Source organism: Mesoplodon bidens, assembly GCF_964165515.1.
Source record: "Mesoplodon bidens genome assembly, chromosome: 3".
NCBI lineage: Eukaryota > Metazoa > Chordata > Mammalia > Artiodactyla > Ziphiidae > Mesoplodon > Mesoplodon bidens.
In genome coordinates this window covers 8,727,473-8,792,408 of record NC_138178.1, presented here as the reverse complement: position 1 = coordinate 8,792,408, position 64,936 = coordinate 8,727,473, and the positions used below count along the sequence as shown (strand labels likewise).

The window sequence follows — 64,936 nt, the reverse complement described above, 5'->3', positions numbered from 1 at the left end:
CTAACTTGCTGGGATATTATCAGAGCCTGACCAACCTGGGGGAACAGATATACCCAAGTTCTGCCCCCTTATTCTTAGCACCTAAGGAGGAGGGAAAAAACCTGTAAAGGTCACAGCCCAGAGGCACAAGCTCACGAAAAGACTAACCATAGACCTATAGAATGCTTCCCCTCTCTGCTACCCCTCAACACCACGTCAATAGGGCTTCTGTATAACAGCAAGGGATTACAACGGAAACAACTGCACATCTTAGACTTTCTCTAAGAAGGAGTCTATAGGGAAACCCAAAGACAACAATGGAGACAAAAACAAGGACACCACCAGAGGAAATTTTATCATATGACACAGCTGCAGCAAACACTAATCATAGTCCAACTCCTGGCCAGATAAACAAAAAAACCCACACCAAAAGCCTATTTACCTCAGTTCCTTTTACCTAGTACATCATGTTCAGTTTTCAACAAAAAATTATAAGGCATACTAAAAGACCAAAAAACAGTTTTTAAAGATAAAGAAAGCATCATAACCAGACTCCGACATAATGGATAAAAGACTGGGAATTTGAAACAACTGTGATTAACATCCTAAGGGCTCTAATGGAAAAAGTGGCAATATGCAGGAACAGAAGGGTAATGTAAGCAGAGAGATGGAAACTCTAAGAAAAAGTCAAAAGGAAATACTAGAAATCAAAAAGCCTGTAACAGAAATAAAGAATGCCTATGATGAGATCATGAGTAGACTGACCATGGCTGAGAAAAGAATCCGTGAGCTTGAAGAAATGTCAAGAGAAACTTCCAAAACTGAAAAGCAATTTTAAAAAAAGAATGAAGAAGAACAGAATATCCAAGAACTGTGAGGCAGTTACAGAAAGTGTGCAGTGAGAATACCAGAAGGAGAGAAGGGGATAGAGGAATGTTTGAAGTAATAATGGCTGAGAATTTTCAAAAATTAATGACAGGTACAAACCACAGATCTGAGAAACTCAGAGAACACCACACAGGATAAATGCCAAAAAAGTCTTCACCTAAGTATATCATGGGCAAAAAGCAGAAAATCAAAAAAAAAAAATTTTTTTTTGAAAGAAGCCAAAAGGGAAAAATAACTTACCTGTAGAAGAGCAAGGATAAGAAATATATCAGACCTCTCTTCAGAAACCATGCAAGCAAGAAGAAAGTTGAGAGAGAAGAACCACCAACCGATAATTCTGTGTCCACGGAAATTATTCTTCAAAAGTGAAGGAGCAGTAGACTTTCTTAGACAAACAAAAGTTGATGGAATTTGTTGCCAGTAGACCTACCTTGCCAGAAATGTAAAAGCTCTTCAGAGAAGGTCAAAAACTCAGATCTATAAAAAGAAAAGAAAAGCATTAGAGAAAGAATACATGAAGATAAAGTCTTTTATTTTTCTTATTCTTCATGAACAGATAATAGGTTTTCTCATTTTTTGTTTTTTGGTGGTTTTTTTGGCTGTGCTGCATGGCTTGTGGGATCTTAGTTCCCCGACCAGGGATCGAACCCAGGCCCTGGCAGTGAATGCATGGAGTCCTAACCACTGGACTGCCAGGGAATTCCCAAATAGAATACAGTTTGTTCAAAGTAACAATAGCCACATGTATTTGGTGATTATAGCTAATGGATAAATGAAATAAATGACAACAATGTTTTAAGGGATGGGAGGGAAGAATTGGGGATACTCTGTTACAAGGTATTTTCCCTACCCATGACGTGATATAGTGTTCTTTGAAAGTGAACTTGGATTAGTAGTCGATGTATATTGCAAACTCTAGGGCAACACCAACCCCACCCCCCAAAAAAAAGTTTAAAAAAATATAATTGATACGCTAAGAGAAGTGAGAAAATGGAATAACATAAAATGCTCCATTAAAACCGGAAAAGTCAGAAATAGAATGAAAGACAATAGAAGAAACAAAGAACAAGGTCAGTGAACAGAAAACAGTAATAAATATGGTAGATATTAATCCAATTATATCAGTAATCACTTTAAACATCATTGGTCTCAATATACCAATTAAAAGACAGAAACTTTGAGAGTGGATAAAAAAGCAAGACTCATCTATATGCTGTCTACCCACTTTAAATATAAAGACATATAGATAAAATGTAAAGAGATGGAGAAAGATACAGCATGCCAACACTAATCAAAAGAAAGAGTAGCTATATTAATTTCAGACAAAGAAGATTTCAAAGCAAGGAAAATTATCAGGGATAAAGGGGCATTACAAAATGATATAGGGATCAATTCTTCAAGAAGACATAAAAATCCCTACTGTATATGTACCTAAAAACACAGCATCAAAATACATAAGGCAGGGCTTCCCTGGTGGCACAGTGGTTGAGAGTCCGCCTGCCGATGCAGGGGACATGGGTTCGTGCCCCGGTCCGGGAAGATCCCACGTGCCGTGGAGCGGCTGGGCCCGTGAGCCATGGACACTGAGCCTGCGCGTCCAGAGCCTGTGCTCCGCAACGGGAGAGGCCACAACAGTGAGAGGCCCACGTACCACAAAAAAAAAAAAAAAAAAAAAAAAAAATACATAAGGCAAAAACTACAGGGAAAAATATACCAATCCACTAGTATAGCTGGAGACTTGAAAATCCCTCTATCAGTGATTAACAGACCCAATAGGCAAAAAAATCATCAATCAACTAGATCTAACTGACATTTATAGAATTCTTCATAGTGTACATATGACAGAATACACATTCTTCTCAGGCTCTTAGAGGACATTTACCATGACAGACCACATTCTGAGCCATTAAACACAGAAATTTAAATTTAATTTAAGAAATTTAAAACAACAGAAATCATACACAGTATGTTCTCATACCACAGTGGAACTAAACTAGAAATCAATAACACAAAGATACCTGGAAACCCTCAAAACACTTGGAGATTAAATACACTTTGTAAATTATACATGGATTAAATAAGTCTCAAGAGAAATTTAAATATATTTTAAACTAAATGAAACAAAATATAACATCAAAATTTGGGGATGAAATGAAAGCAGGGCTTAGCAGGAAAGGTGTAGCATTGTAGCATTGACTGCATATATAGAAAAGAAGATCTAAAATCAATAGTTAACTCTTCTTTAAAAAAAAAAAACTAGAAAAAGAATGGCAAGTTAAATGCAAAATAAACAGAAGAAAATAACTTAATACAACTGAGGCCAGAAATCAATGAAATTTAAACCAGGAACTCAATAGAGAAAATCAATGAAACCGAAAGCTGGTTCTTTGAAACAGTTGATAAAATTGATAAACCTTTACCCATGTTAACTAAGAAAAGAGAAGACACAGATTACCAATATCAGTGTGCCATGAATAACTGGAACTTGAAATTAAAAAACACTATAACATCTATATTAACACCCCAAAATGAAATGCTTAGTTATAAATCCAATAAAATATGTATAAGATCTGATGAAAGAAATTAAAGAAATAAATGGAGAGATAGTCCATGTTTATGTATAGGGAAACTCCATATTGTTAAGATATCAGTTCTTCCTAATCTGATCTACAGATTCAACGCAATTACAATCAAAATCCCAAGTTATTTTGTGGCTATCAACAAACTGATTCTAAAGTTTATACAGAGAAGCAAAAGACCCAGAATAGCCAACACACTATTGAATGAAAAGAACAAAGCTGGAAGATGGACACTACCCAACTTCACGACTTACTATAAAACTACAGTAATCAAGACAGTGTGGTACTGGTGAAAGAATAGACAAATACATGAATGGAACAGAACAGAGAGCCCAGAAATAGACCCAGAGAGTCTTTGACAAAGACTGGCCTTTGACAAAGGGGCAAAAGCAATTCAATGGAGAAAGGATAGTATTTTCAACAAATGGTGCCGGCACAACTGAACATCCACATTCAAAAAGGAAAATAATAATAATAATCTAGTTGCAGAACTTACACCTTTCACAAAAACTAACTCAAGCCACAGACTGGGAATAAATCTTTACAAAACACATATCTGAGAAAGAACTGGTATCAAAATATCCAAAGAACTCTTAAAATGCAACAATAAGAAAACAGCCCAATTTTTTAAAGGGCAAAAGATAATGGATACCTCACCAAAGATGCAGAGTTGGCAAACATATGAAAAGATGTTAAACCACGTATGTCATTAGGGGATTGCAAATTTCAACAAGATAGCATCTCACACTTACTAGAATGGCTACAATTCAAAACAATAACACCACCAAGTGCTCGGGAGGATGTGGAACAACAGGAATTCTCATTCACTGCTGATGGAAATGCAGAATGGTACTTTGGAAGACAGTTTGGCAGTTTGTTGCAAAACTAAGCACACAATCCTTGGAATTTACCCAAATGTATTGAAAACTTACATCCATACAGAACCTGCACATGAATGTTCATAATAGCTTTACTCATAACTGCCAAAACTTGGAAGCAACCAAGATGTCCTTCAACAGATAAATGGATAATCAAACTATGGTGTACATCCATGTGATGGAATATTATTCAGTGCTAAAAAGAAATAAGCTATCAAACCACACACACAAAAAAAATGCAGAAACCTTAAATGCATATTGCTAAGTGAAAGAAACCAATCTGAAAAGACTACACACTGTATGATTTGAACTGTATAATGCTCTGGAAAAAGCAAAACTACGGAGACAGTAAAAAAGCTCAGTGGTTGCCAGAGGTTTGGTGGAGGGAGGGATGAGGGGTAAGAGCACAGAAGATTTTTAGGGCAGTGAAACTATTCTGCATAATACTGTAATGGTCAAAACCTATTGAATGTGTAACATAAAGAGTGAACCCTAATGTAAACTATAGACTTTAGTTAATAATGTATCAATATTGGCTCATCAATTGTAACAAAAATCCCATACTAATGCACGATGTTAATAATAAATTGTGTGTGTGCCAAAGAAAACATAGAGATGGCCAAGAGGCACATGAAAAGATGCTCAACATCACTAATTATTAGAGAAATGCAAATCAAAACTACAATGAGGTATCACCCCACACCAGTCAGAATGGCCATTATCAAAAAATCTAGAAACAAAAATGCTGGAAAGTGTGTGGTGAAAAAGGAACCCTCCTACACTGTTGGTGGGAATGTAAATTGGTACAGCCACTATGGAGAACAGTATGAAGGTTCCTTAAAAAACTAAAAACAGAACTACCATATGACCCAGCAATCCCACTACTGGGCATATACCCTGAGAAAACCATAATTCAGAAAGAGACATGTGGGACTTCCCTGGTGGCGCAGTGGTTAAGAATCTGCCTGCCAATGCAGGAGACATGGGTTTGAGCCCTGGTCTGGGAAGATCCCATATGCCGCAGAGCAACTAAGCCCATGCGCCGCAACTACTGAGCCTGCGCTCTAGAGCCCACGAGCCACAACTACTGAAGCCCGCACTCCTAGAGCCTGTGCTCCGCAACAAGAGAAGCCCCTGCTTGCTGAAACTAGAGAAAGCTCACACACAGCAATGAAGACCCAACGGAGCCAAAAAATAAATAAATTTAAAAAAAGAGAGATGTACCACAGTGTTCACTGCAGCACTATTTACAATAGCCAGGACATGGAACCAACCTAAATGTCCATCGACAGATGAATGCATAAAGAAGATGTGGTGTATATATATACAATGGAATATTACTTAGCCATAAAAAGAAACGAAATTGAGTTATCTGTAGTGAGGTGGATGGACCTAGAGTCTGTCATACAGAGTGAAGTAAGTCAGAAAGAGAAAAACAAATATCATATGCTAACACATATATATGGAATTTAAGAAAAAAAAAGGTACTGATGAACCTAGGGGCAGGACAGGAATAAAGACGCAGATATAGAGAATGAACTTGAGGACACGGGGAGGGGGAAACTGGGACAAAGTGAGAGAGTGGCATGAACATACATACACTACCAAATGTAAATAGATAGTGGGAAGCAGCTGCATAGCACAGGGAGATCAGCTTGGTGCTTTGTGTCCACCTAGAGGGGTGGGATAGGGAGGGAGGGAGGAGATATGGGGATATATGTATGCATATGGCTGATTCAGTTTGTTGTACAACAGAAACTAACACAGTACTGTGAAGCAATTATACTCCAATAAAGATCTACTAAAAAAAGAATTGTGTGTGTGGAAGGGGCTATATGGGAACTCTGTTCTTTCCACACAATTTTTCTGTAATCTGAAAATTGCTCTAAAAAAATAAAGTCTATTATTTTCTTTAAAAATGAAAAAAAACCTTTTAACTATATATGATTATTTAATATGAACACATATAAAATGTGTTCACATTAAATCATAAAATCAAGATTATGGTGAAAATTGACCAACAATTTCATTTGACCCATAATGAAAGGGCTAAGTTGGAATTGCTTTTAATGAAATATCAGATTTATTATGCAATCATTAATTCAATGGAAGAAAGCTGATAGAACAGCTAGTTGCAGCTTTTAAGTGTAACAGGAATCAAGTATATGGACCAATATTCAAATGTTTTAGTGAAAGGACAGGTACCAAAACTGCTTTGCTATGAAAGCAAAAAGTAGAAATAATTTTACCATCTTCTTTGGTATCCTGTGACTTACAGAGTTTGTCATTTTAAAAGTTATTGAAGTAACATTATGTTCTCTTTGTGAAGATATTGGTCATCACTGAGTATTGTAAGTGTTCTTTTTTTCTAGGTAAGTAACTGCAAAGATATGAAGTATAATACAAAAAAATATTGGCTTAGGAACTCTCAGTAAGCTGATAGGTTTATGTAGCAATTTTGTCCTTTAAACATATGGAGCCATAATCACGGGTAAAATTTATTCTGCATGCATAAAGTATATATTGTAGTTATTAACTCAGCAAAACCAAGGAAGAAATGTGTTGAGCATTCTCATGAATTAATTAAAAACAGCAAGGCTAGAGTTTTTTTTATTGGCTTCTCTTTGCAAAGCATCAGTCGAGATGGAGGAACATACCCTGTTGCTTGAAATAACCTCTAGATTGTTTGAAAAGCAATAGTCATTTATTTGGGCAACAAAGACAATATTCTGTTAGGAAAATTATTCCGTTAGTTGGGCAAATTCAAGTTTGGGATAAGACTCTCGAGAATTCTGTGCCATAAAGCATGAGATGTGAAGGCAGATGTAAACAGATACCTACAGGGAGGTGGTGTGGGTGCTTTGGAAACCGGCTGTTACTCCCAGCAGAAGATCTGATTTTCTAATTTTTTTTTTTTTTTTTGCGGTACGCGGGCCTCTCACTGTTGTGGCCTCTCCCGTTGCGGAGCACAGGCTCCGGACGCGTAGGCTCAGCGGCCATGGCTCACGGGCCCAGCCGCTCCGCGGCATGTGGGATCTTCCCGTACCGGGGCACGAACCCGCGTCCCCTGCATCGGCAGGCAGACTCTCAACCACTGTGCCACCAGGGAAGCCCTGATTTTCTGATTTTGAATAGCATTGTTTCCTGCTGGGCCAAAAGGTGGAAGCATCGATTTAATCGTCTGGTGCATTAACCCTGGAAACATACTCAAAGATATTCTGCTTCTACAATCTCTACTTTAGAGAACTCAACTGCACTCAGTAAGCCTACACCTGCAGCCCTGATATGTCCCCTTGGCTTGGGTCACTTATCTAAAGGTAGCGCTGAAATCTCCCCACCATCACCTCAGGCTGAACTCACATCTCTACCCTGTCCAAAGCAAGCTCCTCCTCTGTAAGTCTGCTGGTCTCTCAGCTGTTGCCAACCTGGCCATCGTCCTCTCCTTTTCCTGCCAAAGGTAACTTTCCTCTGGTCAGTTACCAAAGCAGATAGGTTTCCCTCGTAATATGCTTCCAATTCGTCCCTTCCCTCCAGCTCTCACAGTCTGGGACTATCACGATCTATCAAGCTTCTTTGTCTTCAGTTTCTGGTGTATCCAGTTCCTGAGCACCTATCTTTTGAATTTTTTTTCTTTTTGGCCGCGCTGCGCGGCTTGCAGGATCTTAGTTCCCTGACCAGGGATTGAACCTGGGGCCACGGCAGAGAAAGCGCCGAGTCCTAACCACTGGACCGCCAGGGAATTCTCCTGAGCACCTATCTTTGTTAGCTTAATCGTCCTAAGCATTGCCTTATAAAGTAGTAAGAATAAAAGTTATTACACTTTTAATGCTTACATGTGCTGGGCACACTCTGCATATTTTCAAGTTTTTCTCATGAATTCTCGTAATACCCTATGAAATAACTATGACTGTCCCTGTTTTGCACATGAGTAAGTTGAGGCTCAGAGAGGTTAAGTAACTTAGCCGAGGTTGCACAGTTAGCATGTGGCAATTAAAAATCATGCAGTCTTAACTGCATAGTCTGGGCACTTAGCCACACCTTTCTCTGTCCATCTACCTTCCTCCCCCACCTGCTCAAACAGGGTCTCTTTACCGCTTACAGAATAAAGTATTCATCATCTGCCACCCTATTTGTTTTACCTACATTTTAAAATGTTTCCACCTCATCTTTCCACCTGTCTTTTACCTCCTCATCAGCAAGACTGATGCTCCCTGGTAGTCACCTTATGTTATTTGTCTTTTATGCATAGATCACATCTCCCAAACTAGACTAAATGCCTACAATATGGACCTTGTCTTTGTCCAAACTTGTACACCTGAGGCACTAAGTGATTATGGCTGATAACCAGTGTGTGAAAAGGTACTGGAAATTCTTATTTGATCCTTCCTGAAACCCTCTAGTTATCGCTATTATCAGCACTTTACGGATGAAGAAATTGACCCCCCACCCCGCCCCCGCCAAAGCTAAGTGACTTGTTCAGGAGCAAATACTCTATTCGACTTTTTCTCTCTATAAACATTTATTGTGTTCCAGGCACCAGCAGCAAGAGAAAAAACAGAGGAAGAGCTAGGAAGATGAAAAAGACCCGGTCTCCAAGCTTCCCTGGTGGCGCAGTGGTTGAGAGTCCGCCTGCCCATGCAGGGGATGCGGGTTCGTGCCCCGGTCCGCGATGATCCCACATGCCGCGGAGCTGCTAGGCCCGTGAGCCATGGCCGCTGAGCCTGCGCGTCCGGAGCCTGTGCTCCGCAATGGGAAAAACCACAGCAGTGAGAGGCCCGCGTACCGCAAAAAAAAAAAAAAAAAAAAAAAAAGACACGGTCCCTTGTCTCCCGTGGGAAAAGGTGGGAAAAAGCAGAAAACAGTTATTCCCAACTCTGACGCAAGTAAAGTCTACGGACCACGAACTCCTCTGCAAACAGTGGTTTCTACTGGGTCTAAGAATCTCATCTAGTCTTTCCTTCTCATTTTACAGACGGTGACGACGGTCAGAGAGAGGTAAAAGTGGACCAGATTTTTGTTGGTTTGTTTTTCAGTCCCATTATCTCAACTGAACACGAGGTTGTAAAATAACCAACCGAGCGAAATTATCAACCAGCCTGTTCAGACCTCTATACAGTCAACCCAGCCACAGGCAATCTATGAGGGCAGGGGGAAGGTCTGCAGTGGGTTCCGCGGTTTGAGCCTCAACGTGCAGGCTTCTCTGCGTCAAGCGTAAGAGAAAACGAGGCTCAGAACTGGATGACACGGTCAGTGCCGGAAAGTGTCAGGAACTAAGTTCTGACCTATGAAAATACCGTACAGGGACAGTTCTACTTCCCGGCGCCTGTGGGGACGCTAGAACACTTACCGGAGGAAGCCAGGGCTGCACCGACCGGAAGTTCCCTTGCCCCCAACAAAGAGGGCGCCGGTCACGTGAGCCAATCATATTGCCCTACGCAAGGGTCACCTTCTCCCCACCCCCCCGCGGTCGTTTCCGCCAAGACCTCTGAAGTAGCCAATCAGTGCAGCCTCGAGACGGCGTGCGTCTGACATCAGAGGCGGGGCGGGCGGAGTCGAGTTGGAATTTTGGCGGGTCCGACTGTAGAAAGGGAAGGGGTGCGGAGCCGGGTAAGGTGCGGGTCTGCGACTGTTGAGGGGCAGGGTAAGGGACTGCCCGCGCGCGTCTGTGGGAGAGTTTAGCGAGCTCCGAGGGCGGGAGGCGCGGAGTCCGGGGGCGTTCAGGTGGGCGAGACGGGAATTGGGCGAGCGCGGGGGCGACCTGGGCCGAGCGCGGGGCCGACCTGGGCCGAGCGCGGGGCCGGGCGCGGGGGTGGGCGCTGAGTGCTGAGCGGCGGAGGTTCCGGGGCTGGGGGATTGCGGGCAGTTCCGAAATGCACCGAGAGGTGCCAGGTGTTCGGCCGTCCAGGCTGTTTAAGGGTCCAGTTTCTTCTTTTTAAAGGTAACCTTTTAAGGCGCTTGCTAAACGCGTGCCGTCTGTACTTTGTTTTATTCATTCGTTCATTTGCTCAAATTGATGATTTGCTAATAGTTACTGAATGCGTCATCCATCACTTCAGCCTTCGTGAAGTTTACACTTTAAAGTGGCTAACAGGTAACAGACAGGTATACCATAGTGGAATGTGCAATAAAGTCGTGAAAAGGAGGAGGTGAGAGGGTTCCAGGGGTCTGGTCAGATAGGGTGGTCTGGAAAGGCTTAGAAAAATGGAGAGTTAAGCAGAGACTGAGGGATGAGAAGGAACTAGGGGAGAGCTTTCCAAAGAACCTGAGGCCCCAAAGCACTTGTGTGTTCAAGAAGTTGAAAGCAGGCTAGTCTGGCTGGAGCATTCTCCGTGGGGCGGGGGGGGCCGAGGGGTTTCGAAGAAACTGAGGAAGTGGAAGTAAGCGGGAGAGAGAGTAGCCATTGCCTCGCAGGAACTTTTGTAAATTTTGTTCTAAGGGCAATGGAAAAAACATGAAATTTTATCAAGGGAATGCTGCCATCTGACTTAACGTTCCTAAAAGTCTACTAAGGAAAGAAAAGATTACTGTAGCTTTTGTACAGAGGATAAATTACAGAGAGACAGGGAGACCAATACAGGAAGCTAACACGGTAGTCCAGGCAAAAGATTGATGGTGGCTTGGACCAGGCTTTTTGGCAGTGAAACTGGGGAGAAGTAAAAGATTTGAGCAATATACTGGAGATAGAACCCCTAGCACTTGTTGGATAGCCCTAGGTGTGAGGGTGAGGAAGGGTGAGTGGCTTTGTTCGGGGGAAAACAGGGTTGGTTATACAAATAAACAAGAACAGTTTGCTCCTACCTAGCCCTCAGGAAGCTTACAGTCCCGCAGATTCCCCAGTAGACAACACAGTGCAGGACACATGATGGGTCCATAGAAGTGTTTGTTGAATAAGTGAAAAGAAAGCACCATAATTAATACTTGACATCGGACTTACCAAGGTCATATATATTATAGAGCCCATGTAAGTTAAGCAGTAGCCTAGGAAAATTTATATTTTCTTCTTGCAGTTTTAAAAACCATTTTAAATGAAAAAAGGAAAGTGCACAGAATTATATGACTTTATCCTAATTAGCTATGCCAACTATTCCTCTGAGCTTTGCTAACTAGTACTGAACCGAAATCTTGATGTGACTAAAGCTGCAACTAAGTAGAACCACACAATAGGCTCTTATGGACAATGTAGACCTCAGATGTGTTACAAGAAATAAAACAGATAATAGCCCTACTATTTAGACCAGCCTTCATAATACCTGTTCACAATTTGTCTCATCTGTGTAACCTAATATCAAACAAACTACTCTATACCTCAACCGAGTTTCTGTAACCATAGCTTGGAGACAAGAAAAGGGACTGCTTCCATACTAGGAGGCAGATGGTGTTGGTGGTGGGGTGAGAAATAGCCAGAGTCTGGATGAATTCTGAGCTTGAACCCCTACAATTTGTAGACTTCTGGGTTTGCTGGATACGCGTGCGCTGTGAGAGAGAAGATTCAAGGGTGACACTTTTTGTGTTCATTTCACGCAGCCAAGGTCCTGCATTCCTGCCATCTCCTGGGCACCTGATCCTCCCTCACAGTTCTCCATCTCCACTGTTCTCTTGGCAGCATGGATGGTAAGTCCTGGCCGTTTTCCCAGTTCCTCTTTGTTTCATGGAAAATCACTCTTGTGTTCATGGGCTTGTTGTTACTTACTCCACTTATAAAATAGTGAAAATAGCTGCCCTCCCCTCAAGCACTGTCTGAGTGTTTCAAAAGAAATCTCACTTCAGTCAGTGAATGTTATTTGTTTTAATCAGGTGAGATTTCTGTTCCTGACAGCACTGACTGTCTTTCATAATAACGGTAGTTGACATGTACTTACAATATGCCAAGCACTGCTCAAAGATCTTACGTATACAGTTGGCCTTCCATATCTGCGGATTCAACCAACTGCACATAGAAAATATTCGAGAAAAAAAATCCAGAAAGTTCCAAAAAACAAAACTTGAATTTGCTGAGAGCTGGCAAGTATTTACATAGCATTTTCATTGTATTAGGTATTATAAGTCACCTAGAGGTGATTTAAAGTGCACGGGAGGATGTGCATAGCTTATATGCAAATACTACGCTATTTTATGTAAGGGACTTGAGCATCTATGGATTTTGGTATCCATGCGGGAGCCTGGAACACATGCCCTGTCGATACCAGAGATGACTGTATTAACTGATTTTACCCTCACAGCAACTATCTTAGAGACAGGAAGACAGATGTCTGGGTGACTTGTCACAAGTGAAACTGTCAGAGGCAGGGATTTGAACCCAGGCAGCCTCGCGTCCGAGTTCACATTTGATATTGAAATCTATTGAAGTGGTTTTAGTCTAGCTCTGACTTAAATTCTTATAGTGCTTTTAAATTTTGTTCATCTTGTAGAGATGTGGGCAAAATATTTACCTAGCAAAGTGATGTTGCTCTAATTAGCAGAGCTTAGCCTGAGAGCAGCACAAAAATGATGTGCTGGCTGTGAAGAGACCCTAACAAGTAAAATGCATTATTTTTCTGGTTTTATAATTTTGTTTATTATTTTTCAAAAATTTTTTTGGAGTATAGTTGATGTACAGTGTTGTGTTAGTTTCAGGCGTACTCTGGCTGGTAATTTTAAAGCCCAAGTTTGTTACACTTTGCCTTTAAAAAAAATTAAAACCAAACGTTGAAATTCATCACACTGTGATAATACGTGAGATTGATTGTACCATTGGTATAATGATAGTTTCCTATTTCTTAAAATCACCAAATTACCTACAGAGCCACTGATGTAATACAAAGTGTAACTTTTTGCTATGAGGTGGTCATGAGAAGAAGTGGTGAATGGGTCTATGTTCTCTCAGAAATCACTGTATCTAAAAAAAGTCTCGTTTTGTTGGCATGGCTTCACAATTTGGTCCAGTATAGACGAAATCAAAAAGTTTCCTGGTGCTAGGTGCTGTTGAACAGCATCCATGTTTACATGCTAGTAGAGAGAGCAAGATAATAAAAAAACAAGTAGGAAAATATCAGGTAGTTGGTAAGATGGGAGACGCCGGAATGAGTTTGGATGCTGAGAGGAATGCGCCAGGAGACAGGGAAGAACCAGTGATGTGGGAGAGAGCTGGTGATTGTCAACTGAAGTCCTGGAGAAGCTGAAAGTAGTGGGAACCAGTGTCTAAATGGAGGAATTGGCCAGAAATCGGACTTGACACTTCATCTGTCGTCACTGGAGGAGAAGCAGAGAATACAGGTTCAAGTTTGGTAGTGAAAGATGATGAAGTCTGATTGCTTCTATGTTTTTTCCTATAAAATATGAAACAAGATCAATCAGCCAAGATTAAAGTGGGAGGAGAGGGCATCAGAGGTTTAAGGAGAGACGTGTGAAGGAGTTAGAGAATAGGAAAGCAAGTGTATCAGGGAAGTGTGAGGATTTTTAAGCAGTATTGACTGCCCGTTTGTTATTGGCGGGTGTATATTTAAAGTTAAACCAGTCATGGTGGTGGGTCTTTGTCCAGGAAAGTTCACCAGCTGGAATGCAGGCAGGAAGGTGGTGGCCTGTTGGATTTCATCAGGGTTAAGAACCGTGAGGGCAAGAGAGACAAGCAGGGGAGTTAAGAAGCTTTAGAAGGCAGTGATAATAATGATAGAACATGGATCAAAAGTGAGGAGATGGGGGATGAGGGTGGTAAAAACACTGTAGGAGGGTCGATGGATTCGGACATCTTTTTTTTTTTTTTTTTTTAATTGGAGTATAGTTGATTTATAATGTTGTTTAGTTTCAGGTGTACTGCAAAGTGAATCTGTTATACTTATACATATATCCACTCTTTTTATTTTTTTTTCTTAAGATTCTTTTCCCATATAGGCCATTACAGAATATTGAGTAGAGTTCCCTGTACTATACAGCAAGTTCTTGTTAGTTATCTATTTTATATATAGCAACATGTATATGTCAGTCCCAGTCTCCCAATTTATCCCTCCACCCACCCCCATTATCCCTGGCAACCATAAGTTTGTTTTCTCCATCCGTGACTCTACTTCTGTTTTGTAAATAAGTTCATTTGTACCCTTGTTTTTTAGATTCCACATATAAGCGATATCATATGATATTTGTCTTTCTGTGTCTGATTTACTTCACTCAGTATGACAGTCTCTAGGTCCATCCATGTTGCTGCAAATGGCATTATTTTATTCTTCTTTATTGCTGAGTAATATTCCATTGTATTGAATATATATGTACCACATCTTCTTTATCCATTCCTCTGTTAATGGACATTTAGGTTGTTTCCATGTCTTGGCTATTGTAAATAGTGCTGCAGTGAACACTGGGGTACATGTGTCCTTTTGAATTATGGTTTTCTCAGGGTATATGCCCAGTAGTGGGATTGCTGGGTCGTATGGTAGTTCTATTTTCAGTTTTTTTAAGGAACCTCCATACTGTTCTCCATAGTGGCTGTACCAATTCACATTCCCACCAACAGCGCAAGAGGGTTCCCTTTTCTCCACACCCTCTCCAGCATTTATTGTTTGTAGATTTTTTGATGATGGCCATTCTGACCGGTGTGAGGTGATACCACATTGTAGTTTTGATTTGGACATCTTAATAAAGTGGAGGAGCTGACGAATGGGAGCACTAGAGTGAGTTGGCGGAAGGATAGGATGTGGGGATCAGAGTGGGATGCTTGAAATCAGGATCTCAGAGGTAGGTTGTACCTCTGCTCTGATGACACGGAATGACCTTGGGAGTAAGTGGCTAAGATGAGGGGAGGACAGGACCATTGAAGGTGAGGTCAGGAAGCCGAGAGACGAAGGCATTGGCTTGGATCAGCCTTGCGCAGGTTGTAGTGACTGAGAATGACGACAGCAGTAGAGGTGGAGGGGACGAGGGGGGCATCCAAAGGGGACCCAGTCGGTGACGGCCACCAGGAGGGGATCTTGATGAAAACAGTCGTCTGTCATGAGCTATGGCCTGAAGAAAGTTAAGAGGGGGCTTCCCTGGTGGCGCAGTGGTTGAGAGTCCGCCTGCCGATGCAGGGGACATGGGTTTGAGCCCCGGTCCGGGAAGATCCCACATGCTGTGGAGCGGCTGGGCTCGTGAGCCATGGCCGCTGAGCCTGCGCGTCCGGAGCCTGTGCTCCGCAACGGGAGAGGCCCCAGCAGTGAGAGGCCCACGTACCGCAAAAAAAGAAAGTTAAGAGGTTCCAGAGTGAACAGGGATAAGCAAAGAAGACGTCAGAGCCCTGGAGTTGATCTATTGCATGCTTAGTGCATGCTGGACACTGTTCCAGCATTTGCAGTGTGGATGATTAAAGAACTTCCACTCAGGAGGGTCACAGGGCAGCCAGATTTTTGTTGTAAGAGCCGCTGAAGATACAGGAAATGGGCTGGTAGTAGATTCTGTTGGGTCCAGAGAGCAGATCCCAGGAGTTTGGGAGCGAGGAGGGTGGAAGATGGGGTCAGTATAACATGGAGAAGGCAGATGATTTGGGGTGGTGACCGAGGTAAACTGGGATGGAAGGCATCACAGGATCGGCCCTGGTTCTCTCATGAAAAGATGGGTTCGGGGCCCAGAGTGTGGAGCCACTAGGCAACCTTTTCACCTGTGGCTCCCCGTGGTGTGGGCCCAGGCCTCTTCCGGGGTGTGCTCTTTACAGCAGCTTGGAACCGGAGAGAGAGGAGGGCCTCTTGGCTCCGTTTGGGGGTGTAGTGATCTCAACGGGCGCCTAGGGAGTCTGATGGGCTCTTCTCTCTTGCCGCGCCCTGCAGTCTTGGAGTCTTTGTTGACTAAGCAATTCAGACTAATGTTATGCAACCTCTGACTTTAAGCTTTAGATTCTTTCATCAGATTCTAGGCCTTGAGTTTGGCTATTGGCTCATTTCCTTCTGGTAAGGGAGCATAGAGCAGTGGAAAAGATATTGGTTTACTGATCTAGAGATCTCCATCCCAACCCAGGTTCCTGTGCTGACCTGTTTCACCATGTGATCCAGAACAGACCCTTAACCTCTCTAGGTTTCAGCCCCTGTCTTTCCAGCGAGGGTGTGCATCACATATTCTTAATGTTTTCGCTTTAAATGCCTCTGATATTATAAAGGAATCATGCCCAAATAGGGGGGAAAATGAGCAAACCGAATAAACAGATAAATCAAGAAAGAAGAAATCCAACTGGCCAGTAAACACAAGCAGTTCTCTACCTCACCAGTAATCCTGGAAATGCCCATCAAAGCAGCAAGCTACCTTTAAAAATCATTCATCGGGTTAGCAGACCATCTTAGATGATGTACCAGACGTTGGTGAGGTGGTAGGGAGAAACTCTCACAAATGTGCAGGAAGGTAGATACGTGCTTGCAGCCTAGTTTGCAGTGGGAGAAAATTAGAACTAGCCCGCTTATTGGAAAATGGCCTTAATTGGAAAATGGGTGAGTAAAACGTGATACAGTCTTACCGTGGAATACTATACAGCAGTTGAAAGAAATAAACGACAACTATATTTTGATTTGAATCAATCTTACATGCAATGTTGAATGAAACCAGGATAGGAGTAACACGTACAGTGTGAAATAATCTATATAAATATTTTTAAAGCAACCGAATACTATGTTAATGAATACTTATATATTTATGTTAAAAGTATGAAGAATGGCCTCGAGTGATATAGCAAAATTATGACAGTGATTGCAATGGGGCCTGGAGCCAGCCAGTGGTAAGGAGTTGGGACAAGATTTGACATGATAAACCTCTGAAACTTTTTTTCCCCCACCCATTTCATGTAAAAGCTAAAAGCAAACATGATAAAATGTTAATGATGGCTAATTCTGGGTGACGGGATATGAATACATTTAATATAATGCTTTGTAACTTTCTATAGTTTTTAAAAATTGCTCAAACGATTAAAAAGTGAGGGAATATATCCATCTAGAACCTAAATGTATACTTAGCGTGTTTTTCAGTTATTCCCTTGTGGGTTGAATTTCGTATGCAGGAAGTGTCTGATTAGCTGAAGTAGCACAGGTAAACAGATCTAGCCCAGTGGCTGGTCCACGGTGGTCAATAAGCAGGTACTGGCTCCTGCTTTCTTATCCCAGTGCCCTCCAAGAAGCACCTGGGGAGAGGAAAGGTAGAAACAAGAACAATAATTATACCAGGCAAAGTGGTGAATCTGCTGAGTCATTTTAACTGCCTTATGAATGTTGAATGTTTTAACTCTGCTTGTCAATGGCTGTTTTTCACAGGTAGGCTTTCTTTCTTTCCTTTTTCTTCTTTTTCCCATAGGGGAGGAGGATGATTTGTCTCTGCTGACCGCACTGCTGGAGGAGAATGAGTCTGCCTTGGACTGTAATTCAGAAGAGAGTCAGCCCTTGACCCAGGAAGATGGTGAACCTGATGCATTCGATGAGCTCTTTGATGCTGACGGTGATGGTGAATCTTACACAGAGGAGGATGATGAGGGAGAAGTGGAAAAGGCTGAAGACCAAAAGGAGAATTTGGATGCTCTCTTTGGAGACATGGATGACTTAACAGATGAGGAAGAAGCTCCTACATCACAATCAGCGAACAACAGGGTCCTCCCTGCTCCTGCCCCAAGTCAAGGGAAAACTAATCAGGAATTGCAAGGTGCCCTACCACTTACTTTCTCTAATTCCTTTACAGTAGCCCTGATGAAGACCGCCCATCTGACGGCTTTCCTCAAAATAGCTGCCGAGTCAGGGGTAGAGATAAATGACTTTGCCAAGAACATTGTACGAGTTAGCGGAGCGAGCATTTAAAGCCAGCATCTGAGAGTACAGAGGCCCCCTTATATCAGGGTCAGCCAGGTGTGACTGATCCTTCACAGAATGGCTCTAACATTTCTCATGCTTATCACAGAAAAATAATACTTCAGGATTTAGCAAAGGGAGCCAGGGACAAGACTACAAAGCAGCTACACATTCTACTTCAGCAGAAGACCATTTCTGAACACTCACATTGAGGACTGCCATTTTCTTATTCCTGGCATCTTTTTTTTTTTTTTTTTTTTTTTGCGGTACGCGGACCTCTCACTGTTGTGGCCTCTCCCGTTGCGGAGCACAGGCTCCGGACGCGCAGGCTCAGCAGCCATGGCTCACGGCCCCAGCCACTCCGCGGCATGTGGGATCTTCCCGGACCAGGGCACGAACCCGTGTTCCCTGCATCGGCAGGTGGACTCTCAACCACTGCGCCACCAGGGAAGCCCCCTGGCATCTTTCTTATATATTTCTAAATTACAGTAAAATTCTCCTCTAATCAATGGGCTATTCTAATACAGGAGCCAGCATTTATTGTATTAATTATGGCACTTGATTTACGAAATAAATATAATCATTTCTTGACTCTTAAGAACCTGTCACCCATGGACATGTATCTGTGATTACCTGTCAGTAGTACAAATTCATAACCAGCTTTGGTATTAGAGATTTGATTACTGGAAATAATTATGTTTCTTTCTCTGAGGGGACCCCTTCGAAGTGCAGAAGTTAATTGTGAGTTTTCAGTATGTGATTCTACTGTGGGTCTCAAGGTTGTGGAGGTGATGGTGGACGTCAAAAATCATTTCAGCACTTTCATCATGTATAATGTTTCCTCTGGTCTGGTTCTTAAATCAATATATTTTTCTTCCCTAGATGAATTAAGGAAGTTGCAAGAGCAAATGAAGTCCTTACAAGAACAGCTGAAACTAGCTACAATTAAACAGCCTGCAAGTCCAGCCCGTCTGCATAAAACCCCAGGTAATCAGACTAATTCTAAGGATAGTATGCATTTCTGTTACGAAGAAATTATAACATTACTTCTGCATCCAACTCCTGGTAAAACGGTTTTTGAGCCCCTTTCTAAATTTTCTTTACTAATTTCTTTTACTTTTAATCAACTAGATAAGTCTCCACGTCCCCCTCTTAAGGAGAAGAAAGTTCAGAGAATTCAGGAGTCGTCGTGCTTTTCTGCGGAGCTTGACGTCCCTACTCTACCAAAACCCAAGCGGGTGGCTCGGACACCAAAGGTTTCACCTGCAGGTGTAGTACTTGAGGCCTCCCTGGTTTCTCACTGCTTGGGTTCTGTTTGCAATATATTTTGGCAATGTCATGTGTGTGTGAGTGTGTGTGTGTGTGTGTGCGTGTGCGTGTGTGTGTGTGTTTTGGTGTATCTTCCCTGCCCATTGAGAAAAGTAAGTTTCCTGGGAATGGAAACCATATGCTATACTTCCTAATCTTTCTCTACATCTCAAAGTGCTTAGAAAATCCTTAGGTAGAGAATAGGTATTTAACTAAATGCTTAGTGGATTCAATATTTTTTTAGCTCTTATAGTCCTGTAGTTGACTCGAATTATAGTCAAGTATAACCACTGGGTTGAGTTCTTATGCTAGCAATCTAGAGATTTAATCTTCAGGCTGTGAGACTGATCCCCTTATAAAATGATCAAGTTTTATTTGAAGCCAGGTTGTTTTAAACCAGAAGGTCCATTCTTTAGAAAAGGCTTATTTGCCAGGAGTATAGAATGGTACTCAGCATCCTATTTCAGCATGTACATATATACACACAAAATAAAATGAAGAGGATTTATAAGCTCTATGTATTGGTTTTGTTGTACTGCCTTTTTGCCCAAAGTGATTATTCTTTGGAAGGTCTAAAACAAAATGGTCTGGAGATAACGTAGTTTAGAGTAAGCAACACTTTATTGATCACACATGTTCAAAGAGGCCCTTTTCATTACAGTATATGATACGTACGGCTCAATAGGACTGAATAGCTGTAGGCTCCTCGTGTTCGTATTTATTTGACAACAAATTATATATTCCATGTATCCACTTATTAATAGTGTTTATCCCCTTAGGACCTTTGGTATATTACTAAGGTGTTTTATTAAGCAATGTCCAAAGTTGGGTTTTGAAGGGATGGGGCAAGGGCATGGTTTCTGGAGATTCTAAAGTTCTAGGGTTTTCCTGGCCCCTGGCTTGCGAGAAGTGATCCAAAGTCGCTTTGAAGGTAAACAACAATCTTACTTGAGAGAGAGAGATTTTATTAAGGAGAGTACCCTCAGGAGCATTATCAAATGCTTCTAAAATATGAAAAGTAACCATGTCAGAATACCCTGGGCCCCCTAGTTACCCCCCCCAAGTAAAATGAAATGGAATGAAACGAGATAAGAAAACAAAGGGGAGCTAACTTCGGATGTTTTTCAGGTAGCATTTGACCTGTGCACACATCTCCACTCATTACTGATTTCTATAGGAGGTCTCTAACTCCCTTATGGAATCTTCTGCGGTGCTCTGTATATGGTGAATACTCAGTAAATGGCTTTGCCCAGAGGAACAGTGTTTTAGAGCAGCACTGCTACAGCAGCCACTGGCTACATGTGGCTAAGTAGATTAAATTAGGCATTCATTTCCTTAGATACACCAGTCAGTTTCAAGTGATCAATGTCCCCCTGTGGCTGGTGGCCGCCACACTGGACAGTGGTGCTATAAAACATTTTCATACACAGCAAGCGCTTTGGACCACACTGCAGAGATCTGGGGGGAGTACAGAAATGATCCTGTGGGCTTCCTTTGTTCTCTCAAGATTTGGTTATTGCATATGTTGATTAAAAAAAGAAATAATTCCATTTAATGTTTAGTTATCCGTGTGGTTTTCTTTTTAATTTTTATGTTCATTTTTTAGAGCCTCAAAGCTCATCTTTCAGGATGACAAGTGCACCCTCCCAACCACTCCGAGCAACTCCTGGGAACAAGCCTGGTGGGATGACGAGGGCTCAGAGTGCAGGGACCCCCAGGAGCTCTGGGGAAACAACTCAGACTGTCTCCGTGGAAGCCTTCTCCGGCCTGAGGCTCAGGTCAGTAACTGTAACGGGCCTCTCAGTCTGCTCATAGGCCCCTCTAGATGCCTCTTCCTCCTTCCTAGGGACCTGGCCTTCCAGAAGTCGTGTGTTTGTACCGCAGATCCGCATAAGACCTATAGCTCTTGAACTTGACCATACTAGGCCATCAGCACTGGGTTTGACTCAGTATATTTACATATGAATAAGGAAAACTTTCTCTTGCTTGTGTAAAGAATAAAAGATATATGTTCATTAAAAAGATCAGTAAATAATAAGTACTGTATTTAATCAGAAACTGATGGAAACAGTGATAGAGACTATTTTTAAACACCTAAAGGTATATACAGTTTAACCAGGATAGTAGTATCTTCTTATAGTTGATGTTAAGAGAACTAGCTGTACTCTTTTTCTTCCTAATAACTTTTAAGGCCAATTTATATTCTGTGTATGTGTTCCATGGAGAAATTAAGATATTCAGTTAAAATAGGAATAAATCCCAGGATCAGTTCAGGGAAAAGCCTGGACTTTTAAATCTTCTGTGCTCTGCATCACTACTGCCTTGCATCTCCATTATTACTGCCCTGGAAGCCCAGGGCAGAGCAGTAACCCTTATTCTGAAACCCGATTGCCTTTAGCACTGTCTATCTGAGTAGCCAGGTGCAACCCCTCTAGAAGACCTGAGCCTTGTCAATCTCAAATAAAACTGCTAAGCTCTTAACTAGTTTACTATTAAGCAGGGGGAGAACAAGTGACTGCTAACATGCAGTAGAAGTTGATTGTAAAGACTCCGTACTCTCCAAAATTGGGCGAAAAATCAGTATCTTAATTACATTTGAGACAGTCGGACGGACAGAATTCAGTAAAAGCTCATTGAGGGGACTCAGCGTTCTTTTTCAAGGTAAACGTGGCCCTCCTGAGATGATACTGCCTTTCCCAGTTGAAACTCCCTACAGATAACGAAAGATGTTGCTGATGTGAGCGTGCTGAACGTTTGAACTGAATGGAAGTAGATGAAGTTGAAACGCTCAGCCAAAGCTTCTGAGGGGCCTACAAATTGAGTGGATTGCAGAATTGTTTGAGTCTCTATAATTGTTCTACCTGAACCACAGAACCTAAAAATACTCCGAAGGATCACTGCCTGATAGTAACCTATTAACTTACAGAAATCAGGCAAAGGAGGGATTTCTTCACCTACGTCAGTGTTTCCGTCCTGAATATTCTTCATTGTTCAGAGGTAGCTCTTGGACTTTCTATTCCAGAAGACTTCTGAAAGAGTCGGAAAGCATGTTTTTTCCTGTTTTCTCTTGTCCTTGAATATGTAATATGATCAAACATGGAACAGATGTTAATATTCTACTAGAGAAAAACAATTTGCAAATTCATGAGTTTTTAGCCACTCATTAGGAGAAAATATATTAATTGAAGCTAGGTTCAAAGCTTTTTTTTATTATGTGAAAAGGTTGGCTTAAAGAAAACTAATTAGAAATAGTAGAACTTCTGAAATTCTTACAGAATTGATGGAATTGAAATATCTTATTTACTTAAGCAATTCATGATTTTGTATTAAAGTCAAGAGATTATTTTTAAAAGGATATTATAACTTTATATTAGAATTCATAAGAACTTAAAGAATTTGTAATCTTTATTTTCTACAGAGGTCCCAGTTCTAGATCCAAGGAAAAGCAAACCTAGCTTTTCAAATTCTCTCTCTCTCTCTCTCTCTCTCTTTTTTTTTTTTTTTTTTTTTTGCTGCACTGTGCGCCACGTGGGATCTTAGTTCCCTGACCAGAGATCAAACCTGTACCCCCTGCAGTGGAAGCACAGAGTCTTAACCACTGGACCGCCAGGGAAATCCCCAAATTATCTCATTTTTATCTGCTGTAAAAATATGTGCCTTGTCCATTACTTCATAACTACCTTCCTGAAAACAGGTGCTTTAGAGATTTCTGCCAATTACATCTCTGCTAACCAATTTGCTACAGTGCCAGATAATCTCTTCTTAGAATAATAATCTACCAGTCGCTGGTTTCTTGACCCAGGAAGCCTCGAGTATCCTCCACAGAAATGAACAAGAAAATGACTGGCCGAAGACTGATCAGACTATCTCAGCTCAAGGAAAAGATGGCAAGGGAGAAGTTGGAAGAAATAGACTGGGTGACATTTGGGGTTATATTGAAGAAAATCACTCCACAGAGTTCTAACAGCGTAAGCCATTTTATTGATTTCTCAGCTGTTTCATCACAGATTGACAGTGGGAACTCATGTTCTTGATTTGTTACCCAGAGCCTATCAATCAGTATTTCATTTTGAAGTCATTGCTAGTAAGTTCCCAAGTTGCCACACCATCGTTGGGTTGGTACCCGAGGGGGAGATGTGTAAGGAGGGCCCTACTTAAAGAACATCTGGTTGTACAGGCTTCTTGGGCTTTTTACTGTCCATGTCATTCTTTCTTATTTCACTTGTCATTGTTTGTTGATGCGTGTAGATGCCCCTATGACACTGCAATCCCTTTTGTGCAAGGGAAGCAGGTCCTCAAAGAGGCTGAGTTCACAGATCTTTGGAAAGCTTTACCAGGTGTAAGACGTCAATTGCAAAAGTCCTGAAATTGCTGACTTGTGCAAGTACAGTATGGTATATTTAATTTGATTGATATTACAAAAGATCTAGCAAGTTTTAAAATAACAGTTGACTGAGGCATAACAGGAAAATTATTTTATGGCCTGACAAGTCAGAAAATCTGGATGCTAAGCCTCGTTCTCCATTTAGCAGGAGTTGTGGCCTTAGGGTGGCCCTGAATCTTTCTTTGAGGACCTCCATTTCCTTACGTGTAAAATGAAGGAACTGGCTTTTGATTCAAAGGCTCTCTCTAAAATACTGCAAATAATCTTGCTCAAAACTAATTCATTCTCCAATTTAGATCTTGGCCAACCTTAGATTTTTTTATGAGCTCTGACATGAGGGCTTGAGTTTCAGATTCTGAATCCTGCTCTAGCCCTGTTCTATCTCGCTAAATGTGAACAAGTCTGGTTTTCATTTGGTTAAGTTCCTAATTGCATCACTACTGGCTATAATGACATGGAAATAATAGGGGTGAATTTTATCTGAACTCCTCTGTACATATCCTTGGGAGAACAATTAGAATACTTGAGTCTAGGCGATAGATCACCGTAACCTGTAACCATACCCACTCTGGGCTGCCTCTGAAATAGCTTGATTCGATGTTGTGTGAATTATTTTGTTTAAAAAAAAAATCTGTAAACATGGAAGATGTTCATATTGTAAGTGGGCAGCATTTTGAGTTGCACTTCTTGATGTGTCATAGTATTTCCAAAATTTTACAGTTAAATACAACTAGTTTTCTTCAAATGATGCTTTTTTCTTCTAAGCTAAGGAAAGATTTAGAAACATTAAGCTGAAACCTCCTTATTAATATTAATAACATAATCAGTGATAAATAATATTTACTAAATTTAAATCAGTAAGTTCTTTTTTTTATTGAAGTATAGTTGATCTACAATGTTGTATTAGTTTTTGGTGTACAGCAAAGTGATCCAGTTATACATATATATATTCTTTTTCATATTCTTTTCCATTATGGTTTATTACAGGATATTGGATATAGTTCCCTGTGCTATACAGTAGTAGTTCTTGTTGTTTAAATATTTTATATATCATAGTTTGTATCTGCTAGTAACAAGTTTGCTATTGGCTTGCCTTTCTTCACCTTCATTTCTAAAATGAGAAGAGTCATACCAAAACCTAGAGAAAGGATTAATTTATAATTCACAGACATTCTGATGATTACATATTCAGGGTGGGTTATACTTAGATATTTTTCCACAGAACACTCGAACAGTAAATGGAGACATTGTAACCCATGGTTCAAAATTTATTAAAAATAAGAATAAATGTTTGCTCCAGGGGAAAACATTTAGCATCTGGCGACTGAATGATCTTCGTGACCTGACGCGGTACGTGTCACTGTTCCTGTTTGGAGAAGTTCACAAAGAACTCTGGAAGACTGAGCAGGGTACCGTCGTAGGGCTGCTCAACGCGAACCCCATGAAGCCCAAGGATGGTTCAGAGGAGGTAAGACTCTGTTTCCATGTTTTGTTTTTTTTTTTTTTTTTGGTCTTTATAAATTAGCTGAGTTCTATCAAAAACATTTATATTGGTCTACCTCCAGGTAATAAGTCAAGCTTTTATATTCTTTTGTCTCCATTAAACTGGTTTTTTGTTTATTCATCTACCCCTCACCCACCAATATTCTGAATTTCAGACTACTCTAGAGTATTTCATAACAGCTTCTCTCATTATATCTTTTCAAGTTCGTTCCAAGGTTCCTGTAATTCTTTCAACTCTTGGGCTCAGGTTCCCTTAGATCTCCCATGAATTTCCATGATGGCATCGAGAAGCCAGGGGTTTATAGTTGAGGGAACTGTATTCCATTTGTTAGTACAATCATAGCTGCAGCTTGTGAATTTTCATTTTTAAAGTGAATTTTCATCTTCTCGAACATCATTAGAGTTTGGGTACTACCTACTGATTCTCTAGTAAATTGCAAACTTAGATACAGTATGAATAGCAACAGTTTCTCCACTCAAGCCAGTGAGAAGCTACTGCTTCTGTTGTAGACAGATTATTGTATCACAAGGAGTGAGAGACTAAGTTATTTCATTCCTTGCTTTCACAGAGAGGGGCAGCAAGTCTTCATTTATTGGTTAAGAAGGTGTTTGGCTACAAATAACAGAAAAACTTCGCTACAGTTTCTTCTTCATAGTAAACCCCGGAGTTTGTTTTTCTTACATAATAAAAAATCCAGACATAGGCAGTGTGGTGTTGCCAGGGCTGGTGTCCATGAGTCTCTCAGCATTTTCCTCTTAGTCACAAGATGGCCATGAAGCTCTAGCCATCATATTTCCATTCAAGGCAGGAAGTGAGCCAGGCTCCTTGCTCTGCTTTTAAAGGAAAGCAGAAGCTTTCCCAGCTACCTTCCCTGCTGACTCCTGCTGAGTGGAGTCACATGACCATCACTAGCTACAAAGAATGCTGGGAAAACTGGGAACTGGATCCATCATTTAAGGCTGAGCGTTTGGATTCTGATAGCAAAGACACAGGAGAAAATAGATAGTGGGTGGAGAACTCAATGTGTCTTCTAGACCTCCCATTTCTACAGCTGCCTTATGGAGCACTGGCTTCAAATTCCAGTGCACTGATAAAAAGGATAAAAAGCCGCCTTAACTTGCGCCAACTGTTGTTATATCCATTCTTGCTGTTGAAAGGCCATACCTTTGTCTGCTTTTAACTCCAACTCCCCCTTTTTTCTACAGGTGTGCTTATCTATTGACCATCCTCAAAAGATCTTAATTATGGGGGAAGCTCTTGACCTGGGAACCTGTAAAGCAAAGAAGAAGAACGGAGAACCGTGTACACAGACTGTGAATTTGGTAGGTTTCAGCTTTGTTGGGATGGTTTTTGCTAAAGACAGAAACTAATAGGAATAAATTATAGGTACTTACCTGTAATGACCTGTTTGGAACTGAGTTTCCTACATAACAGGAAGCATCAAAGTGAGAAAATTGAATGTGTGGTTAATAATGGCCAGTTTACAAAGCTGAGGGTAGGGGAAAGATTTAACCTCTTAGGAAAGTGATCTTTTATTGCTAGCTGACTAGGAGGTATAAGAAAGATAGAATTTTAATTTGCTCTCAATCCTTTCTAGTGCTGGAGATTAAACGCTAATGATGAAATACACTGAAACCTTATTTTAGTCAATACTTAACTCTATTATACCTTTTCTTAGAGCTTTCTTTTAAAAAAAATAAAAGCTTTATTGAGATAGAATTCACATGCCAGACAATTCACAATTCTGAAGTGCACAATTTAGTAACTTTTAATATATTCAGAGAGTTGTGCAACCATCACCACTGTGTAATTTCAGAACATTTTCAGTAGCCTTCCAAAAAACCCATATCCATTAGCAGTCATTCCCCATTCTTCTCTCTCGCCAAGTCCTGGCAACCACTAATCTACTTTCTGTCGCTATAGATTTGCCTATTCTGGACAATTCATACAATGGAATTGTATAATATGTGCCTTTTGTGTCTGGCTTCTTTCACTTAGCATAATGCTTTTAAGATTCATCTGTGCTATATCCATGCTACAAAGCCATTTATTAGCACTTCATTCCTTTTTATGGTTGAATAATATTTCATTGATGACCACACTCTTTTTATCCGTTCATTGGTTGACGGACATTTGGGTTGTTTTGCATTTGACTGCTACGGGCAATGCTGCTGTAAACATTCATGTACAGGTTTTTGTGTGGATGTCCATTTTCAGTTCCCTCGGGTATATATATGCCTAGGATGGAATTGCTGGGTCTTATGGTAACTCTATGTTTAGGCTTTTGAGGAACCACCAAACTGGTTTCCAAAGTGACTTTTACATTCTCCCCAGCAGTAGGTAAGTGTTCTAGTTTCTCCACATCCCGGCCAACACTTGTTATTGTCTGTCTTTGACTACAGCCATCCCAGTGGATACTATCCATCTAAGTGGTACTTCTTAGAGCTCTTTGAAAGGATTAAATGACAGATTTTGGTTTCATCTCTTTTTATTTCCCTCATTCTTGTCTAACAGATGAACTAGTGAACAGGACGTAGGAAGGAGGGAGACAGTTAGGAAAAGAGGTCTCGGGGGAGTACTTGACAAATCACTTAAACTGCCACTGCCACCATCTCTGAGGTTCACCCAATAGGATAATACTTCAGAGTTTCTCTTTGTTCCTTTCACTGAAAGGGTAGCATTCGTCCAAGAGTCAACCAGAGAAACAGAAAACCTCACTAGAAACTGATTTTGTTTTATTTTTTAACTTTTATTGAGGTAAAATTCACATTATAATTGACGATTTAAAAATGTACACGTCAGTAATATTTAGTGTTTTCGCTTTGTTGTGCAACCACCAGCTTCTTCTAACTTCCAAACCTTTTCATCACCCCATAAAAACACCCCCTACCTATTAAGTAATAACTTCCCTGGTGACCTGTAATCTGCTGTCTCTGGATATATGCCATAAAAGGAATCATACAACATGGGACCTTGGTGTCTGACTTCTGTCGCTTAGCATAACCTTTTCTTTTTTTAAAAAAAATATATCTATTTATTTATTTTATTTTTGGCTGCATTGGGTCTTTGTTGCTGCCCGCAGGCTTTCTCTAGTTGCAGCGAGCGGGGGCTACTCTTCATTGCGGTGCGCAGGCTTCTCATTGCGGTGGCTTCTCTTGTTGCGGAGCACCGGCTCTAGGCGCGTGGCTTCAGTAGTTGCAGCACGCGGGCTCAGTATTTGTGGCTCTCAGGCTCTAGAGTGCAGGCTCAGTAGTTGTGGCGCACGGGCTTAGTTGCTCTGTGACATGTGGGATCTTCCCGGACCAGGGCTCGAATCCATGTCTCCTGCACTGGCAGACGGATTCTTAACTACTGTGCCACCAGGGAAGTCGCTAGCAAAACCTTTTCAAGGTTCATCCTAGAAGCTGATTTTACTTCCATTGTAGAAAGAGGGCAAAGGCAGTGATTGATGCCACTTTTTCTTTCACCCAAGTAGTGTGTTCAGAGGAGTTTAGGGGAAGAACTTCTCCCCCCAACCGCGCTTTTTGTTTTTAATTTTTATTGGCATAGAGTTGATTTACAGTGTTGTGTTGGTTTCAGGTGTACAGCAAAGTGAATCAATTATACATATATCAATACATATATCCACTCTTTTTTAGATTCTTTTCCTATATAGGCCATTACAGAGTACTGAGTAGAGTTCCCTGTGCTGTACAAGTAGGTCCTTATAGTTATCTACTTTATATGTAGTAGTGTGTATATGTCAATCCCAATCTCCCAATTTATCCCTGCCCCCGCATCCTTACCTAGGAAAAGAACTTCTAAGTTGCTGCTTAGCTGTGCGTTGAGAATGGTCTCGGAGGTCAGCAGGGAGGCTTCTGCCCGCAGAACAGCTCTCTGTGAGACTGGGAGAAAGGAGCTGTGTCTCTTAACGTTGTCCCCGGCCTGTCTCCCTAACGCTGATGCAGCTGCTCTTCCTTTTTACAGAATGACTGTGAATACTGTCAGTATCACATCCAGGCCCAGTACAAGAGGCTCAGCGCCAGGCGAGCAGACCTGCAGTCCACCTTCTCCGGCGGCCGAATTCCAAAGAAGTTTGCCCGCAAAGGCATCAGCCTGAAAGAAAGGCTGTGTCAGGATGGTTTTTACTACGGAGGAGTTTCTTCGGCCTCGTATGCAGCCTCAATGTGAGACATTCTCAGAGCTTCTTTGGGGTCAGGGGTCTTGCTTGTCTTCTTTTAAGAGTAAACCCAGTGGTTGTACGTTTCTGTCCCGGTCCTGGAAGACTTGTACAGGTTTTATCTTTCATAGCGTGCTGCCTGGAACGAGATGGCTGAGGGCCTCTTTCGTTCCCGGGGAAGAGAGGAAAACACTCAGAAGGCGGGGAAACTAAGTCAGGTCATGATGGTCTTTAACAGGGCACCCACACTTCCTCTTTGGCTTCTAATGTGAATAGTGCAGCTTTGTCAGGGCTGATGGGCCGTTAAAAGTGTTAATCATAGTGTTGACATACTTGAAATCATTTCCCTGACGACTGTTAGTGTGAGGTTGCTGACCTCGTGGAACCCACATTTAATTCAGTGAATGAATATGCAGAGAAGCCTCACAGGGGAGGGGTGCTGCTGAGGCTGGCATGCCTGGCCTCCCCTCTGGGGATCTCATTCTCTCCCTGGAGTCCCTGAGTAGATGATCGATGGCCTCGTCCCTGTTCTCTAGAAAGTACGTCTGAGGATGCGGCAGGTGGGGACCTGACTCAAAGGGAGCCACACTTGGTCCAAGAACAAAACAGATTTTGTCCTCGATCCAACAGAAATTGGGCTAGAGGACTCTCACTTCCTGTATATTTTGTGATATCAAGCACATTTTTAAGATTTAAAATAATTTCTGTATTTTACCAAATTGCAAAAAGCAATACACATATGTTATTTTTTTTTTAATGTATGTACAGTTTAGCCCAAAGGAGACAGTAAACACCATCTATAATCCCACCACCTAGATAACTGTTAGTTTTGGTATATATGGTTCTAGGGGTCCTTTTTTCTCAAATGTATAAAGTTTTAATAGAATAAAATGCGATCATAATATATCTATACTTTGCCAGCGTTCTTTTTTCCCACATAAAATAACGAATTTTTCTTTGTGGAACATTCACTTATGGCATTATTTTTAGTGGCTACATGGTGTTCTTTTACGTGGCTCTGTGATAATTTAAATAATTCTCCATGGATGAACATTTATAGCATTTCCAACTTTTAACAATACAAACAAAGCTTCCGTTCATATCCTAAATTTTTGCATCGGTCTTAGGTAAATCCTAACTACTTGGTAAGTCCTAGTCTACTTGATCAAAGTGTTGGCATATTTCTTATTTCTTTTGCCAACGTGCTCTTCTGGAACAGACTTCAATCAAATTTGTAGGTCGCCTGTTGTTTTATATCTGTGACATAATGCACACACCAGTTATGCTGTAGGGCCACGGTATTAAGTCTACTTACATGGTGATTTGAGAAACGTTGACAGTTTGTAATAAATGACTACTTCTGCGCCTTCTTTACCTCACAGAGCGTTGAAGTTCAGTGATTTTCCTTTTTTGAGGGCGTGACTCTTGTCATTTCAGTGCAGCTGCTGTCGTACCTAAAAAGAAGATTCAAACCACTCTGACTCACCTGGTGGTTAAGGGCGCAGACTTGATCCTTCAGGAAACTCAACAAAAACTCGGTAACTTTGTTTCTAGATACTATTTTTCTTTCTCCAGTTTAAACATGAAGTCTTCGGGATTGAAACTGGGTAGATCCTAACACTAAGTTATACTTGGTGAGTGATGTGGCCTCAGCTGAACGAACCAAGCTTGGTTGGCAGCATCTTAAGAAAAAACAGCATATTAATCTTAGCTGTGTCCTAGCTTTTTAAAATGTCTTGATGGGGACTTCCCTGGTGGTGCAGTGGTTAAGAATCTGCCTGCCAATGCAGGGGACACAGGTTCGTTCCCTGGTCCAGGAAGATCCCACATGCCGTGGAGCAACTAAGCCCGTGCACCACAACTACTGAAGCCCGTACACCTAGAGCCTGTGCTCCACAACAAGAGAAGCCACCGCAGTGAGAAGCCTGCACACTGCAACGAAGCTTAGCCCCCGCTCACTGCAACTAGAGAAAGCCAGTGTGCAACGAAGACCCAATGCAGCCAAAAAAATAAAATAAAATAAAATGTCTTGATGTATCTGGGTCTAACTCTTAGTGTCCAGCACTAGAATCAGTAGTATCAGGTTCCTGGTCAAACTCGTCGGTTATCTTTCATTAAAACAGGTCTAGGTCGAAGAATGCCACCTCCACCCTGTCCTTGGGGCTCTGTTCATAACAGTGGTCCAGATCTAGCATGGATCCTTATGCACAGTGCATATTCCAGGAATAGTGTATGAAATGACCCCGCAGGTATTAGTATTCTAATCATTTTTCAAAAATAAGATACATTTGTCTTACCCTTGCAGTCCTACTTGTCTGAGGTTAGAGGTGAAAGATTCTCTTTTCTCTTGATATTCCATCTACTTCATTTACAAATAACTAAAATTATGAAAGCAGAGTTTATAAAGGGATAAGTCACATGACATAAAATACTCTGAATTTTGAATCCTCTAATGCTGATATTTGTGTATTCCAGGAGTACCCCAGAAGAGCTTGTCTTGCTCTGAGGAATTCAGGGAACTGATGGACTTGCCTACATCTGGAGCCAGAAACTTGAAACATCATTTAGCCAAAGTCAAGTCATCAGGTAGAGTCAGACTGTACCTGCTCTAATGTCTACGCGTGGGTCCCCACAGCCTCTCAGAACCCCCGCAGCCTGTGCCTTGTGTTTCAGGGATCATGGCGAGCCCGAAACCTGCTTTCCAGTCTATCTCGGCATCAGCCCTCTTGAAGCAACAGAAGCAGCATATGTTAGAGATGCGGAAAAAGAAATCAGAAGAAAGACAGAAACGGTAGGAGTCACAGATTTAATGTTCCCTGTTTAGGTAGCTCATCTCAGGAATTCTGAGGATGTCTTAATAGATTTCAAAAGTGTGACTTTGGATTTGGGGTGGTTGGCTACCTTTTTAACTTTGGAAGTTTTTAAAAAATTAATTTTAACATAACCTTTAAAATTATAAAGCGGGCTTCCCTGGTGGCGCAGTGGTTGAGAGTCCGCCTGCCGATGCAGGGGACACGGGTTCGTGCCCCGGTCCGGGAGGATCCCACATGCCGCGGAGCGGCTGGGCCTGTGAGCCATGGCCACTGAGTCTGCGCGTCCGGAGCCTGTGCTCCGCAACGGGAGAGGCCACAACAGTGAGAGGCCCGCGTACTGCAAAAAAAAAAAAAAAAAAAAAAAAAAAAAAAAAAAAAAAAAAAAATAAAATTATAAAGCATTTAAAGTTATGTATTTCTGACTTATGCTAGTAAATCCTGAGACCTGGTGGTACAGGCTGCAGTAATTAATATCACTGTGGAAACGAGAAAGGAGTAACATATAAAGACAGTTTTGTGAAAAGGGAAAGTAGACGTTGAGCTGTTTGGTGCCCATTTCTCAGTTTTGCCACAGTTAGGTTTTTCATTACAGGCTGGGCCAATGCGTAGATTCTGCATTTGTTCAGGTCAGTGATAAAAATGAGGTACTGAAAATGGAGAGTCATTTCAGAGGCAGAATCAAGTGGAAATGGGTGTGGAAGGTAAACAAATCAAAGACTCTTGAACTCAAGTTATCCAATGATAGTAAGAGCTACTGTTTACAGTCACCCAGCATGTGCTGAGCCACCATGCTTTACACTGTACACACATCTCATCGGTCCTTACCATAATCTGCAAGGGGTTATTATCCTTGTTTTATGGCTAATGTAACTGAAGACCAGAGAGTAAGTGGTGGAGCCAAGTTTGAACTCACACCTACCTACCTGTTCTACTCCAGTGTTGAACCATTATGCTGTCCCAGATCTAGGCTCCTATAGGGTACCTAGTTCCATGGAAAAGGATGCCTATTATGAGTCAAGAGGAAATGCTTTGTAAAAATAAGAGAATGGATTTGGCCTCAGGCAGGTTAGTTTGAGGTGCTGGTGGGATATCTATAGAGGTATTCATCAGGGGCCTACAGGTGACGTAGATGTATATATATGGACATAAAAATGTATATGGAGTTGTGAACCTTGTAGGGAGTAGAAAGCACCCGTCAGTTTAAAGGCATTAGTTTGAAGTTTTTCAGAATTTCGCTGGCCAAACAAAACATACCTTTGGGCAGGATCTGCTAGGCAATTGGCAAACTCAGCCTGGAGCTTACAGGAGTGGGGATGTGGTAGAGAAGAGAAGACTGGCCCAGGATTATCTGGTACTAGTCCTGAGCCTCTCACTTACGAGCAGTGAGGTCTCGGGCCTCAATTTCTTTATCCCTACAATGAGAGGGTTGGCCTAGATGATTTCTGACCTTTGTTGTTTTTAAATAATCCTTAAAGCCATATATATAATAATCACTGTGTGAATTATAGCACCTTTCTGTTAGGACTTCCAAATGTAACAAATGTGTTATCTCTTCCCAGTAGAGGAAACAAAATACAGAGAGATTCGGTGAGTTCCTGAAGGATCTCAGCTAACCAGAGAGCTAGGAATACAGTCCACAGCTCGTCTTCAGGGCTGAAGGTGCTCCATAGTCTGCACCCACTGGAAAGCTAGTTGATAAAAATAGTAATCAGTTCTAAACTGGTGAAACAATTAGCACTTATTCAATAAAAAATCAGTTAGCTTAAGAGTTAGTGAGGCTAATATTGTTTTTACTGTGCGCTAATCTGAATTAATAACCAAGAAGGGAAAATTATTTTACTGACGACTGCTTATCAGCTGGTGGCCTGCTTGCGGTCTCCCAGTCTGCATGTTTTGTGCTCATGTGCATAGTTTGTGACTGCCTATTTCTTTAAAGATTTCTCCAAAGTGCGAGTGAAGTTGAGAGCCCAGCTGTGCCGTCCTCTTCTCGGCAGCCCCCTTCTTGGTCTCCACCAACGGGGGCTGAGTTCTCCAAGCTGGAAGGAGCCCCAGCCATACAGATGCCAAAGCTTGGAAGAAACATCTCAGAAGGAGATGATGTCCTCTTTTTTGATGAGTCACCACCACCAAGACCAAAACTGAGTGCATTAGCAGAAGCCAAAAAGGTAACTGGCATCTCTTTTCTTCACCACTTGAATTTGTATTCTGTGAGACACAGCTGGTATTTCAAACTTTATATACCTGTGACCAGGAAAGACAGTCCCCTCATACCTATTTATTGATCATGATAATTAGAGTCAAAGGAATTTTAAATGATAATGGGTATCAACATAATGCCATTTATTTAATCCAAGAGAACTAGCTACTGTCTCCACACTATTTCTTGTCAGGCGGCAGGAGATAACCTAGAAGAAGATACTGTTTCACAGCTGGAGACCCTAGTATTAGGGGGAAACATTCTTGGAATTGTTGAGGCAATTGAATTGTCAAATAGTGGTTTAAAGAATCCTTCTTTAAAAGAAATCTTACACAGAAGCCCAGTCTGTAGACAGATAAAAGCTAAGCTGCTCTGATTGAAGTGGGAATTGGGGGTGGTCAGAACCCCACCTCCTCAGCAAGCTCTGTCTCTCCTCTTCCTGAGTCACCCTGAGCCCCCGACTTGAGCCTGTCTTCTCTTTATTCTAGTTAGCAGCTAGAACCACATGAAGGGCAAGGGCTAGCTGCAAGCCAAAGCCGTACCTACAGTAATAATAATAGCAATATGCACGTATGTTACTATGTGTCTGTGATATGTGCATACATGCTGTTTACTATGTACAAGTACATGCTTGGCTTTTGCATTGTCTCATTTTATCCTTAAAACCACAACCCTAAAGGGTAGGTTAGTGCTGTCATCCCCATTTTGTAAATGTAGAAACTGAAGCTGAACAATTAAGTCAGGTTATAAACTAGCAGTAAGTGGCAGGGCTGGAATTCTATCCTAATCTGTCTATTCGGAAACAAACTTCCAAAATGTTTATGTGGTTCCTCTTGTGGGTCTAAAAGCCTACACACTAGCTGAAGGACTAGCTGAAGTTTAACTATTGATATTCAAATAAGCTGAGATTTGTTTTACTAACTTAGAGACCTGTCTTCCATTCTTTGAAATTTTAATAATTGTGTTAATAATGCTAAGTAATATGAAGATATATTTTGCTAATGTATGTTTGAGAACAGCCAGAATTCACTGGTTAATCACTGGAAAGGGGTACAGAGCTACAGACACCTATCTCATCTTTTAGATTTTTATCTCCCTCTCTTTCCTTTTTTTTTAGTTGGCTGCTATAACCAAATTAAGGGTAAAAGGCCAGATTCTTACAAAAACAGACCCAAACAGCATTAAAAAGCTAAAGGAGCCCCAGGATGTCCTGGAAGTGAAGGAACGTGTAGAAAAGAACAACACATTTTCTCCTCAAGGTACTGTGAATGGGAAACTTAGCAGGAGGAAAGAGACACTGCTTATAAAGGAAATGTTCCAAAACATAACCAGCCGCCCTGACATCAAAAGTCATTATTTTATTTCCATTCACCTCTATGGAGAGTACCTAAGTAGAATTTCTGCAGTTGGAACTGATTGTTTTTTATAGTCACATTAAATTAAAATGAAATTATGCACAATTTGAAAACTTGAGATTACTCATTGGATCGTTGCACATACATATTAGTAGAAAGATTTGTTTTGAAATAAGTAGAATTCCTTTGTTTTAAATTGCCCTATTTTTATTTTTAAAACTCTGAAGCTGGCAGTGTCCTTTTAACATGAGTTTGTAAATAGGAATTTTGTTGTTGTTGTTACCTATTTTCATAATTGGCTCTTATTTTAAGGTGAAAACGATTCTAATTTAGTGGTCAAGTCTGCCATCCCCTCCCGCATATTCTAGTTTGTACTTTTCAACTCAGTTCTTCTAAGAGCCATCCTTTGCTCATACCAAGTGGGGGTAAATGCAGTTTGAAGGGTCTTGTAAGGGGAGACGCAGCTGAGTCGGCGAGGCCCGCTGGCCCTCTGAGGTTCCTCTGTTCACTCTTTTTCTTTCTGCTCTAGCTGAGGATGAATTGGAGCCTGCCAGGAAAAAAAGGAGAGAACAGCTTGCCTACCTGGAATCTGAGGAGTTTCAGAAAATTCTAAAAGCAAAATCGAGGCACACGGGGATCCTAAAAGAGGTAAAAAAGAGCCCAGAAGGTCAAAGGTGACAGAGATGTCCTCAGACTCGGGAGCTCTGTCGTGGGCTAAGAATCTCTTCCTGTTTCCTCAGCCGAAATGTTAGTTGTATGTCAGTTTGTTTGAGTTTGTTTTGAAGAACAGGAATATTGCTAATAGATTTTAGCTTTGCCTTTGTTGCATTGAAGAATATCATTCAACATTATTTAAATTGAGTTCAGTATTATAAAATGTTTCAGTCAATATTTTATAACTTTGAAGTATATTCTGCAAAAATGTCGAATTAATGTGTTGTACACCTAAAACTAATATAAAATTGTTAAGTCAACTATACTTCAATTTTAAATGACTAATTAACTCTTTAAAACGTTTACCTGTAGTTATGGCTGTGAAGTTATGTTTTAATGGCTCTCCACTATCTACTATTTTCTGCCTTGCAGTATGGGAAGGGATTTTTCCATTCATACAGTTTTATATGGACCCTGCAAATGCTCTAAATCAGTAGTTCTCAACCCAACACTCACAATGCCCCTTTTTAATACCAAGTGTTTTGTATTGTTCTCTTATTATCCTGAAATTAAATTTGTGGATAATGTAAATTACCTAGCTAGTAATTTCAAAAATACCAATATAATATCCTACCTGTGTTCCAGACAAGCAGGGATTGTTCCTGCCAAGTGCTTGGTCTGGAGAATAGTATCGAATAGAATGGGCGTCATCACTGGGGAAGCATCCAGCACCTCCCATAACTGAATCTATATTGGAACAGTGGAAACAGTTCCCTTCTGGTGCGCACTTGACCTGATGATGCTGTTAATCACATCAGCAGTTTAAATTTGTGTTTAGTGTCTTACACATCACCAAATGCTTTCATACCCTCTTTTTGCCCATTAAGGGCTTGTTTCTACTTACCGTCTTTGGGGTTGCGGTTCATTGATCCATGTCCTCATACAGTTAGCTTGTCTGTTCAGTTCAGATTTTATTATTATCAAGCAGCTGCCTGAGTCTATATCAGATTTGGTACAAGGTCTTCTGTGTGTCTTGTCATTCCAGGCCGAGGCTGAGCTGCAGGAACACTATTTTGAGCCCCTGGTGAAAAAAGAACAAATAGAAGAAAAGATGAGAAACACCCGGGAAGTGAAATGTCGAGTCGTGACGTGCAGGACGGTGAGTGCAGAAGACAGTTCTCCCCACGACCTGTCTGGGGTTGCTGTGACTCAGCAGGATGTGGAGAGTCTGTGGGGTGCGTGTGGGCCCACATCTTATGACCAGAGTCCAGCCCGGGTCATTTAATTAGGCTGCAAACCAAATGGCGTCCGATAGCCCAGCACCGGGCTTCCCATGACCCATCCACTGAGCTCTGATGGTAGAGCCTTTGTATTGAGGTGTTCCTCATTTGGCCACAGCCCCTGGTTTTGTGGAAGAGCCTCTTCCCGTTTGACCACTGGACCGAGTATTCTTCTCTCTCCTCCTCAAGTTTTAGCACGCCCTCAGTCCATAGTTCCTAAGTCCCTGGGGCCTTGGCTGAACAACTTGATTTGGCATCAGATGTCATGATCAACTACCGTTGTTCCCTTCTGCTCAGGGCCTAACCTACTAGATTGAATCTCAGGGCAGAGTGTGAATTGTATTATTGTTTGCAGAATTTTTACCCTGAGTCTATTAGAAAATTCAAAATCCTCTACTCAACATTAATCAAAAATGGCCAAAAAAAAAAAAGTTATTGCTGAATACTACTCCTTCCATTACCATTTCTTTGAAATATGCCTGCATGGCTAATCTGCTTCGTGAGCCCATGTAAGAGGAGAAAGAGGTTTAGCTTACCCAGTGCAATTTTCTCTATCTTTATTCTTTTTAAAACCTTAGATTCTCCTTTACATTTAGGGGGTGGGCCAAAAGGTGGAGCTTCCTTGAGAAAGTTCAGACCGTGGAGAATCAGTAAAGCTTTTACTTCGTAGGACAGCTTTTCCTCTGACAGCGTGGCTGTATTAGGACAGAGCTGGTGTATTCATTTCCTGTTGCTGCTGTAACAAATGACCACCAACCGGGTGGCTTAGAACAACACAAATTTATTATCTCACAGTTTTGTAGGTCAGAAATGGGTCTCGCTGGGGTAAAATCCAGTTGTCAGTAGGGTGCGTTCCTTTCTGGAGGCTCTAGGGGACAGTCCCTGTCCTTGCCTTTCCCAGCTTCTAGAGCTCACCTGCATCCCTTGGATCGTGGCTTCTTCCTCCATCATCGAAACCAGCAATGGGAGGTGGGGTCCTCTCGTCACAAATCAACTGATTAGCAACTGTAACTGCATCTGTAACCTGAATTCCCTTTTGCCATGTAACATAACGTGCTTGTAAGTTCCAGGGAATAGGGTGTGCACATCTTGGGGGGATTATTTTGCCTGCCCCAATTGGCATACCACTCTGCTCTGCCCTCTTTGAGGCTGCCAAGGCCAAAAGTTATTTATCTAGACTCAGTGTGATTACCCGAAATTACATTGCACTGTCTGGCTCTGTTTCAACCTTCACCCATCATTTCTTGTTCTTTTCAGTCCTTTGAAGGATCAAAATTAAAAGTAAATTACTTAATATCTGTCTTGGTTTTGCTGTGTATGAAATAGGAGTAGTCATAAGCTTATAATCCTTCTCAGTGGCCTTGTAAGAGAAAATGAAAGAGCAGCTCATCATCCTTCCTGAACAGGCCCCATGGTTGTAATCTGTTGTCTTACAATCAGGGACTACAGTGAATACAGGGCAGACCAATCAGAGCTACTTAGAGATTTCCAATCCTTTTCTTCCTTCGCCCTAGCCATCGTCTTGATGTCACAGAAGGTTATTGTGTATTTTACACCTGAAATTGGGGCACACATGAGAAAAAGTGGTATCAGTAGGGGGAAAGTCAAGAAATCACATGATCACTGCAGCCAGAAGATAATAGCTCCGCCGGCACCTGCCTGGTGGCGACGAAAGAACAGAAGTTCTCAGGACAGTCTGCCCTTGTGGCAGCTGGCTCATTTCTCCTTCGGAGCTCTTGACCTGACATGTGCCTTCTTTCTGCTGGTTCTGTGCAGTGCGCTTACACCCACTTCAAGCCTCTGGAGACCTGCGTCAGCGAGCAGCACAACTACCACTGGCACGACGGTGTGAAGAGGTTTTTCAAGTGTGCCTGTGGAAACAGAAGTGTCTCCCTCGACAGGCTCCCCCAAAAGCACTGCAGGTATGAGAATTGCTGGGGTTCTTGGTCTCATCCAGGCCTCCTGAACCTTTTTCCAATTCCCATGTGATGCTGTTCCCTTGGAACTGTGGACAGTCCTTGACCCCGGGAGGGTCACCCTTGCTCTGTGCCACCTTACGGCTCCTGGGTATCCCCAAATGCTGCTGGAGGGAAGGGACCCTGCCCCTTTCACAGCTGTATCCCCAATACTAAATACAGTGCCCGGTGCATAGTAGGTTATCAGAAATGTTTGTTGAATAAATAAATGGAGCCTATGTATGGTGGGTTGGTGAAATATGTGTGTTTGTGGGGGGCTCGGATAGGGAATTTTTTTTCTCTGCTGTAAAGAGTTATTTGTTTAAATTTTTATAATATGTGAGTATGTGTGTTTTAAGGGACTTTTTGCTTTTACTTAGGGGGGGAACTTTGGATACAGAGGTAGAGCTGCTGTGTTTGACTACTCAGGGGCATGCTTCATGTAAAACAGCCTGAGTAATACCTGTGCAGTTCGGGGTGCAGTTTGTAGAACATGGTCCTTGGTGCGTTCAGTGCTCTCCTAATTTATGTATTTCTCTGTCCCCTTCCTCACTCACTATGAGTGCTGTTAGATATCTTATTTTCCTTTGATTTATCAATGTGCTACATTACACTGTTAAGTTTTTCTGAAGTTGAACTTTCCTTTTTTATTCCTTGGATAAACACGACCTATCTTGATGACTTTTTTATTTCAGCACACTGTTATAATCAATTAGCTAATATTTTATATGTGATTTTTATATCTATTCATAAGGGAATTAGACCTTTTTTTTCCTTTTCTTACATAGACCTATCTCGTTTTCGAACCAAGATTATGTGAGCCTTATAAAATGAATTGGGCAGCTTCCTGAAATAACATATCAAGTAGCAATTACTTCTTGAAAGTTTAGTAAATCTCAGCTATAAAATTATTTAGGCCCTGTTCTTGGAGGAAAGGGGTGGCTTTGATTACCTTTTCAATTTCATGGTCTCTTTTCTACCAATTCCAGCTTTTTATATTTTTCTAGGAATCCATTTCATTTAAATTTTCAAACTTATTAATATTTAGTTGTCCCTAATGTACTTTTTTCAGTCTGTTACTTGCTATATTTTATTAATAGGTATTTACTATATTTTGTTCTGTTGTTTTTTTCTTCTGTTTTTCAAAGTCAACCTTGATAGAAGTCTCTTCGTTCTGTTAACCTTTTCAGAAAACCATCTTTTAGTTTTCTAAACATTTATTGATTTTCTTTCTGTTTTCCTGATTTCCACCTTTATCTTTATGTACTTCTTGTTTCTTTGGGTTTGCTTTGTACCGTTTTGTGTACATTCTTCAGTTAAAAGCTTAAACTCAACTTATTAGTTTGTAACCTTTCTTGTTGCCTCATAAATCAATTTTTTTAAATAAATTGAAGGTTTGTGGCAACCCTGAGTTGAGCAAGTCTATTGGCACCATTTTTCCAACAGCGTTTTATTTATTTATCTATCTATCTATCTATCTATCTATCTATTTATTGCCATGTTGGGTCTTTGTTGCTGTGCATGGGCTTTCTCTAGTTGCGGTGAGCGGGGACTACTCTTCGTTGAGGTGCACGGGCTTCTCACTGTGGTTGCTTCTCTTGTTGCGGAGCATGGGCTCTAGGTGCGCGGGCTTCAGTAGTTGTGGCTCACAGTCTCTAGAGCGCAGGCTCAGTAGTTGTGGCACACAGGCTTAGTTGCTCCGCGGCATGTGGGATCTTCCCAGACCAGGGCTCAAACCCGTGTCCTCTGCATTGGCAGGCGGATTCTTAACCACTGCACCACCAGGGAAGTCCCCTCATAAATCAGTTTAAAGCTCCTATTTCCCTCTAAGTAGTTCTGCTTTAGCAGTCACCTGCAAAGTTTGATGCTTAGTGAAAATTATTTCTAAATGTCTTGGATGATTTCCTAAGAGTTAGTAATATATATGGGATTGATTTTATCTTTTTTGTTATTAATTTCTAACTTTATTGCGTTATTCTTGAAGGACATAATTTGTATGATGTTGATTCTTTGGAATTTGAGGCAATCTCACTGTCACCTTTTCACCAGGATATTCTCACTACCTTTTTGTTCACTCATTTCGTTTTGGTTGTTGTTTATTTCCTGGACCCCAAACTCCACTCTCATTTCCAGTTTCTCCAAAGCTGATTTGGGATGAGGGTGGGGGCTCGTTCATCACCTTGTCAGGAGCTGGTTTGTGCATCTTTTTACAGTCTAGGTTAGAATTGTTCTAAGTAGCTATTTGTATATTGATATTTGACTTCTCTCCAAAATATTGTAACAGCAAGAGCTTGTGTAAAACATTTGATTATCAGAGAAGTGTGTGCGCATTGAGGACAAGCAGTAAGTACAACTCACATGGAAGAACACGATGCCTTTCAGCCTCCAGGGGGCGCTGTTATTTTTGTTAACATCTGCTTTCTCTGGTCTCTCTCTTGTCAGTTCTTGATCTTGAGCAGAAATGGGCAAACCGTTTCTGTGAAAGGCAGATAGTAAATATATTAGGCAGGCACTGTGGTTTGTTTCACCGCTCTTGTGGCCGCCATAGGTGATGCTCAAACGAGGAGGCTTGGCCGTGTTCAGCAAAACCTCACGAAAACTGTGGCAGGCTGGATTTGGCCCTTGTATTATAATTGCCCACCCCTGACAGTAAGCTGTGCGTAATATCATCACTGATCTGGTCGAAGGCCACGAAAGTCTCTCAGTAGACATTCAGCTGGTCTCTAGCTGGAGAAGGTGGTGGAGAGGCTTGGGGCTAAGTCCTTGGGCAGCTGATGCTCAGGGCGGGAGTGGAGTCTAAGCCAGATAGGGAGGAAGGATGAGGCTGGTGGGGTGACCCCTACGGCCCGGACCCTCTCAGATCCAAAGCTGCTGGGAGACATAGTCCCACGGCTTCACTATATTTCTTTTCTGTTTCTCTCTCTGTCCTGCAGAGTAAACTTCATAGACAATGAGCTTTCCCCATAGCATCCCAATGCCTCCTCAGGGTTGGATTCACCTACCATGTTAAAAAGTGAGAATGAGAGTCTCCAGGCCCTTTGAGTGAAAAATCTTTGGGTTATGAAAAGATTTCCTTCCTGTTGTGTTGATTTCACACCAAATTTAACATTGACCTCTGAGTGGAAAATCAAGATAGCACTGTCTTCCCTGTTCTTACTGCTGAAAAAGGGAGGGGGGGGATTGTTCAAACCAGAAGGAAGAGTAATCCTTTCTTATCACAGCCTTTTAGTTCCAGAACAGGAGAAAAAGGGGCAAGCCATAGGCTGCACGTACCTGTAGGCTGGCTTCCTCAATCCAAGGGTCTTCCCAGTGACCGGCACTAGAAACCAAGCTCGCACTCACCACCTATAGCGTGTGTAGCCCTGTTATACTACCATTTGAAATTCCTTCTCTGAAGTATCTAGCTTACTGCAGAGTTGAAGACGGTTTCTCAAATCACTGGAGTATTTTCAGTAGCAATAGAGCATAGCCTGGAATATGAATGTCACCTTGATCAGCTTCTGCTTAAATGGGGGAGATCTCCCCCCAAGTGCAGGGAGCACTGTTACCTTCATGTGTATGGGCCCATAACCTCACTTCTGAGTCAATCCCATCTTTTCTGTTTCAGTAATTGTGGCCTCTTCAAGTGGGAACGGGACGGAATGTTAAAGGTATGTCATCTGCAAGGTGATGGGTTTTAGTGACCCATGCAAATAATATTGACCCATTTCTTATTAAACTATTTTTATTTTTCTAGGAAAAGACAGGTCCAAAGATAGGAGGAGAAACCCTGTTACCAAGAGGAGAAGAACATGCCAAATTCCTGAATAGCCTTAAATAGCCCCGACTTCAAACAGGTACCCACAGCCTACATTGCTTCTTGTGGTTCTGGAAAAGCAAGAGTGTTGGCTCTGAATTGCCCGTGTTCCTGATTTACACAGTCAGAACGAATACTTGCTAAGCCTACAACTTTGCCTCCTTCCTCGGTTGTGTTGGTTTAACATCAAATTTAACATTGACCTTTAAGTGGAAATTCAAGGTATCATTGTCTTCCCTGTTCTCAGTACTGATGGCAGAATTCACACAGTTTTTATGCCCCAAACTGGAAGGTAGATAGAGAGTTGTGTTTATCTCTCTTGGGTTGTAGAGAATGCAGTGTCGCTTCTTGATCACAGTAAGGTTCTGGTATTTATAGGGACACCCAGAGACAAAAGAATGAATTTAGCTCAGGTAACCTGCCTAACTTCTGGGCTTCAGTTTCCTCATATGTAAAATGAGGAAGGTTGGACTAAATGGTCTTGAAATGTTTTTTTGAGCTCTCAGAGTCTAAAAATAATATAATGTTTTGCCATCTAGAAAATTATGACCGTCGCCCTTGATATAGCCTTGCTGTATTGATATTAAAAGCCGGGTTCCTTCTGTTGATTCTACTGTTACCTCTATTTTGTTCTTGGAAATCAAGTCACTGACCCACTTGGCATTTCAATTCATATCTATATTGTCTCTGTGCTGTTGTTACAATATCGTGGAGCTCTGTAATGGAAATGCCTAAAATCTCATCATTTTAAAATGTGGCTTTATTTAAATGTGGCTTAAAGAAAGTGAAAGCTGTAGCCAAAACAAACATAAAATTTCAGAAGCCATGAAGCCCATTTGGAGAACAGAAACATCCCACAAGGAGAATCTTCTGGAGTTTGGGATTTGCAGATATGCTTTATCATACACGTTAAGAATTATAGGTCGGGGATCGCTGCATGATGCAGGGTGAGGGGCAGCCTGGGACTCGTGGTTACGCCCGAGTCTCAGCCCTTCCGCTCGCTAGTTCTGTGACCTCAGCCGAGGTGCCCATCCTCACTTTCCCCGTCTGCAAAACGAAGGCGATGATGTCTCGGTGGCGCAGACTCACGTGAGATGGTGCGCATGCGCAAGGGCTCAGTAGGTGCGGCTTTTGTTACGCTTCCCAGGTAAGAGCACAGAGACCGAGAAAACAGGCCCTGAAAGGAGAGTTTGGTTGCGGGTTGGGAGGCGGTGTCGCAGGTGAGGCTGGAGAAGGAGGCGGTGGCAGACCCGGAACTTTGCAGTGCCTCCTTGGCTGTGGTGAGGACATGGGTCCTGGTCCTGTGTGTGCTGGGACCCACGAGAGGGTTTTCAGCAGGGGTTTCTGTCATACCACTCAGCTGCTGCGTGGAGAATGAGGTGGGGGCAGGGGTGCTAGAGGCAGAACGATGCTGGCAGATGGCAGCACTTGAGGGAAAGGAACGGCGGCCTGAACGGAAGGGTGATGACGGAGGTGGACAGTGGTGGATGGCCTTAAAGGAACAGACAGATTGTGCTGGAGAGGGAGCCCAGGGTCGCGTTCCGGGTTAGGTAACTAACTGCATGGATGTTAAGGGGAAACTCTGAAGAGGTGGGAGACAGACAGCCCAGACGTTCAGATGCACCAGGCTTCCCACCCAAGGGAGATCAAGGCGGTGACAGGAAGCAACTCTGGGGCAGCTTGGCCCACAGGGCAAGACCCGTACTGTCTGAGGTTCCCCCAGAGGTTGCTAAGGGCACATGGGAATGTGGACTGTAGCTACCATTTTGTACAAACATTAGGTGCTCAATATGCTTCTGAAGAAATAGCAATTTTATGAGGACCAAGGGCCAGAAGAATGCAGTCAGCATTCCAGATAAGGCAGGATGGGGTTTCACTGGGTCAGCTCCGTCTTGCCCTTCGGCCAACTCAGAGGCACCCATAATGTCTTGGGTCTTTGCCCTGAACCAGCCCAGGCTTTGGAGTCACCGTCAGGAATCAGGGTATATGACTCTGTTAGAGTGACCGCAGAAGAACAGATGGGGAGATGAATGTTACTCATGGGAGATCCTTTCCAGGTCATTCCTCAAACACAGCTCAGTATCTATGGGTGAAATGATAAAAATGTCGAGGATTGGCTTTCAAAGCAAACTAAAGGGATGGAAGGCAGCGACGGGGGTTTCGGTGAACCAAAAGTGGCTGAGTTACTAATTGTTAAAGCCGGGTCATGGGTACATGGAGACTAGTGCTCATCTCTGTATTGTCACTTATGTCGTAAGATGTCATGATGAAAAGGAAAGAAACAAGATAAGCAGCTTGAGCTTTGCTTTCTCTGTGACGCCTGCCCCGTGTCCCGGGGAGTAGTCGATGCTCCTTCCTCCAGGTTGTTGCTGTATTTTGAATGTTGCTCTGGCAGGGAGCTTATTGTAATGGGTTTGTTTATCCATGTCACCTGCTAGCTTGTATATTTTAGTGTGGTTCAATTCCCAGGTGCCAAACACAGTGCTGCCCTGCTGGTGCTCAGTGAGTGTTGGGTGGGTGGACGGATTTTACAAACCGTGAATACAAGGAACGTAATGTTTTCTGAATTGTTAAAACAAACAAACAAAAAAATAGAAGTATAGGTCAAACCTCACGCAGGTTGCCACCAGAAAATTCCATTTAGGAGAGTCCTCTGCCTGGGCGACCTGATTTTCCAAATACCATTTGACCCAAGTGAATGCCACTTAAAGATTGGGTCAATTGGTAGGATTATTATATTGGGATTTAAACTCTAGCTGGGAATAGTTTAGGTTTCCCCCAAGATGGTATTATAGTAGGGACATAAGGTGGTTGTGAGAGATGGTTGATTTAGGTTTCCGAGAGCCAGAAATAAATTTCACATGCCTTAGATTTCATCCAAGTCTGCTCTCCATGCATAGAAGGTGCTGTGTCTGACCCTTGTGTTCCCCCTAAGGTCACATCCTTACAGCTACATCTTTAGGAGTATTTCACTTTCCAGGAGGGGTGTGTGTGGTTTTTTTCTTTAATTCTTAACAGAGAAAATGTTTAAGTTTCAAAAAGAACCAAAAGCACTTGAAATTCTGATATTTTTGATGGCGCATTTTGAGTAGATGCATTTGTCCCATAAACCTAAAAGAGAGCTATGGATCTGAAGTAGGTCACAACTGAGCAGCTGCCTGGACACCGAACGCCAGGTTGCTCTTTGAGGAGCCCCTTCCTGTGTAAGAAACTTGTTCTTGTTTGAACCAAGGGTGTTGTCAGAGTCCAGATTCACTTGTATATTGTGTATAAGTCATGGGTGAGCTGAACCTAGATGCCCTCTGTTTTTAAATTTGATTTTTACATTTTAAATAATTAAAAATATAATTGAGTTACTTCTCAGTTACTCTAGGTGTTGGGGGGCTTCCACTGGGGTTGCCTTTGTGTGTGTGTGTGTGTGTGTGTGTGTGTGTGTGTGTTAGAATATTCAGGGATGGGTGGGCTGGAGGGGGCACTTACTTGTTTGCATTGAAAATATGATTCATCGTGAGGCCAGTCTTTAATCCTACCACCTTCTTTATCAATGTGTATTAAATGCTTTCATGTAAATCCAAAATGTGTGTTTTTTTCTTATGCTGTCTTTGGCAACGTAGAGATTATTGTATAATCATGGGCCATCAGAAGAGAGTAAGCACACGGTGGTCTAAGTTAGTACACAAAAACTGGCCATGTCCTTTGTGGTTGATCACAGTGTTCTGATCTTCACAATAGGTTTTATTTTTCTATGGCTTTTTCCTTTCTTTTCTTTTTTGGTCTATTTTATTTATTTATTTATTTATTTATTTATTTGGCCGTGGCCACAGGGCTTGCAGGATCTCAGTTCCCCGACAAGAGATTGAAACTGGGCCACGGCACTGAAAGCCCGGAATCCTAGCCAGTAGGCCACCAGGGAATTCCCTATGCCTTTTTCTGTTTAGAGGAATTAAGTGGCTTTTTAAAGAAAGTCATCTTTCTCTTGAGTTTTGTTAAACCATACTTCCCCTTTCCAAACAACAAAAGGAAAACTGAACTAATGTAGATAACAGTGATCCAGAATAGCAACTAAGAAGCTTCTGAATGATTGGTGTGGAATTGTCCCCAAAGGGAACTTAAAACATTTAAAGTTTCCACTTTAAAAAATTTTCCAGGGCTTCCCTGGTGGCGCAGTGGTTGAGAGTCCGCCTGCCGATGCAGGGGACACGGGTTTATGCCCCGGTCCGGGAAGATCCCACATGCGGCGGAGCGGCTGGGCCCGTGAGCCATGGCCGCTGAGCCTGTACGTCCGGAGCCTGTGCTCCGCAACGGGAGAAGCCACAGCAGTGAGAGGCCCGCGTACCGGGGGAAAAAAAAAATTTTTTTTCCAGTTTTCAACTTTTAAAAACATTACAAGTTGATATAACTAAGTTGACAGGCAGTGATTGAACGATTGGGTTCTTGTGTAAACGTTGAGGATAGAAGTAAACCTTGCTGTTTATAAGAGATTAAATGTGTCTGACATTAATTGTTTAAACTCAGGAGAGTAAGTCTGTTTGCCGAAGTTGTCACTGCTAGCAGCCTATCAGAGCCTCTGCTCTTACAGATAAAACAGACACCTCAGATGCCATGAAGAGAGATTGGGAGACAGCACCGCTCTAAAGGATGACTGACCCCCAAAATGAGGTTCTGTATTTGCCAATATTGAAGAAAGAAACGGTGATATATCTACAGAAAATAACAGGCACACAAGGTGGAAGAAATCAGTTGGCATAAGTCGGCAGCAGTTTGTGAAAAAGCTGTGGAATTTTAGAAGATTAAAGAAACACAATATAGCCACACAGCTGAACTCTCCGGATCAGAATGGGGAAGAGGCCTGCCATGTCCTGCACAGTCAGACCATGTATCCAGTAAAATGGACCTGCATTTTGGAGAACAGCAGGACATCAGTAATCGAGGTGGTGAAAACTCAAAGCCATTTCACCAAAGAAAGGAAGAAAGAACTAGAAATATAGAGAGAGTGGATTTTTGTTATTCACAGTAATTATGTTTCATAAAGTCACCAGCTGAACTAGCAGATACCCAATCACTGCTCCTAGAGGAAATATAGGCTTAGGTTCCCTTGAGCCTCTGGTCACGTCTTCTTCACCGGCTCAATACATAACCTTGTATTATGTGTGTTTCTGTTTAAAAACACTTTAATATGTATCGTCGATTCATTAACATGGAACTCGCAGCCGACAGCAGTGTATCTCCTAATGGAACAAAGCTGATCTCATCACGTGCTTTTTCTCCAGAGGGTGCATTCCAGCCTTCTTGCCCTCGGGAACACTTAAGCACTATGCCTGTGGTCCATTTTCAGCAGCAGAAATACGCCAAAGAAGCACAAAAATGTGATGAACGTGGCATGAAAAAGACATCTTTTTACAGCATCAGAGCTGAAACCAGCAGAAGTTGTCATTCTCCCTCAGCTGAGAACAACTTAGATTTCTCGTCGGTCTGCACATGTGCATGTCCGTAAGTGACCACAAAAACACCACATTTATTGCTTTTATAAATTTTAGCAATTAGGTGAATTTGGAAAAACATGGAATCCACAAATAACGAGGAGCAACTGTGTACTATTTCCCAAAACAGGGCCAGATTGGGAGTGTCCCCATTTTGCAGATTAGAAAATTAAGTGATTTGAAACTATGGGAAGAAACCAGGATTGCAATCAAGTCTGTGGTAATGTTGCTTGAGCAGAGACTTCTCTATTGGTATTTTTTTAAGTCAACTTTATTAAGGGCTAAATTTCACACAGCAAAAGGCACACATCTTAAGTGTACAGTTTGGTAAATTTTGATGAATTTATACATCCACGTGACCACCACCACAAGCAAGATAGAGAACATTCCCACCACCCCCAAAAAGTTGCCTCTGCCATTTCCCAGTCAGGCCACATGCCCTGGTCCCATCCATCACTGATCTGTTTACAATCTGTTTAGATCTGTCTTTCCTAGAGTTTCATATAAATGGAATCATACAGAATGTACTCTTATGCTTCACTCAGCATATTTTGAAATAAATCCATGTTATTGCCTGTGTCCATAGTTCATTTCTTCTTGTTGAGTATTTCAACTGTATGGATATGTCACTGTTTATTCACCTGTAGATGGACATTTGGGTAGGCTTGTTTCCAGTTTGGGGCTATTATGAATAAAGCCATTAGCAATATTCAGGTATAAGTCTTTCTATGGATATGTTTTTGTTTCTCTTAGGTAAATATCTAGCAGTGGGATTTCTGGTAAGTATGTTTAGCTTTATAAGAAACTGCTGAACTGTTTTCCAAAGTGGCCTTTTACATACCCACTAATGGTGCACGAGAGTTCCATTTGCTCCACATCCTCACCAATACTTGGTATTGTCAGTCTTTTCAATTTTAGCCATTCTGATGGGTGTATGGTGGTATCTCATTGTGGTTTTAATTTGCATTTCCCTCATGACATATTTTCCTGTGCAATTGGCCATTTGTATATCTTTTTTGGTGACGTATCTGTTTACTTGTTTACTGGGTTGAGTTGTAAGAATTCTTTCTATGTTCTGGATACAAGTGCTTTTTGTGGATATATGTATGGTGAATATTTTCTCCCAGTTTGTGGCTTGCCTTTTCATTTTTTTAACAGTGTCTTTCAAAGAGCATTTTTGTCATTTTGGTGGAGCCCGTTTTATCACTTTATGGTTCATGTGTTTTGTATTCTAGCTAAGAAATCTTTACCTGCCTTAAGATCACAAAGATTTTCTTATAGAATTTTTAAATATAGTTTTAGCTTTTACTGTTAGGTCTATGATCCGTTTCAGGTTAATTTCTGTATAAGCTGTGAGGTAAGGGTTGTGGGTCCTTGTTTTCCAAATGGACATTTAGTTGTTATGGCACCACTCAGTGAAAAGATTATAATTTCCTCATTGGATTATTTTCACTCCTTTGTCAAAAATCAGTTGACCATACATTTTGGGGTCACTTCTGGACTTAGTTCTGTTAAATTAATCTAAATGTCATGCCTTACACCAGTACCATTGTCTTAATTACCATAGCTATATAATAAGTCTTGGAATCAGGTAGTGTTAGTTCTCCGGCTTTGTTCTTTTTAAAATTTGTTTTGGCAACTCTAGGTCCTTTGCATTTCAGTGTAAATTTTTGAATCAGCTTATCAATTTCTACCCCAAAAACCCTGCTGAAATTTTTATTAGGATTGTGTTTAATCTTTAATATTAAGATTTTGTATCTATGAATATGCCTCTCCATTTATTTGGGTCTTCTTTAATTTTCTCAGCAATGTTTAGTGGTTTCAGTGTACAGATCGTATATATATTTTGTCTTTATTTTTAAATAGTTTTGATGGTGTCATAAACAGTATTTTTTTCCATTTTAATTTCCAATTATTATTCTGCATACATGCTAGTATACAGAAATACAATGCATATTTGTCTATTGGCCTGGTGTTCTGGGACCATGCCAAACTTACCTACTAGTATATATAGCAGCTTTTTTATACATTCCTTAAGATTTTCATATGGGATCTTGTTGCCTGAGAAGTTTTAACATTTCATTTACTGTTTGTATGACTTTTTTTTCTTGTTCCCAGTCTGAGGAGGAAAGCATTTTCCTTCACCATTAAGTATCAAGGAAGTATTTTGAGTAAGGTTGGACAAGATCTCTAAATAATGGTGTGGGGTTTTTTTGTTTGTCTTCTCTTATATTCCCTGGAGTGATGTTATCAATTGAGCATTAGTGGGCTCAACCTTGAGAGGAGGAAGTGGATTCAAGTCCTGAGCTAAGTCCATTTTCAGGTGGTGATGCTGACTTTATTACATAATTATTAATCATGCCAAAACAAAAGTAGTGTCCAGTTGTGTGTCATTCGGGCACTTTGAGTTAAAGGTACAAGAAAAGCTGTCTTCAGTGACTTACTAAAGGAATGTACTATTCTCTTGTTTTCAGCAGTGATTTCAAGGGACCAATCTAACGGTATATTTGGGTTTTTTACCATCTAAATCCGCTTACAAAATAGAAAATATCTTGCACCTTGCTACTACAATTCTGTGCTGGGTACATGATAAACCAAACAAGAGCTAATAAAATCGTACTCGAAGGCTCCCGGACCTCACTGCCTCCTATTAATGACGTTGTCATTTTATTTAGAAAGTTTTAATTTGGGAGCCTGCACACTAAATGGTTCAGGCTCACTAGTGTGTTATTTGAAACTCATTATTACAGGGTCTAAATTAATGAGAAATTATCTAGGGAAATATTTTTCACTTTTGCTTTATGTATTAAATCATGTCCCCTCAAATATTGCCGTTCCCATAGGAAGCTTTTTCTTTAAGAAGGCTTTATGAAAACTGCTTAACTGTAAATTACTATATAGATTTTCAGCGGTAGAAAATTAGTTTAATATGTAAAGTAGGCATCACTGGTCAAAAATGCATTTTAAAGTTTAAAAATAAAAATGGAAAAGAAGTATATCTGGATACTTAGATGTGCACAGGTCACTTGAAGGATGCTCAAGACTTGGGGATGATGGTTTTCTTTGGGAGACAGGGAAAGAATATTGAATTCTTTTTTGTCCTGTGAAAAATTTAAATCATGTGTATACATTACCTATGCACAATATTTTTAACTAAAAAAATCAAAATAACGTGGAAAGTGGACAAAACTTTTTTTAAAGTGGTAGTACACTGTAAGATCACAGAGTATACCAGTTACAATTGTGAACTAGAATATCCATACTTAACCAATTTGCTTTGGGACAAATCCCTTAAGAACTTTTAAATTATGAAAAACTTGCCAAAGAATTAGAATGTAATGGTTGAAAAGGAATTAGAAATGAATTTTCCCAACTAAATTTTTTTAAAAAGCATGTGACAGTTGTATAAAAAATTTTTTTAAATCATTCTGGGTCTTAGGAAAATTACCACCTCCTTCCAGAAATCTAAGTAAACAAAAGCACATGATAATAAGTTACACAATCGCCCCTGGAGCACACACACGCTCAAAAAATAAAAGAAGAAGGAGAAGGTGAAGAAGAAAATAAAATGACAACATACAGAATTAGTGGAAAAAAATAATGAGTTTTAACCAGTTCATCGTTTGACAAAATTTGTTTTCCACCACTTACCTGGAACCCCTAAAGGACTTGGGGATGGTGAGGAAAGAACAGAGAAGAGTTAGTTAGAAGAATGTCCCAAAGGCCACCCTTTTGACAAAGCCTGTCTCTGAAAATATAGATCCTCCATTACTAATTCCTATGCAGTTCGGCTACCCAGACTCCGGTCATGTTTCCTTTGGCATCCTTCTCCCTACCCAGGAAATGGCTGCAGTTGGTTCTGAGAGAAGGAATTCTAAAACCCGGAGGTATAATGGGGCCCTTGTTAAGGGTGGGGTCATAGGAGGTGATAGAATTCTTCTTTCTGCCAGAACTCTTTATCTAGAGCTGCCGTGCCAAGCCGGGCTCTTGAACAAACAAGGAACGGCTGTTCTTCTTTTAAACCGGCCACTCACCGAGGCCATTCTTGGTATTTGACATCTATATGGCCCCGGCGTTCCCTCCTGTGTAAGCAACAGGCTTTGTGAGCCAGGTGGCTACAGAGTATGGCCTTGAGTCAGACTCCATCGACTGCCGTGCACCTAGTTCCTGGCCCTCCTGTCAGAAGGCGCTGGGTGTGTGATTGTCACCATATGAGCCAGACTGTGGCTCCTTTGTTTCCTGGCTGAGGTGAGAGAGCAGTGCTTTGCCTTTTCTCTGTTGTACATCTGCATGTGTGAAAACGCACGCACACCCTCGTCAGTTGGGGTTACCAAGCTAAAGGGTCAGGGGCTGGATCTTCTGGCTTGGCCTCTGGCTCCTGGTCAACCAAGAGGGCATTTCATGTGGGTAGAGCACAGGCCCACTTGGATCGCTGGCCCGGCAGCTGGCAGCCCTGACTCAGGACCTGAGTTGGCAGTCAGCAGAACTTGCACCTGCCCCATGACAACCCTGTCTCTCGCTTCCCCGAGTACCTGAGCTGAGCAGAGGCACTGTGGTTCCTACATGCCTGTAGCAAGAATTTCTCATCTGTGTGTGTGGCTGGGTACCATGAGGAGCCCCGCCCCCGAGAGCACAGACCCTGGACCAGGGGGTCTGTCTGGCCCGTTTGCTAAGGCTCCCTGTCCTGCTCTTTTCAAGGGTTCGGTAGGAAGCAGGTGGGATGCGTGTGTGAGGCTCCTGCCCCGTAGTTCAGAGAGGACCATCTCTGACCTGTGTTCCCCTCAAGCTGACTGATTTCTCCAGTGTAGACCAGAGATTGCAGAGATGGAGGACAAATATAGCAGAACTCCCTTTTGGTCTGTTCAGCTTTACGCTCCGAAACCTTGGAATACTCATTCCTCCCAAATAATTTCAGTCTCATCAGGTAATAAGAAAAAACAGTAGTGAAATATTGAGGCACCTGCAGAGTTTTTATTTCATGCCAGTTTCTTCCACTGCTATCACCTTCTAAGCTGAAGCTCCTGGTACTTGTAGTGGGAGCCATGGGGGGCAGCGGGCTTCCTGAAGAGCCTGTCTGTTGAAGACAGGCCCAAAGGCGGGGGTGGCCAGTGGGAAAACGTGGATCGTGTAGGTGGGGTGTTCACTGACAACCTGGTTTCAGATAAAGTGCTGGCTCTACATGAGGTGGCTTGGAATGTGCATAATCGCCTGATCACTAAATGTTTTTAAAGATTTTATCCCAGTCTTTTAAAAAATTACTTTGCATTCATTGCACAGTGTCCAGATCTAGTTAATTGTTCTACCTCTGGTGGGGGATTTTACTACAGTTGAGCAGCTTTTCCTCAAAACAAAGTTGCCCTTTACTGTCATGGAAACCCAGCCTCCAAAGCAGGCTGGACCAGCCAGCCTGGGACCCAAGTCAAGGGAGAAGCACAGGGCCCAGGAGCAGGGCGGGGAGGTGGCCAGGAGTGGGTGTTCATTCTCCACCCAGAGTCCGCTTTGTCTTCGAGAGCTGACCCCACAGAGGTGCCCACTTAGGCTGTTCTTGAGTTTTCTGCGTTCTTAGTGTGGAATTCCTGAAGGCAGTTGGGAGCAAGGCTGGAAGCAGCCTAGTGCAGAGTCTGGGGCAGGAAGGCAGAGCCCTTCGGATGGAATAAAGGGCACTGCTGTGGGCTGAATTGTTTCCCCCAAAAGATATGCGGAAGTCTAACCCCTGAGACCTGTGAGTGTTGACCTTATTTAGAAATAGGGTCTTTGCGGATGTAATCAAGTTACTGAGGCTGGTAGGGTGGGCCCTTAACTCAGTGACTGTTGTCCTTATAAGAAGCGACACAGAAACACAGAGGGGAGAGTGTGTGGAGACATGGGGAGAAAAGGCCGAGTGACAGTGACGACAGAGACTGGAGTGACGCTGCCACAAGCCAGGGAACAGCTGAGCCCCCAGAAGCTGGAAGAGGCAAGGGAGGACCCTCACCTGGAGCCTTAGGAGGGAGCGTGGCCCTGCCCACACCTTGATTTCAGACTTCTAACCTCCAGAACTGTGAGAGAATAGGTGTTCATTGTTTTAAGCCTCCCAGTTCTGGCACTTTGTTATGGCAGCTCGAGCAAACTAATACTATGAAGAAAAAGGAGATGACACTAAAACTAACCCTTATCTGCTGTCCGGTTCTGGTCACAGCTGGCCTTGCTCTTCCCCTGGCCACTGAGTGGTGCCATCAAGAAACCACCGTCGAACCTTAAGACTCTTTTCAGAGACCTGAGAAACACCTGGGCTTGGAGAATGGTTTTTCCCAAACAATTGCATTAGCAGGTCCCTTCCGGTCACGTGACTGCTGAGACAGGCTGCGGAAATAGTGAGCAGTGCTCCTGAGTCCAAGCTTCCCGACACCCAAGTCGGTGAGAGGCCCAGTGTCACCTGGGAGGGACAAGCTGCTGCGGCTCAGTGTGAGATTCAAGAAGATGGTACAGAGTGTTGACTCAGTGTTTTTATTCATAAACTGTAAGCAGACACGTGGTCTTTTCTCTCTACTGTGATTCTTTCATTGTTCTATGGGCCAGGAGTCTCGCTGTGGGAACCATGGCGAAGCAGTGGGAAACCACCATAGGGGTGATGCCCCGCAGGCCTTGGCTCACCTCAGAAATTCACCTGCCCAGAAGCTCAAGCCAGGGCGTTTCCATCCACGAGAACAGAAGGCCCCAGGCTGAGGCCCTGGAAAGGGGCCTGTTTGTATGCAAAAGAGGTGCCCAAATATCGAGGGTGGGCGGGTGTGTCAAGTGCCATCTTCTGGGTGCCTCGGGCTGAGCTCAGATACGGTGGCGATTGTAGAGATAGGGCGGGTACAGGCCGTCTTCATGCCACTGGCGCCACTGCTCGATGGCCTCCCGGCTTCTCTCTTCCTGTTCTGGGGACGAGAGATGAAGTCGTCGTGTGAGGATAGAGGGCTGTGATCTGGGGGCAGCCACCGAGTCCACCCAAAGCCCCCCCCCCCCCCCCCCGCCGCCTGTGACACGTGACATGAACCACTGTGCCTGCGTGCATGGATGACAGAATGTCCCAGCTGGAAGGGCCCGAGAGGATGCCGAATCTAAAGGCCTCGTGTTAATACAGGTCGGGCCCAGATCGGTGAGCGTCACAGAGCTGATTGCCAAGAGAGCAGAGGCCGGGGTCCTGTATTCAGTTCAGCGCTCCTTCCCTGTACAGCCAGTGAAGGGCGGAGAGCCGCGTGCAGAACTGGCCCAGAGACACACCAACTAAGACAGAATCCAAAATCACAGCAGCAGAAAAATAGACCGCAAACCATACTGTTGAACAACTCATGGAAATGATTGGCAATTTCGAGTGACGGGATTATGAGTGAGGTGTTCCTTCTTACTGTTTCTTAGCTTTAAAAATAAAGTTATGTTTTCAAAGCTAACTGGGGAAAGGGGTGGATGAAGCCAGTGCAGGAAGATCTTGATAATCCCTGATTCTGGGTGATGGTTATATGAGGGTTTGTTATACTATATACTTCTGTATGTGTTTGAAATGTTTCATAGTAAAGGCTAAAAAGAGCAGAAGGGAGTTTTTAATGAGTAAGAAGGTCCTGATTTTTCTGTCTTTGATGAGACATGTTTCTGAATAACGCCTTTGTAAAGCTGTAGAATGAGGCTCCTGATGCCAGTTCAAGACGGCCTGTCACTCACTGTTAGGTACCGTTAAAGCGCGAGCAGATATCCCAAGGCTATCGGTGTTTAAAAAGCATCCTCAGAAAGTTAAACAGAATTACCATTAACCCAACCGTTCTTAAAACAAGAATAGATGAATAGATAAAATGTGAGATGATAGATAGACAGGAATGTATAGATACGTCTGTATGTATTATTCAGCCATAAAAAGGAATGAAGTTCTGATATGTGCTATAACATGAATGAGCCTTGAAACATGCTAAGTGAAATACACCAGACACAAAAGGACAAGTATTGTGTGATTTCTCTTCTATGAAATATGTAGTATAGGCAAATTCGTATGGATAGAGAATATATTAGAGGTTTCCAGGGGCTGTGAGGAGAGGGGAGTTAATGCATAATGGGTACAAAGTTTGTTTGAGGTGATAAAAGGGGTTTGGAAATAAATAATGGTGATGGTTGTGGATGTACTAAATGCCACTGAATTGTACACTTAAAAATAGGTGGCAAATTTTATGTTCTAGATATTTTACCACAATTTTTTTTTGAGTATTTGGAGAAAACGTTGAGAGGATAGAAAGTTAATAGAAGATAATAGCAAGGATTCAAAACTCAAAATGTCTTCCTTGCCTGTTTTCTCAAATGTGGGCTTCACCAAAAAGCCTGTGACCCTGACTTGGTGCTAGTGACACGCATCCTCTGTGGCACTGGGCAAACAGGACAGCCTGGTGGCTTCAGGATGTGGAGGAAGTGGGTGTCCCTGTGGTCCTTAGCACCTGTGAGAGCCAGGTGCCCGCAACAGGAAGGGCCCTTGTGACCACGGGGTGTTCAGGAGCCATGTCTGCTGGGTATGTTTCCTTCTATGTGAGCTTGGGGTCAGCGCTACCCTGGGTGCTGAGAATCCTCGTAGGGACTTGGTTCCTCAGAGGAAACCTGGAGCTCAGAGTTAGGCCAGGCTGTTAGCCTTGGGCCGTTCAGACCTTTCTCAGGCCACGTAGAGCAGCTACCCTTGGCCAATCCTGAGAGCATGATTTTGACATAGAAGTTGATTTTTTCTTCCCAGGTCATGCCGAACTTTTCTTAGACCATTTCATTTAGACAAAGGGAAGGTCTCACTGGTAAAGACCCAAGGCCTGGACACTGCAGCCTTCGTGTAGGGACCACTTGTGGCCAGGCGTCATGCAGCCAGCCTGGGATGGCCTGACCCGGGCTTCCGGCTTTGAAGGTGAAAGCAGACCTGGGCTGCTACCGCGTAGCCTTGGAAGTGGGAGTTCAACACTGTTTATCCTGAGCTGTTGGAGGCAGAACTCAGTTGTTTTTGCCTTGAAGTCGGTGGTTTTGAGTAGAGTTACAAGCTGGAGCCACGACAGAGCCGAGTGAGACTCTAGCCACCCCCCCCCCCACTTCCCCAGACAAGGGCCAGTGTCCTGGGTGGGTTGGTAGAGGGGCCTTTGACTAAGGTGGGGTTTTCAGGCCCTCAGCAAGGTCACTGGTGTCCAGAAATCTCCCTTCAGACCACCTGCCTAAAATTCCTCCACTGGAAACCTAAGTCCTGCCCGTCACCCGTGGTATCTCAGCATTCGCTTTTGTGCAGCAAGTACCTGGGGAGAGAGCGATCACCCGCTGCTCTCCAGTATTCTGAGAATAGGCAACGTTGTCAGTCAAGAGAGCTAACCGAACCCGGGGTCCTGACCGACCGGGAACGTGGGCGCCTCAGAGAAGGGCTCTGAGCGCTGCGCACGGTGCACGTTTCCGGCAACCTGGCCTCTGCATGGTCTGTTCCGGGCCAGAGGCAAGGGAAGGGGGGAAGCTGAAGGGAGTCTCACCTTTGTCACCGTTTACCCTCGGCCAGGCTGGGCCCCCTGCACCTCTTTGCCTCTCCTTCTTGCATCAAGCTGGTGGGGGGGCTGGGGTGACCCCCGCCGAGCCGCTCTGCATTACCCCCTCCCTCCCTCCATCCTCATGGGCCAGTCCTTGCATTGAAGAACCTGTCCAAGACCTCTATGCATTTGGTCTTCCTTCGGTACAAAAACACGGGCTTTGCTGGCAAACTCGCCTTCATTTAAATCCTTCTCTGCCTACGTCACCTTGGTTATTCATGTATCCTTTCTAAGCCTGAGTTTTTAAAACTGTGAAATGGAAATTGTAAGACCTGAGGTGCTGGTTGTAAGGATTACGTGGTTCAGTACAGTGTCTGGTAGGGCAAGTGCTCAGCCAGTGACAACGGCTGCTGTCACTACAGTCCCCGAAGGCCCGGGCCCTGCCCTGCAGCATCCTCCTCTGTGGGCGAGGCCTGAGGCCCCTGACCTTGGTCTCCTCTGGCTTTGGTGGAGGACCTGGCATCCCCCCAGGTGCCTGACCCCTCATCCTAATCCGTCGTGGGAGGGAAGACAGGGAATGGTTTTTATCCAGATGCTAGGGATTTGGACCTGCAGCATTTAAAAATGCACAAAATAAAATGCTGCTATTAATACTATGAGTTTAAAAAAAACACACTGAAGGAATTTTAGAGGCCACATTCTCACTTTTTAAATGCTTCTCCCCAAGCTGTCCACCAAGGTAAACACATCTTTAACAGAAGTATTTGCCTCTGAATTACAACAGTCTGAGCTTTCCCCAGGATGTTTGATTTGCTGGGATCCTGCCCAACACCTGTCTGTAGGGCTCAGCCAGGTGCCACCCGCAAGGCCATGGGCATGGCCTGCAGCCCCCTGATACCTGGTGATTGTGTCCTTTCCACTAAGAGGTGCCCTAAGGGCATATTACCTCCCAAATCCACCAGAGCAAGCAAGCAAGGGGTTGACAACTTGGGAACTGAAATTACAGACTCTCTCTAACAAAGGTCACCTTAACTGGGGTCTTATGTCCAAGCTCACCTGCATCCAGGAACTTACTCGGAAGCATTTCGATCTTGAAGTTTCGGAAGAGACCAAGAAAGGAATAAAAACACACATTGGCCTGCCTGGTCTCATCCCAATTATCTGTTCTATGGATTTTTTGCTATAGGTGACCCTTGAGGGCACTTAATAGATACCAAGTCGAATCTGATCCCCCATGGGAGGCTGGGGTTCAAAGGCAGAGCCTCCCTCCCCCCGCCACACTCCGCCACGCCCAGAGGCCTGGTTGAAACCAGCATTCCTGGGAGGAGGCTGGAGCCCTGTCTCCCAAGGCCAGAGGGTGGGGATGAGGTATGCTGACTGTCTGGTGAGAGACACAGAAGCAAAGGTCAAGGCTTTGCAAACAAGACTCTCCCGAGGCCCCTGGGTGAGGGAACACGCAAATTCCTTAGAAACTTGCTCTGGGTGAGGGGAGCCACCCCGTCGGCTGTAGATGTTGACGCTGGAGGTGGGGAGGGTACAGAGCAGGACCCCGTGACCAGAGCCTTCTGAGTTCACGTGTCCTGGTTTGCTTCCACTGGTCACCCGGTGCTGATGATGATAGCTAGGTAAATGAAGGCCTAGGTTTTCCAGGATGGGCAGTTCCTAGGGCCATGACATTGATGGAAATCCAAGGCCCTTGAAAGTGAGTTTGAAATCCTCCCAACTCACCTCTAACCGGAACTAAGCCACGAGTGCAGGTGCTAAGACAGAACACACCCAAGTAGGAGGAGAAAACACGATCAACCAAAAACTCCCTCAGCCCCACAGTCTCCAAGCCAGTGGTGTTGTGTCCTCTTCCATTTCTTCTCAAGTTCTGTAGCCACTTTTGTGACTTTCTCCCTGTTTTTCCGAGACTCCCATAGATATGAGTTGAAAGTGGACCTCCTCTTACCTCCCTCCTCTAGTTAAAATTTAGGGATAAGTACAGGCAAATCACATGGTTCTCCTGCAAAGCCCCACTTCCCCGAAGTCACTGGCTGACGAGCTCTTACCATCGTTTTGCTCCTCCACGAAGTTCTCAAACTCGTTCCTTTGTTCCTCGTAATGTTCTCTCCGTAGCTCATCCGCCTGCAGCTTCTGCCTGTTCTCCGCTGGGGGAGAGGAAGAGGCGAGAGTTGCCCCCAAGAATAGGGGCAGCCGCACGCATTTAGGGGGACACTAATCATTCTGCCTGAGCAACTTAATCAGGTGCAAGAGGGGCTGTTTGTGAGGGGCTAAGAGTAGGGCTTCACTGAAATGGTTCACTCCTGACACAGACTTTAAAACCTGAGGGACCTGGGGGAGCGTCCCATCCAACGGCCTCGTTTTGTGAGTGAGAGGACAGACCCCCAAAAGGTGAAGCCATTTAGCTCCAGGTGTAAAATGAATTGGTGTATCCAAGCATGCTGGGCCTCTTAGAAGCTAGGAATTTGATGATAGAAATGAATTCTATGAGGGAATAATCCAACTTAATTTCACATCAATTAACCTGCAAGTCCATTCAGCATCTTTGCGCTCCTATCATGGCCAGCATGTATGCTAAGCGCTGGGATTAAAAAGTCAAGTAAGAAAGATTCTGTCCCTCTGCCTAAGAGGCCTGTGATCCACTTAAGGAGAAAGATATGAAAATAAATTACACCCAGCATTATGGCTGCTGTGATAGAAATTGCCACAGGGCATAATGATGGCTGTGGTCGAGGGAATCTAAGATGATCCTGATATTCATGCCCTTAGGTGATTCTCTCCCCTTGTGTGGATTGGCCTAGTGGCTCACTTCTAATGGGCAAAATATGACAGAAGTGATGGGATATGACTTCTGAGATTAGGTTACAAACAAGACTGGCTTCCATCTTGGGTTCGACGGTCTGTCTGTCTATCTATCTATCTCTCACTTTTGCTCTTGCTCGGAGGGAAGCCAGCTGCCATGTTGTAAGCTGTCCTGTGTAGAGGCCCACTCATGGCAGGAACTGGTGTCCTTGACCAGTAGTCTGCAGGACTTGAGGTTTGCCAACAGCCATGTGCATGAGCTTGAAAGCGAATCTTCTCTCAATCAGGCCTTGAAATGAATGCAGCCCCAGCCAATACCTTGACTACAGCCCATAGAGACCCTGAGCCTGAGGCCACCAGCTAAGCTGGGCCTAGACCCCAGAAACTGAGACAATAAATGTTTGTGGTTTTAAGCTGCTAAATTTGGGGCTCATTTGTTACACAGCACTAGATAACTAGTACAGGATATGGGGTGATCAGGTAAACCCCCTGATGATGAAAATACCAACCTCAGGTATCCCTTAGTTTGTGAGGAAATGCATTCCAATAAAGTTAGCTGTAAACTTTTTTATGAGGAGTCCCAGTTTCACATTATAAAGCTGAAGGTACACTTCTGGTTGGAGAAATACCCCCAGTGATAACTGAAAACTGTCACTATGAACACGTAAACATTCCTTGGCTGTTGAACATGAAGCTTACCAGAGGGAACCTTACCTGAGCTACCAGGTCACATCTCACCAGCAGGTGCAGCTGTCCCTCGTCTGCTCTAATATAGCCCCCTCAAAAAACCTCTCTAGATTTTAGATTTTCCAACGTAAAATAAGTTTCTAGGTTCATCCATTTCTGCCCTCACACCTTTACATCTTTAGTCTGGCAGAAGCTTAGAGATAGGAATTGCCTGTTTTCTGGTTCCAGATTCAAGTTTATCAAAGTGTTGCCTGCCTACTGAACCTCAGACATAATTGGGCATTGTCCTACCCATCACCGGAGTTGACCAGGTAACAGCAGATTAACTCAGGTGCATCCTAGGTGTTCACCGGGCTGTCCTGGGTTCCCAGGACTGAAACCCCGAGCTTCCAGCTCGGGTGACAGACCTCTGGCTTAATCATGCATCTCATTGTTCTGAATCCACTTAGAGAATGGAAACTATTTGCCTCTGAAATTCATGCACGTTCCCCGCTGGGAGTCTGCCAGAAGGTTGCTTCTCTCATTTCCCTCAAGAACTGCCCAAACTCCATCAGTCTTTTCAGTGTTTCTTGACATTTGCTAACCTTTAAATCCCAAATTGTGTGAGGCCTGGAGATTTTCCCAGTGTGGTTGTACTTCTCCACTTAAACAGAAAAAGGGGATTTCATCTCCAAGCATTTTCATCTCACTTCTTGCCCATCATTTGCAAACAGTCCTGTTACTTTCACTGAGCAAGTTACCTTGCTGAGTGTGCTGAGAGGCACGAAGAGTTTATTCAGACAGACACATAAGTAACGAATCGAGCCTTGGACTCAGAGTCTGTCAGAGCTGAGTCCTTGGAAGAATCTAGTTCAAGGACAGAGAGCTCAAATCCCTTCAAGGGTCGGCAGGTCATGGAAATGAGGGTCTCTGCCAAGCAGGGGATACCAGGGCCTACTTCAGGCTGAGAAGAAGACACTTCTGAGCTCAAAAGCCTCCCAAATGCATTGGAAGTGAAGACTTTTAAAAACACTGCTGGCAGATGTAGAGAATGGACTTGAGGACATGGGGAGGGGGAAGGGTAAGCTGGGACGAAGTGAGAGAGTGGCATGGACATATATACACTATCAAACGTAAAACAGATAGCGAGTGGGAAGCAGCTGCATAGCACAGGGAGACCTGCTTGGTGCTTTGTGACCACCTAGAGGGGTGGGATAGGGAGGGTGGGAGGGAGGCTCAAGAGGGAGGGGTTATGGGGATATATTCATATGAATAGCTGATTCACTTTGTTATAAAGCAGAAACTAACACACCATTGTAAAGCAATTATACTCCAATAAAGATGTTTAAAAAAAGAACCTAGGGAAAAAAAAAAAAAAACTGCTGGCTGAACACCACTCTTTCAGGGGCTTATAAATAAGGAAATGGGCCCAGGGAGAAGTGGTCAAGGCCACTTAGCAGCAAAGCTCACCAAGCCCACATTTCCAGTTCCCGGTCCCACGTGCCCTCTTCCCTGATTACAGAGAGTGCAGCTCTCTTGCCTGTAGGGTACACCATGAATTACCCGGAAAGCACACACTGAGCTATTGTGTCCCCTCTCCACCGAACATAGACTTTCCCCTTAACGTTTTTTTTTTTTTTTTTTGGCCTCGCTACGTGGCATGCAGGATCTTAGTCCCCCGACCAGGGTTGGAACCTGTGCCCCCTGCAGTGGAAGCAGGGAGTCTTAACCACTGGACCGCCAGGGAAGTGCCGCCCGTCTCCGACCTTAACATTTTTAACTTTCAGAAATTGAGATGCAATTCCACACTTAAGTGCATTCAGTGTGGCCCTATCCTCTTTGTTCCTTACCCCTACAGCATAGCCAATCAAAGACTGACCTACGGTCGAGGGAATGTGATGTAACTTCCAATTCAGAGCTGCAGCCACTGAGACCCGAGGGCCTAGGTTGAGCCCTTGGTCCCGGGCGGTCCCTGCAGCCCGGCTGACTGTGGGAGAGAGAAGGAACGCGAGCCACCGGCATCCTTACCATTGACCTCTTCTCGGGCTGTGGGGGACCGCTTGCCTCGCTTCTTGAGGAAAGTCAAGGCATCTGATTCCTTCATGAAAATCTTCCCTTCCACGCCTGAAACCCGAGAGAAGCCGGTCACAACTGGCACATGCCCCCCAGGGCTACCTCGGGAGCCCCCTGGGTGGCCCCAGCACTCACCTTCCTGCACCTCTTGTCCTGCCAACCGCCTGGTGTCCACCGCCACAGCAGTCCCCTCCCGCAGGACTGTGGGACGAGAGCACAGCGTGAAGGGCTGCCGCACCCCAGCAGGAGCCCTCACCCTGAGCCAGGCCAGGACAGCCCTGACTTGCCCTGGAGACTGGATGCCTCAAATACCAGCCACACAGCCAACTTCCCCAAGAAACCACCAGGCATGCTGGTTTCTCTGTACTGCGTTGTGTTATACACACAGACACACACAAACACACACACCCAGGTACAGCCTTCTTAACAGTAGGTACCCCCTCTACCTGGGCCACCTGAGCAGCCTCACCTAACACCAAGGCCCTCCTGGGGCCTCCGCATACTCACTGGACAGGAGCACAACGGCCGAGAGACAGGAGATCAGGAACAGCTGTCTCCAGGCCATCTTTGGAAAGACCAAGCCTCTGGGAACTACAGACACAGAGGGTTCTACAGAGCCTGAGGCTGCCAGGTCCTCACTTCTGTGTCAGGCAGATCAGGAGGGAGAGAGAGAGAGGCAGGAGGCTGGGATGCCACAGAGCGGGGCGGGGTGGGGGGGAGTGGGAGGGGTCCCGGCCGTGACTTCCATTGGCCGCGCCTGCCAGAGCACCAGAGATGTTTTTGGCACCTTGCAAACCACACAAAAGCAGAGTCTGTCATCGGAGCCTCAGCCAGGACAGTTCTGAAGTGGCCTTTCCAAGATCCGCACCCAAGGAGTCGCTGTTGGAATGCCCAGCCTCAGAGTCAGGATTCCAAAGACCAAGGGCAAATTTCAAAGAGCC

At 43.1% G+C, this 64,936-nt stretch overlaps 2 protein-coding genes across 6 annotated transcripts; one reads left to right on the top strand and one right to left on the bottom strand.

Annotated features, from left to right (window-relative positions):
- The first annotated feature begins 9,873 nt into the window (after positions 1-9,873).
- MCM10 (minichromosome maintenance 10 replication initiation factor) lies at positions 9,874-49,875 on the top strand. Of its 5 annotated transcripts, none has more exons than XM_081227011.1 (21): positions 9,874-9,965; positions 11,849-11,935; positions 17,597-17,938; positions 18,964-19,068; positions 19,210-19,350; positions 20,996-21,167; positions 23,192-23,357; positions 25,074-25,241; positions 26,483-26,599; positions 29,244-29,443; positions 30,874-30,974; positions 31,912-32,022; positions 32,110-32,227; positions 34,186-34,414; positions 35,564-35,705; positions 36,331-36,449; positions 37,501-37,614; positions 39,512-39,657; positions 43,298-43,340; positions 43,427-43,526; positions 48,066-49,875. In XM_081227011.1, exons 2-20 carry the CDS (start codon positions 11,929-11,931, stop codon positions 43,508-43,510), a joined length of 2,625 nt encoding a protein of 874 aa, XP_081083137.1. In that variant the 5' UTR covers positions 9,874-9,965; positions 11,849-11,928; the 3' UTR covers positions 43,511-43,526; positions 48,066-49,875. The 5 variants fall into 5 exon arrangements, with proteins under 5 accessions (XP_081083137.1, XP_081083136.1, XP_081083140.1 ...); XM_081227010.1 differs by having other exon boundaries at positions 48,002-49,875; XM_081227014.1 differs by having other exon boundaries at positions 19,213-19,350; positions 48,002-49,874.
- Positions 49,876-55,494: 5,619 nt separating this feature from the next.
- On the bottom strand, positions 55,495-64,641 carry UCMA (upper zone of growth plate and cartilage matrix associated). Its single transcript, XM_081229826.1, has 5 exons — positions 64,503-64,641; positions 64,131-64,196; positions 63,951-64,046; positions 60,503-60,601; positions 55,495-55,868 (listed from the first exon to the last, which is right to left on the bottom strand). Exons 1-5 carry the CDS (start codon positions 64,558-64,560, stop codon positions 55,771-55,773), a joined length of 417 nt encoding a protein of 138 aa, XP_081085952.1. The 5' UTR covers positions 64,561-64,641; the 3' UTR covers positions 55,495-55,770.
- Between the last annotated feature and the right edge of the window lie 295 nt (positions 64,642-64,936).

Coding starts and splice junctions, on each gene's coding strand:
- UCMA (XM_081229826.1), bottom strand. CDS start 64,560: ATGGCCTGGAGACAGCTGTTCCTGATCTCCTGTCTCTCGGCCGTTGTG. Junction 64,197..64,502: donor GGCCGTTGTGCTCCTGTCCA/GTGAGTATGCGG, acceptor CTCGTCCCACAG/TCCTGCGGGAGGGGACTGCT. Junction 55,869..60,502: donor CGTGGAGGAGCAAAACGATG/GTAAGAGCTCGT, acceptor TCTCGTCCCCAG/AACAGGAAGAGAGAAGCCGG.
- MCM10 (XM_081227011.1), top strand. Junction 29,444..30,873: donor GCCTCGTATGCAGCCTCAAT/GTGAGACATTCT, acceptor TTGTCATTTCAG/TGCAGCTGCTGTCGTACCTA. Junction 32,023..32,109: donor AGCCAAAGTCAAGTCATCAG/GTAGAGTCAGAC, acceptor CTTGTGTTTCAG/GGATCATGGCGAGCCCGAAA.